The 71,127-nt window shown below is 45.6% G+C and overlaps 1 protein-coding gene across 1 annotated transcript; it reads right to left on the minus strand.

Moving 5' to 3' along the window:
• Nucleotides 1–456: 456 nt before the first annotated feature.
• COL17A1 (collagen type XVII alpha 1 chain) lies at nt 457–55,791 on the minus strand. Its single transcript, XM_032281532.1, has 52 exons — nt 55,511–55,791; nt 49,247–49,309; nt 47,484–47,528; nt 46,399–46,503; nt 45,278–45,406; nt 42,840–42,887; nt 41,885–41,920; nt 40,710–40,757; nt 39,155–39,298; nt 33,089–33,247; nt 32,235–32,306; nt 30,738–30,809; nt 29,872–29,940; nt 28,632–28,793; nt 28,150–28,230; nt 26,258–26,302; nt 25,128–25,325; nt 24,273–24,494; nt 23,876–23,905; nt 23,485–23,511; nt 22,605–22,631; nt 22,433–22,495; nt 21,538–21,642; nt 20,639–20,701; nt 19,964–19,999; nt 19,330–19,383; nt 19,102–19,137; nt 18,549–18,584; nt 17,836–17,898; nt 16,462–16,497; nt 16,144–16,215; nt 15,143–15,169; nt 14,172–14,207; nt 11,916–11,951; nt 11,596–11,676; nt 10,473–10,508; nt 9,874–9,900; nt 8,697–8,729; nt 8,534–8,608; nt 8,168–8,218; nt 7,550–7,672; nt 6,761–6,898; nt 6,167–6,238; nt 5,616–5,756; nt 5,054–5,143; nt 4,844–4,954; nt 4,208–4,354; nt 3,599–3,943; nt 2,919–3,056; nt 2,592–2,654; nt 2,360–2,440; nt 457–1,973 (listed from the first exon to the last, which is right to left on the minus strand). The coding sequence occupies exons 2-52, from the start codon at nt 49,296–49,298 to the stop codon at nt 1,921–1,923; spliced, it is 4,239 nt and encodes a 1,412-aa protein (XP_032137423.1). The 5' UTR covers nt 49,299–49,309; nt 55,511–55,791; the 3' UTR covers nt 457–1,920.
• Nucleotides 55,792–71,127: the final 15,336 nt, after the last annotated feature.

Below are 71,127 nucleotides of genomic sequence, written 5' to 3' on the forward strand. Positions count from 1 at the left end.
CGGCTCAATGCCACCTTCAGCTCCCGTGTTCAAGTGATTCTCTTGCCTCAGCCTCCCCAGTAGCTGGGATTACAGGTGCCCACCACCACTCCAGGTAATTATTTTGTATTTTTAGTAGATACGGGGTTTCGCCATGTTGCCCAGACTGGTCTCCAACTCCTGGGCTCAAGCAATCTGCCCGCCTCAGCCTCCCAAAGTCCTGGGATTACAGGCATGAGCTGCTACACCCAGCCTCGTTTTAAAAAAAAATTCTCATTGATAGCAGGCAACTATTAGGATATGATGAAAAAGGCAAAAAGACCATGTAGAGTGTGTAGTGCTTGACTGGTTGTTGCTGCTAGCAGTTGTTTGATACAGAGGAAATTACTGGTGTGGGGTTTTGTTTGTTTGTTTGTTTTTTATATATGAGATAGTAGAGACCTTAAGGAAAATAAACAGTCTTTTTAGAAGAGTAGAGGTGTAGAAGTCGATGTAATTTTAATTCCATTTTTAATTGTCCAGCAATTTGAGAGTCACAACTTGTAACAAATTCACAAAGTGGCCAAGTATAGTCTCTTCTGAATTGGAGTGTCTGATTTTACTATGCATTTATTTGAGACATTTGAGATGTATACATTTTTCTGTAATAGTTTTGATATTTCATGGATTACTTGCCCCACAATCATAATTCCATTGCCCCAGGATAAAGCATTACCTAATTGCAAATAATCCTGTTGCTCATTTGTTGCATGTTTACTTCAGATAACTTATGCTTAGGGAAAACTTTCATGTGCTTCGTAATATCTCTAGATTGAGTTCATAGTTGCAGGTATCTAAAGATTTGCCTTTAAAGACCTCAGGGATTGAATGAAATACCAGAAGCCGTGTCCCAAAATACAACGAGTTTTGTTTTCTTATGTTTGTAGTAAACAGTGTTAGAGTCAGACCCAATTAACCCAGAATATTTTTTTTAACCTTTCTGTGGTCAGAGGAATCATATTAAACCTGATAGTAAAAAAGAAAAAAAAAAAACTTTAATTGGAAATGTTACAGTTGAAATGAAGTTTCATCTGATAGACCACAAACAAATGTTTTAGACATTAAAAAGTGCTCAAAGGCCAGCTGCGCCCAGTCCCCCAAGTGCCGTTTTCTGAGTGCAGAACGGAGGGTGAGTCTTGAGCTGAGGCTGTGTCCCCAGCATCAGGTATTGTTTCCGCCCCCATTCTCCCTTCCTTGCCTGTTGCCCTTCACCCTTCTTTTTCTGTTTGCTGTGGCCTGGTTCAGTATAACATATCCATGAACTCTAGCATGGGCCTATGGACAGTCATAGCTGCAATCAGACTTTCTAAGCAAATGGGAGTGTGATATGCATATATGATAACCATTAGAAACACTGCCACCTCAGAGAGAGAAAGTGAATTTCTTAATTTTTTTAGTTACAAGAGTCACTTCTTAGCCAACTGTCTAGAGAATGCAGAGTGAACAGGGGAGCAAGGAGCTGACAGCACAGCCCTGCCACAGGAACCAGAACACACCTCTATCAAGTGTCACCTCCAGGAAGGCACCCCATCCCCACCCTCCCTTTTTTGGGCTCATATTTAGGCAAAGCTCAGAAACTCCCAACTTTCCCAGCTTTCCTAGGCTAGGGCTTGAACTAAGTAAAGAAGCCAAGGAGTTCAGATCTAGATAGCAGAGAAGTAAGTCTCATTCTAAAACATTGCAACTACTCTTAGAGTCCACCCATGAAGCTGTTTCAGATTGTGTATCCTTGACTGAATTCCATATGTATACAGTGTTCAGACTAAAACAAGCGTTGCTAGATTGGCCGTGCTGTCTCAGTAGGACATTGACAGACTCCAGCTTTTACCCTCTGGAGAGCTGTGACCTAAGTGCCACATGCATGATGAGAACTGGTCCAGGAGCTGTCCTGCCACGGCTAGCTCACGGCTTGACAGCAATACTTCTCCTTCTCCGCCCAACATAGACTTGGTCACCTGAAAGTTAGAAAATCAGTAGGAAGTTAAACATATCTTGTGTCCTGTGGGGATCTCGGCTTGGGCAATTATGGCAACCGTGACCACTGCGAAGAAGGCTTCAAAGGTTAAGTCTTTTGTAAGACTATCCATTTATTTAACTTGTTTGCCCCATTTCAGCACCAGCTTGGTTCTCCCTTTTCTCCCTGCTTTGGCACTCTCCTTTTCTTCCTCACCGTGAAGAGGATTGTTATGCAAATTCTGCTTTTGGCAGTGTCTGCCTTGAGTAATTGACATTAGCCTGAAAAATGTCTCAGGCTTGCTCCGGAACAAATCACCTGCTTTTCTACTGAGCGTCAGCCTTGCAGCTCTCCAGAACATGAAAACATGCAGCAGTCAACACTTACCTTTGTCTCCTTTTTCTCCCTTGTGCCCTCGAGGACCAGGTGGCCCAGGATGACCTGGTGGTCCAGCAGGGCCCCTGTCACCTAGAAGGACAAATGGGGCATAACTAAGTAATGCATGAGTCTGGGAGCTGAGGGCACAGGTAGCTGGTGTGCCACCAGCACAGGAGCTGCTTTTCAGTAAGAGGTGGGTGTTACACAGGATCCGGGGGACTGGCTCTCTGCCACCACTTACCTTTGGGTCCTGGAGTGCCCATCTCTCCTTTTTGCCCAGGGGGTCCTTGAATGGCTCCATAAGCTGTAAAAGCAGGGTATCACTGGCTTAGAATAGCGATTGTGTGGCAGCTTGGGACATGAGTCATTTGTTCAGAGTAACAGAGAGATAGTGATGGACTTTGGACATGTAAGGAAACCAGGTTCAGAATTTTATAGAATTTTTCTAATTTTGAGCATCTCAAGTGTTAATAACTGGAGGTTTCTCATGAGACTGGTGTTTCTGAAGCAGACCTGTGGGAGCCTATGCAATGAGGCAGGTGCTGGAAAAGCAGTTGGATGCCCTTACTTCGGAAGAAGTCCATGAGGTCTGCAGTCACATTGCTGTAGGCAGAGAAGACCTTGCTGATGCCAGGTGGCCCCTGGGGCCCAGGCTGGCCTGGTGGGCCCTGGACAGTGTAGGCCATCCCTTGCAGTAGGCCCTGACCTGTAAAACACCAGAGCATGGGCACAGGAATTCGGGATTGACCAGCGCCCTCTTCAGCAGGAACACAGTGCCCTCTGAGTATCTAACGCCCAAAGCAGTTGAACTAGATCAAGCCGCAGCAAGGGTGAAGCCCTCCAACTGACACAGGTGTCTCCCTGCTGCGGGCCTGTATCAAAGGCTTGTTGACTGAGTAGCAGTGCTGTTAAGCTGCACAGGGAAGGGACTCTTAGCCAACGTCCTTCTCAGCCCCAGCAGAAAGACCAGCATGGTCCTATGACTCATTTGGGACCCAGAACGAGTTAGGTGTTGGGAAAGCAAAGTACAAAGCCCTCAGCATGCTCTGTTCCCCACAGCTCAGGTCCCAGGGCTTGGGCTTCGTGAGCTCAGCGGGCTGAGAACTAGGCTGGGGCTGCCTGTCCCCTCCAGTCCCTCCCTGTCTGATTCTGTCCTCACAGCCTGGGTGCTCCACAAATAGGAAAGCCAGTCTGGAGATGCTCCCACGCTTCTTCCCCCAGCACCAAGGCCTAAATGTCCCCACTTACGCTGCATGCTCTCTGATACCCGCACAGCCAGCTCATTGTAATCCAGACCTCCAGCAAAGTCAGCCCCGAATGGTCCGCCATTGCCACCATACATGCTGCCTTCTGCCCCATAGCCTCCACCTAGGCCGATGTCAGTGCCATAGGGCCCCCCGTCTCCTGCAGCTGCACCCCCTGTGCCCGTGGAAGAGCTGTAGGAGCTGCCCCGCCTGATGGACGAGCTGTGTGAGGAGGAGCTGCTGCTTCGACTGTGGGAGGCATCCGTGGGCAGGTGGCGGCTGTCCCCAGGGGGTCCCTGTGGCCCAGGAGGGCCTGGGGGGCCAACAATGAAGCTGCGCACATCAGGACCTGCAGGGTAAGAAGCTGTTTGATAGGGAGCTCAGATCTTAGCGGAGAGAAAGAGTTAGGGAGTCTCTCCCAGGGTGTCAACTACCCTGAGAGACTGGAAGTAAACTTAAGGGTTCTTGTACCCGAGTGGGAGAATGATGTTGTGGAAGGAAACTGGGCTTACCCCACTGGTGGCTCTCATGTGTGTGGCCTCCCTGTCCCACTTACAGGGATAAGCAAGGCCTGCAGGGTGCCTGGTGGGGCATCACCGTCAGGGGCACCTACTTGTGAGGTAGCTGATCAGCTCACTCCGGAAACTGTCGCTGTTTTCAGCTGCGTAGGTTGCCAGAGCTCCTGAGACACCAGGGGGCCCTCGAGGACCTGGAGGACCAGGTGGGCCTGGAGGACCTGGGATGGATGACAAGCCGGCGGCTGGGCAGAGGAAAGAGGAAGAAAGGTCAGGCTCGTGCTGTGGAGGAAGCTGAATTCCCAACCTGTGCTGGAGCGCTGTGAGCCCCTCCTGGAAAGGAGGGGATAAGGCCGGGCCTCCGGGTGAGGGGAGGAGAGAACAGCAGGAGGCCCAGAGCCTGCTGTTTCCTGGCATCATCCAGGAATGGCTGCTCCTGGGGCCCTCACTCCCAATTCTGAGCCTCATTCAACTCAGCCCTCCAGTCACTGAGAGGTAGAGCCCCAGGTTGGCCCTCATCACACTGGGCTACACCTGGGAGGGCCATCTCTCCCCATCTCTGTCCCTGCTACGGCTGAAGGCCCCCTCACCAGAACATATGGCGCTCTCCAGGACCCCGTGCCCAGCCCTGTACGAGCTCCAGGAGTGCTTGAACTGCCCTTGCTAAAACCCAAGTAAGCCCCCAAAGCCAGGCTGCATCCCCTGCCCTCCCATCCCACTCCACAGTGCCCTACTTTGTAAGTAAGAGGACAGGTCCTCCACGCTGATGCTGGACCACACATTGCCTGGGATCCCTGGTGGCCCCGGGGGACCTGGGGGTCCAATGATCCCTCTGAATTCAGACCCTGAGATACCAAGGAAGGTCACAGAGTCAGTCCTGGCCTGGGCCAGGGGGCTCTGTTTCCTCCCCAACCACTTGGACAATGTCCCCTGCTGGGCCTTACCTCGTAGCAAGGAGAGGAGCTCCTCATAGGAGGTTCCCGGCAAGCCAGGTGGCCCTGGGGGACCAGGAAGCCCAATGCTGATCCCAGAACCTAGGGATGTGATGGATTCAGATCAGGCAGGGGAAGACAGATGGAAACACCTGTCAGAGAGGAGGTCGGACACACAGGAGGCTTGGACAAAAGTGGGACCCAAGAAAGAGAAGAGAGATGGCAGGAAGAGAGGCAGAGAGGAGGAGCACCAAGGGAGGAGGGGAGGGCTCCGCGGGGCTGGAGAAGCAGGTCAAGGTGCCTGTGTGCTTCATTCTTCTGTGAGTGTGTGTGTGTGAGAGAGAGAGAGAGAGTTGTATGTAGACTTCATACAAGACAGTGCCTGTAACCCCCTTTCCTTGCCATGCTTCTTGACCTGCCCCAGGCTCACAGGTTTGAACAGCTCTGAGCACTGCTCATTGGTGGGGTTGGTCCAGCCTGGCAGGTGGGGGTCAGTGGGGCTATCGTGAGGAAGTTCACCCTCCCGAGTCCTCATTCCAGGCCCTTCCCAACCACCCCTCCTGTAGACACTTACTCGACATGTAGCTGAGAATGTGACTACTCAGCTTTGCATAGTCCAAAGACAGAAGGGACCCATCTCCACTGGCTCCAGGTGGCCCCGGTGGACCCCGAGGGCCCATCAGGTACTGACGTAGGTACTGACGCACATCATCCCCTGGAGAGGAGAGGATGTACTAGCAGGACCCTCCCAGGCCAAGGGGGTCCCACCCATGGTCCAGCCACAGTCTGGGCTCCCCTGCACAAACCAGCTCCTGCCTGACATTTGTGAGTTCTGGGTCCGCAGGCCCACAGTGGTCAGGGGGACACCAGCAAGCTGCCAGGTTCTGGAAGGGGCACCTGCCAGCTTCCCTGGCATGGGGGTTTGGGAGGACATTTCATGTCCTCTTTCCAGCCAGTTTGCTGACCCTGCCAGCAGATCACAGCAGTAAGTGGCTCTTTGTCCCAAAGGATTTCCTCCCTCTTGCAGCCCTCCCAAGGCTCAGATGAGGACAAGATTTGCCTGACAAGTGAGGTCAGGAGAAAGCAAAGATGGTCCCACACTCGGTCCCCTCCCAGGTGACTCACGCTGCAGCACAGCCAGGATGTCTTCAGAAGAGATGGAGGACGAGGAGGACAAGTTGATGCTGTACCCCGAAGCTGTCGGGAAGAAAACCTCAGGTTATCTGCTTAGCAGGTACTGAAGCAACACCCTCATTTTTCCAGAATCTGAAAGTCCTGGTTACTGAGCTGTTTGTCTTTGCGGGAAATGGATGAATGGGGTATTATGAGGCTATTTTGAAAGCATAACAAGGTCAAATGTTTTTGGGTTTTTTTTCCCCCTTTGGTGAGAAATGCAGTTTACTTTCAAGAACATGCTTTAGCCTAATGCCTGCGAGATAACTGCCAACCTTCATGCACAGGTAGGAAGAACCCATAATTAGGAACACATTAGTTGACTGCAGGAAGCCTCACTCCGTGGCTCTCCAACATGGTTGCCCTGAATCTGAACAGACCCTTGTTGACACTGTATCCCAGTGGCCCGAATATTGTGAATTCAGAATTAAAACTCATATTCCAGAGAAGGGCAAAGCAAATAGCAAATGAGGAGATAAGACTCTGGGAGCAAAAGCGGACCCATAGGAGGAAGGTGCCAGGCGCAGGGCGCAGGGAAAGGCTTACTCTGCAAGTAGCTCACAACTTGGCTTGCCAGCCTTGAATAGTCGAAAGTCTCGCCTGTGATGGTGGTGACAGGTCCTGGGGGACCAGGTGGGCCTGGCGGGCCCTGAACTCCAGATAGGTAAGACCTAATACTGTCACCTGCCAACAAAGGAACAAAGCGAAGTCAAGCCTGTCCCCAAGAAGACATGTTCTCCCACAGAAGTGACCCAAAGTACATGATAACATGCCTGCCACACCCCAGACATGGACCCAAGGCTGGGCCAGGAGGGAGCCTAGACTCCCCTCACTGTCCTTCCCATAATTATAGATGGAGAAACTGAGGCAGAGGCCTGAGTTGGGTCAGGTGGCCAATGAGGGCTGTGGGGCAGCAAGACTCCAGCCGGCCACCATTTGACAAATGAGCCTGTGCAGTGAGGTGTGGAAGCATGTGCGTGCATGTGGGTGAGTGCCTGCCCCAGCCTCCTACCCAGGGTGTGGGACAAGGGTGAGGTTGTGTCAGGGGCAGCTATGAGAAGGCTGGTGTTGGGGAGCTCATAGGCCTGTAGGCCTGGCTCCACAGTGGGAGGACCTGGGCCTGGCAGCACAGACTGTTTCCCTCAATACGTGTGCGCGCGCGCGCGCGCACACACACACACACACACACACACACACACACACACACACACACACGTTGCCCTACGTCGTCCCATGTCTCTTAGCCTCATTTCTGTGATGATAGCACAGCTCCCTTTTACAGAGACTGTATCTCCACGTTCTTGTCCCCACAGCTTGAGGCGGCCAGCCACTCACTCTGCATGTACTCAGAGATGTACTGCTGAATCTCCCGGCCAGAGCTGCTGATGGAGCCTGGAAGCCCAGGGGGCCCAGGGGGACCTGGCGGGCCTGGCACGTACATGGTGCTTGATGATGCCCCTGCAGGAAACAGAAAGTGTCCTGCGTCGGTTCCTCCACCCTAGGGTCAGACAAACAGGGACCCAGGCATAGCTTTCATGATCTGAGGAGGGAGGGTCTTCTCAGGGGGAGAAATAGGATAGTGGCAAGAAGCGTCCCCAAGAAGAGAGGAAAGGAGAGCCTGTAGCAGCCACTGTCTGAAAGGGGCACAGTGAGGGAGCTGCCCCCGGCCAAACTGCCCTTTCCTTCTGCAACCTGCTGAAGGAACCCCAACATTGCATCCCCCTTCTCTGAACTCCCCAGCACCCAGGGTGTGTCTGTTCTCCATCATGCAGTGTCTGCATTGTTAGGTATCATGTAACCTCCGTAAGGGCAGCTCATAGGTCCTAGCACATGGAGAAGAATCAACAATGAATCACGGAGAAATGAATGAATGAATAGAGCAACATCCTCATTGGAATGATCAGCCTTCGCCAGAGGAAGGGGAAAAGAACTTTGGTCACTTTCAGTTCTTACCTCCAGAAGGACCACCAGGAATGCCAGGAGCCCCTGGGACACCTGGATCACCTGGAATCCAAAATGAGAAGTTTGCATCACCTCCCCCCAGGAACCCTTCCCTGGTTAAACCAAACCACAATTATTAGTGTGTGGCTCAACAATTGTCCCATGTCTCTTGGCCTCATTTTTGTAATAATACTATAGTTCCCTTGGACAGAAACTATATCTCCATGTCCTTATCCCTTCCTCCCTCTGGCCTTTCCGTCCTCCAGCCTCCTCTCTCTCAAGACTTCACACTGATAAAAGTACTTGCTGCCGTCTCTTCAGGCTCTGGGCACCAGGCTCACCCTCACTCCTCACCACCTCGGCTGCTCCCTCACTGACCTTTGTCACCTTTGGGTCCCTGGGGGCCAGGTGGGCCTGGTGGTCCCTGAAGGTTGAGTCCGAGAGAACCAGACCCTAGAATTCAACAACACACACAGTGCAGTCAGCCAGGGTTTGCAGAGGCTCTGGCTAGAACCAGAATGGCATGGGGCTCAGTCCTTACCTGAGGTTGAGACACCTGGGAGGCCTTGCTCGCCTGAGGACACACCAAGAGAGGGACACTCAGTCTCACTTTTCTCACCCACTATTGGCCCCTTAGAGACTCCCCAAGATCTATGATTGCTGGGGTTGCATTGCCCTTTGGGCAGTACCTAGAGCTGTCCCCTCCTCCCACAAATGCAATTGCACTACACCCCTGCGTGCATGTGCGCACACACGCACTTGTACTACACCCTGCACACACACACGTACTACACTCGTGCACACACACACTTGCTTTACACCTCTACCCACACTTTACACCCCTGCACACACACTTGCACTACATTCCTGCAACACACACACCCTTGCATTACACCCCTGCACACACACACTTGCATTACACCCCTGCACACACACGTGTACAACACTCATGCACACACACTTGCTTTAAACCCCTGCACACACACAAACTTGCATTACACCCCTGTGCACACACACGTACTACACGTGCACACACACGTACTACACTCGTGCACACACACATTTGCTTTACACCCCTGCACACACACACTTGCTTTACACCCCTGCACACACACTTGCTTTGCACCCCTGCACACACATACACACTTGCATTACACCCCTGCACACTCACACACTTGCTTTACACCTCTGCACATACACACACTTGCATTACACCCCTGGACACACACTTGCTTTACACCCCTGCACACACTTGCAGTACACCCCTGCACACACCCACACTTTCATTACACCCCTGCACACACACACTTGTTTTACACTGCTGCACACACTTGGCTTACACCCCGTGCACACACACTTGCATTACACCCCTGCACACACACACACTTGCTTTACGCCCTTGCACACACACTTGCTTTAAACCCCGTGCGCACACACACTTGCATTACACCCCTGCACACACACACACACTTGCTTTACACCCCTGCATGCACACTTGCTTTACACCCCCGCACACACACATACTTGCATTGCACCCCTGTACACATACAAACTTGCATTACACCCCTGCACATACTCAACCATTCCTAGAGACACTCTGCTCTACTCTTCCTTATTTGTACCTAGTGCTTTTCTAACAAGCTTAAAGCTCTTGGAAGGTGAGCTTTTGCCACCCCTCCCTCTACCCCAGGTGTCATTTAATGTGAGCTCTGCTATACCTTGGTGTCCTCTGGGGCCTGGGGGACCTGAGGGAAAAAGGCAGAGAGCTATGAGGCAGGGCCGTGGGAGGACATAAGAGTTGGGGTGGGTGCCGCCTGCAGACCAGCGCCTGCTTTCCCTTGGGAGTGAGCCCAGGTGTCAGGCAGGACCTAACAAAGGGGCCAGGGCCTGGTAGAGAGCAGGGCAGGGTCGGGCTGCTGAATTCAGTGGCCCAAACACCCCAGGATGACCTGAACCAACTTTTCCTAACCTTGACTCTATCCAGATATATCACTGGACAGTGGTATGATTATCAGGATCTGGTTACAAGAGGCCTGAGGTCTGTAAAAATAGCCAAACTTTACCCTGACCAGGGGCCCACAGAGCCTCAATCCCCCTTCCAAGAATCCCACCTTCTTAAAAACATGGAAGTGGGTGAGAAGAGGTGTCTTCCCTGGCAGCTGAGGCCTTGCAAGGCCCCGGTGAAGAGCCCTGGCCCTCTCCTCCTTTTCCCAAACACATCTTTCGCCTCATCTAGAACAGAGGGCCCCATGTCCACCCTGAGAGGAAGTCCTCCGACTGGGCCCACCGTCCTGCATTCTTGCAGGGCATGACTTACCTTGCTGTCCTGGGAGACCAGCTGGGCCAGCAGGGCCTAGAAATGGGGTTGTGGAAGAAAAGGCTAAATCGTACCTGTAGGGTCATGGGAAGAACTGAAGGAAGGGCAGTCGCCTGGCATAATTCCTCCCAAGGCATGGAACAGAGACCCAAAGAGGCCACCTCGTTTGAGGGCAATAAGCAATTTGAGACCAGCCCTGTGGTCCAGCTGCATGAGAACATCTCTGACAGGTACCAGGACCCTGGGGCAGGCGGGACTGCCCTCCCTGCTGCTGTCCTTCCTGGGGCAGGCGGGACTGCCCTCCCTGCTGCTGTCCTTTAATGGTTAGGGACTTCTGCATGCCCCCATGTCCTCCTCCTCACTGGAGCTTGTCAGGAGGGAAGGCTGGTACATTCTGGCATTTGTTGTGATAAGTTGTGTATTTCATTTGCACATAAAAATGTAAAATAATTAAAAATACGTATAACAAAACAACAGGCACTTTGGAAAGGTAGGAAACAAATTGTCCGCAACTCTTCAATTAGTGGGCATTTTTTATTTTCTTCTAGCATTTTTTCTTTTTTATATCTTATAAAAATACAGTTACAACCACAGAGCAGGCATTATTGAATGTCCTGCTCTTCAATAAACATTTTATCTTGTAACAACTTTGTTCGGAAGTGTTTTTGTCACCATCCTACTTGGGGATATTTTCTTCAAATAGATACCTGACATTTTTGTTGCCCTGGATGCAGGTTGTCAAGTTGTTTTCCACGAGGAAACAAAGGGCTCAGGGGCTGGGTGTTCTGACTGGCCACAGGCTCTGGAGGTAGAAGGATCTGGGCCAAATTCTTTGTCCTGCTTATTGGCCATGGGAACTTGGGCAAGTCAGTTACCTGCTCCAAGCCTCGGCTTCCCCTTCTGTAAATTCTGATTGCACATCAGCCTCCTATGCTGTGAAGTAGGATAACTGATCTACCTCATTTCTGAGAATGCAAGAGTTTACCTTTCTCAGGTCAAGCTCCTTATTCTCTTTGCCAGGTTCAGTTCCTGGCCTAGGTTTCAGGATCTGAACAAATATGGCTAGAATCACTACTTCCAAGACCTACTGCTGATTTGGGGCAAAGCAAGAAAACCGACTGACCTGGGGCACCTGGAGGTCCTGGGGGTCCCATGGCTCCAGGAGGTCCTGGGGGGCCTGGGACGGTGAGCGTCGATGACCCCTCTGAAAACAGAAGGCACATGAAACCTTTAGTCCTACCCTTCTCACTCAGAGGCGCTGGGACCCGAGCCAGGCTGTGGTAGGCAGGCTGGTGTTTCTTATTACTACTGCTGAATTTCCCTCCTTCCCCCTCTACTGATCCAGAAAACTCCCTGCCACATCCTGCCCAGAGCACCACAGAGCCAAGGTAGGTGCCCAGCATAAGAAAGACAGGAAGGAGGGTCCCTCTAGGACCTGCCTACCTGAAGTCACAATCTTGCCTGGAGCTCCTGGTTCACCTGGGAAGGGAGGAAAAGGCTGAGAGTGGTTGTTCTGAGGATCAATTAGTGGCTCAATAAGCTATTTTCAAGGCTTCTGATTGCATTTGGGACCCACTTCTGGGCCTCTCACCCACAGACTAAAGGCATTTTAATGAACTGAAGGGAGGCATGCAGGATGCATTAAGCCTAATTGCTCAGCTGGAGCCCCCAGAGGCCAGAGCATCCGTCTTCATTCAGAGAAGTGGCTTCACTTGAGGATGTGGAAAGCTTGCCTTTCAGTGAACCCAGAATGAGGCTAACTGGAAAGTCCTTCACACTCCCACATTCCATCACTTCTGCCTGGGAATTGCCTTAGGTGGGAAAGTTACTCAAAGGTCAAAGGACAGAGGCGATGAGCCCCCCTCCCCTACCCCAGGTAGAGCAGGATTCCCAGAGTGCTCTGTGGCACAGTTGTAGGGGCTGTGTAGGATTTAAAAGGGGGCTCTGCAGTGCGTTAAGTCTGAGAAGCTCTGAGTTATATAAAGGTTAACAAGATCTCTTTTCTGCTTTGTGTCTCAGAGCATTGAAAATGAAAGTGTGAGGCCGGGTGCGGTGGCTCAAGCCTGTAATCCCAGCACTGTGGGAGGCCGAGGCGGGTGGATCACGAGGTCAAGAGATCGAGACCATCCTGGTCAACATGGTGAAACCCCGTCTCTACTAAAAATACAAAAAATTAGCTGGGCATGGTGGTGCGTGCCTGTAATCCCAGCTACTCAGGAGGCTGAGGCAGAAGAATTGCCTGAACCCAGGAGGCGGAGGTTGCGGTGAGCCGAGATCGCGCCATTGCACTCCAGCCTGTGTAACATGAGTGAAACTCCGTCTCAAAAAAAAAAAAAAAAAGAAATAATAAGAAAATGAAAGTGTGTGTGCAGGCCTTTTGAGAAGAGGACATTCCCAAACCTATCGACCGGATACAGTGCTGAGAACTGGCAATCCATGGACTCGCTTGGGGAAACCATTCTTTAGGGGCCCTTTTTTCCCCCAAGTTCAGTGAGCAATTCAGTCATTCACACATGAAAGGAGAATATTACTGTCTCCCTAAGGGAAAGCAGAGGGATGGTCTCTGCTCACCGTCCTTCAGCCAGGGCTCATGAACAGAGAGGAGAAAGCACTTGAGTCTGTTTTGTTGGGATGCAACCCAACATTAGGTAAAATGGCCCCTCTTGTGCATGTTGTCCGGGCAGAGTCTGAACTCCCCCTTGGATAGGAAGTCACAGGCGCTCAAAAAGGGGGGGTTTCTGTTATCCTAGGAAATTCCAAAACCTATGAGACTCTTACAAAAGGTATCATCCATTCATGAACAGATCCGTGGACCTAGTGTGGTCTGCCTGGGATGTATAAACTCGGCTATCACTATTTTGGAATTACATTTAGTTAGCCCTAAAGAACTCCTTGGCCCAACCAGTCTTTGGAAATCATTTATGGAAAATGGTTATTTTAGGGTCCCACCAAGAGGGACAGTGACTGCCGTGACAGAGCACAGCTCCATAGAATGTAAGTTCAGGAGCGTGGTGGGATCATAGGAACAGAAAGAGAAAGACCATCCCCGAGACTGGATCCCTGAACTTGCTCAGGGTTGGGGCTGATAGGCAGAACTGGATGAGAGGGTCACTATGTGCACAGGCATCACCACATTGCCCTAGCCAGACCCCTGAGGATGGGCTCCCTCTGAGTACCCTGACTTGCCCTCTCAGTAGCATTTGAACACTCCTCTCTGCCTGTACTAAAGCCACCACTTGGGAAGGGCCTGGTGTAGCCATTCACACCAAGGCCGATGTGAATGATAAGGGCAAAGGTGGCTCCTGCCCCAGGGGAAGAGATTTGTTCAGAGGGGACCAAGCCTACATGCCAGGGGGATGAAGCACTAATGGGGGCATTTAGAGGCAAAACAGTGCATAGAAAGGCTTTGGGGGGGCAGTGCCTTTCCAGAACCTCCTGCAACAATGGCCTGGAGACATCCAAGTATGAAAGCAACGCTCATGTTTGTGGGGTGGGTGTTTGGGGAGAGGTGGGGCTTGAGGATTCAGGGCTTGGTTCACAAATCCCTGGGCTCCCAGCCTCACAGCCCTCTGCCAGAACCACTAGATGCCACTGTTGATCCAGGCTCTGGCCAAAGAAAGCCCTCCCTCCTGTCCATCCCTTCCTTTTATAAAAATGGCCATTGAAAAGAAAGAATATCTCATTTGGAAATTCACTTACCTTTTATTCCTGGTTGACCGGGGGTACCAGGAAGTCCTGATGTGATTAGAACAAGTAAGTTAGGATGATGAAGGCCCAGCAATTCCAGTCACCCTCGGGTAGTAACTAGTGCACTGTCACTCAGGACAGCCACACTGCTGATTGAAACCCTGAGACCTTTTGCTGTCTGCTTTAGTCTAGACAGTCACCCCTGAGGAGCCTCTTGTTCTGAGCCCTTGTCCCTCTTTGGGAAATGTAACAGCTTGGCTTCAAGTGGGCAGAGGCACATGGACTCAGCTTTGGGGGGTTCCATCCCTCAGGGTCATGAGTCACCTGGAGACTGCAGAGCGGCCTCTGTCTCCCCTCTCCCCTGCAGAGGAGGAGCTGGGCTTCCTGTGTCCAATGCAGCAACGCCCTCTTGCCTTCAGACACTGAACTCCTCTGTGAGAGCATCGGAAGCATGTCCCTGTGCATTCAACTGCTGGGGGGCCTGATGCCTGATTACATTTTCAATCTTTGCCTAATTTCTTTCAGGAAATTAGGGGATAGGTGTAGTGAGCTTGTCCATTATAGGGGCATAATGGTCCAACTACAGGACAGGCTTTAACACTGAGGCTGTTCCAGAGAAACTGGGCTTTCCTGAACAAGGCTGAGCACCCATGCCCTGCCAGGCCAGTGGGGGAATTTGGGCCTCTAGCAGGAGCTTTGCTATGGGCTTGGGGTTCCTCTCAGATTCCTATACCCAAGGGGAACAGGGCATAGGAAGACAAAATTGGCATACAATCTAATCTCATTTCTACTAGAATGGTGTTCTAGATTGTTCTGTGCCTATTTTTCCTTCCTAAGGTGCTTCTCAAGGCTCACAGTGAAAGGGAGTGTATGCCAGGGAGTTGGAAAGGAGAGAAAACTGGTTACTTCAGGAAAACCCTGGCCTAAGCAGCTACCCCAGGAGGAGGTGGGAGGCAGCAGGTGGGAGTGATCCAGTGACTCACCCTGAGGTCCCTGGGGTCCTGTGAGACCTGCAGAAAATCAGACACAAGAGGGAAAAGTTGAAGGGTTGAGGCTGTCCCTGGTAGCCACACCCATGCCTGCAGAAACCGGTGGACATTGCAGTGGAGGGGTCAGTGGGTACAGGAGGACATGCCTCATGCCGGGGCAGCCAGCCTCCGTGGCCCTCCCAGCTCTGAATGGAGAGCAGTGGTCTTTTGGCTTTGCAGATAAGTGACCCACTGCTTTCTCAGGCAATGGTTCTGAGCCTTTTGGGTTCACAAACCCTTTTGGAATCTGAGGAGAGCCATGAGCCCAGAATGCTCAACACTGATGGACCCCAATGCTGCCCCAGGGTCCCTTTCTATGTCTCCTGTCTGGGCACCCACCAAAGGAGGCTGAGAGGGCCCCTACTCTCAGAAGCCCCAATGAATGCCCACCCGCCCTGACCACACAGCTTTCTTTGCTGGTTTTCATTTGTTCTTCCTGCAGCCCTGAGAATTTGCTCTTTGCTCTTGGTGGAGTCTCTAACAATGGCTTCCACCTTAGCCTGGTGGGTGTTGGTGGGGGTCCAGGTACAGCCCCAGGAGAGAAGGACAACAGGGGAACGGCTCAGAGGAGCAAGATAGTGAGGTGACCTTCAAGTCTGCAATTTTAAGAGTGTCCTTCCCCATTTCTAGAACTCCTTGTATTCAGCTGTTAATCTCACTCTTCTGACTCGCCAGACTTACTCAGAGGTGCCAGGGCCTATAGCCACTGCACACAAAACAACCTAACACTATGGCAGTTCCCTGCTGAGCTGCTGGAGGAAAATGGGATAAAGCACATACAGGTGCATTTGTGCACACGTGCATGCACACACACACAACCATGCACATACATACCCCATCCCCCACAACCCACACCCCTGTGCATGCACACACACACACACACACACGCCTACATCCACACACACAAAGCACACACACACTAAGCAGGGCCATGGCTCCTCTTCTTGCTCTGATACCTGGCTTTCCTGGGTTTCCAGAAGGTCCTGGTGGGCCACGGATTCCAGGCATCCCTGTAAGACCTTGTTCACCTAGAGAATGACCAACATGGAAGGGTTTACTTTTAGGAAGACTAAACTGGTCATCACATCTGAGCTGATAGGGTTTTCCTAATTGACTTGCTGGCAAGTAGAAAGGAGAAGGGGAACAGAACTGGACACTGCACATTTGCGCATGCCATACTCTCCTCTGGCACTATGTTAAGGGGACTGGGGGCTGCATGCTGGGACATGGGCTGTGATGGGAGTGAGGCTAGAGGCAGCAGATCAGTGACCAACCTCTTGGGCCTTGGTGTCCATCTGGGCCAGCAGGACCTGGTAAGTAGAAGCAAGGTCTGTCAGTTGCTCCTGGAATGACTTCTATGATTCCTCCCTCTCCTGCCCCAGTGGCCTTGAAGCCCATTGTCTCCCAGGAGTACACACAGCCATTAGCCATGGTACAGCCCTGTCTGTCACACTCTCTGGATACAGTATTCTCCCTGCCTCTTCTCCTAAACCAGCAATTGTCTCTTTTCCTGTTGAGAATTGTTCAGTGCCTCTCCATTGCACCTCAAAGTCATGGATGGATTAAAGTAGATTTTCATGACATTGAGCCTCTATGCTCAATGCTTGTTGCATTTACTTGAAGGCCTAGAAGTCAAGGTCCTCCATAGTCTTGTCTCCTCTGCTCTAGGCATTATTGTAACCTCTATCCGAAACAGTGGCCTTCTGGGACCATGTCTTGCTCTTTCCCATTTTTTTGTCTTTCCCTGCTCGTGCCGTCATCCCTGCATGGAATTTTCCAAACTGGTCATGATTAACATCTTTCAAACTTGTTGGAACCACCTAAAATGCCCCCTCCTCCATCCTTCCTGTTGGAAGAAATTTCTCCTTTGACTGTATCCTCACAGTGCTCTGTACCTTGTATGACACTTGTCACCTCATGTAAGCCTTATCTCCCCTTGAGGCAGGTAAAGCATCTCATTTGCCTAGCACGGTGTCAGCACTAACAGCTGGGTAAGTGAACGAGAGTGAAAATGCTACATCTCTACAGGTGGGGCTTAAACCCTTCTCGGGTTTGATGCTCAACACTGGCTTTCTTTTTTTTTTTTTTTGAGAAATGGATTCTTGTTCTGTCACACAGACTATAGCATAGTGGTATAATATAGCTCATTGCAGCCTCCAACTTCTGGGTTCAAGTGATCCACCTGAGTCCCCGGGATTTCAGGTGTGAATCACTGCAACCAGCTACCTCTGAGATTCTTGGTCAGTTTCTGCAGCCAGGCTGACAGGCACCTCAGTAAAGGTCAGCAAAAGGGTTAAAATCTGGATTTGGCCATGAGACTAGCCCTGGGATTCCTGGAACACATGAGGTTCCTAAGGACTTCACCACCGTCTTCCCCAGGGAGTGGGGAGCTCACAGCCAGCTCTTAGGTGAATGGGCCATGCCCTACAAGGCCTCTCCCAAAGAGGAAAGAAACCCACAGAGGTACCTGCAGCTCTCTGAGCCCCAGAAAGGATGCCCAGACACAGAAATGACTGGTCAAAGGAGACTCAACCAGGGGTGAGCAGATTAGAGAGCAGGAGAGGCAGCTCTAGAAGATGGATTTCTTCAGGGTTGTGGTGACCCCCCCAATGGGGAACTCATTGCATCCATTCCTTTGGGACACTTACCCATTGCCCCTTTAGCTCCAGGCTCACCAACAGCACCAGGCAAACCTCTCATGCCAGGCTCGCCTGCAAAGGAGAAAGAACTAGTTGGTTGGACACTTGCAAGCTGTGTATGCTTCCACAATGGTAGTCTGCTCCCTCCTTTACCTTCCCCCCATCCAAGCCCTGCCCCTCCTTAGCAAGAAGAGGTCAAGGAGGCAGCTTTTGCTTTGCTTCCAAGGTCAGGGCCACTTGGCTCCCCTGGGCAGTGGCATGGGCTAACCCAGAAACCACACCTAATCAGAACCATGGGCATGCACATGAGTCTATTTCCTTGAAAACTGAAAACCACACCTTGAGTCACAGCTTTATTACTATCAATTTCCTTTTCAATCCTGCCAGTTGGCAGGAGGTCAGTGGTTGAGAGGATACCAGTGGTGCAAACTTCCTGCTGCTTCGGGAACAGCTTAATTTTCTCAACTGTGTTTCCCAAAAGATCAGAGACAACTCTCTATTTTCTTTTTTTGCTCCAAACATTTACTGTTTGGACTATACATTTGGATACCTCCTTGTCCTCCATTCCAGGCTTTATTTTCTCTTGTCTTAATGTTTTTTTTTTTTTTTTTTTTCTAGCTTACAAGTTCCCTGAAGGGTTTTAAACAGATTTTGTCTCATACTTCTGGATGGATTTGCAAAGGTCATGGATGGATTAAAGTAGATTTTCATGACAGACTGACCTGTGAGACCTCGAGGTCCTTTCTCACCCTGGTCACCTAAATAAACAAGGGCGAGGGGGAGAAAACCACTGTTGTGAGCAAAGAAAACAATCTCACCCAATAGCAGGGTCCCCAGCTGCAGGATAGTCCTCACTGTATCTCTGAACTCCTGCCAGCGGATGTTGGTGAGGACACAGCATTAATGCAGCCAAAGGAGCACATTTGATCTTTGGCAGAGTCAGGACCCACCCACAAACTGAGCCCCCAGCCCCTGCTGTTGCAACTTGGTGCTATGGACACAAGAGGACAGATGCCTTGGAATGCTGTATCCTTACCACCTTGAGAGCCACTCACCACCTCAGAACTTAAGGGGATGTTAGTGCTTGGTTTCCCCTCTTTGTGCCTCAGTTTCCCTATCTGAGAGGTTGAATTAGAATGAGATATTGGATCTCTCTCATTCCAGGGTCCGGAGCCAAGGTCCTGTGCACCCTCTGACCCTGTAGTAAGGGTCCCATCTGGGCTTCTAGGAGTGAGGCAGGCCCTAGTAATGACCAAGCAGCAGTGAGTGATGTACCTTTAGGTCCTGGCGGTCCCATCGGTCCTTTGTCACCTAAAAAGGAAATGGACACCTTGGTGTAAAATGCCCTGCAGGGGACAACCAGGAAGAGGCAATGTCTGTCTCTGAAGACAGGCTCCCCCAATCCTGACTTCACCTTCCCCTCTGACACTTGTCGGCCTGCATAGGCTGTGGGCTCTGTCCATCAGATCCTCACTGTCCCTCCCAGATCTCCCTTCAGCTTACCTTTGACACCAGGAAGTCCCACTTCACCTTGGAGCCCTTGGAGACCTACAGGACCTGCCCAGCAGAAGAAACCATACACGCAGATGAGTATCCCTAGCTTTGGAATGATTAGACATGTATGCACACACATGCACACATATAGGCACACACGTGCACACACCCTAAAGTGAAAGTCAAAGGATGCTTCCCATGGACTCCTTCCCAAGTCCTGGCTAAGTCATTTTGGCCCAGGTTCCTTGCCCCTGCTGATGAACAGGCATTGGAACACATTGTAGAGCCTTGGCAGAGGCATTGGCCACAGCTCAAGATTCTCAAGACAGCAGGACAAGCTCTGTGGCCCATAGGGGACAAGACAGAGGCAGGTGCTTGCTCAGATGAAGACAGAATGGGGACTTCCACTGCTGAAGCTGCTGGAGGGTCTCAGGCCCAAAGCCAGGTCAGAAGGGATCTGGACAGGACCCATCAGGGAGGCCAACCTCTGCCAGAGGGGACACATACGCAGATTTGAATTCTGTATCTCTAAGAGGCTAGATTTATAATTGCTTCGTTTGCTTTAAAAATATTTGGTTTTCCTTTTAACATTGCCACCTTTGCTCCAGAAACAGAACCCATTTACAAGAAGCAGCACACTGACCTGGGGGTCCCTGTGGGCCAGGAGAGCCGCTGGAACCTGAGAAGGAGGATGAGACGGCGATCAGCAGAGGGACAGGTACAGGCAGGGATATCTGGCCCCAGAGCAGGGCAGGTGGGGGTTGGGGACACTGTCTTCCAGGTGAGGGTTGTGTGAGTGTGCATTGCAGGCCAGGAGTGACCCCAGTGCATGTCCTCCTTAGGGAGGGGGCTGAAGCTGGGTGGGATCAAATGACCTTTGCTCTTTCCTGGTCAGAGTAGAACATTTGGGCTGAGGCTATAGAACATTTGGGCTTTGAGAAGGGACCCATTCTCCCTGGGTTGCCCAGACATGTTACTTTTGATGTGTGCACCTAGGCCGCAGTCAGTCAAGGAAATGGTCTAATTTCTGATTTCCTGAATGATCCATCTACCCGCTTAGGGATCACATAACAGGGCCATTGAAGAGAGATGGAAACATAGCCCCAAGCCCGTTATGGGGCTAAACTTACAGCCCTGATCTTGACTCCCCAGGGACTGCTTTGTTGGGGGATGCTCTTTAGACCCACCCACCACTCCTGCACAGGCCTGGGCCAGGGGGTTAGGGCTGTCTGGGGTCCCAGGGCCTGCTTCTCTGTGATCCATCCAGAATGTGGCTTCCCCTCTGGCAAACTGATTCCTTCATGCACACCGGACTTACCTTTGGGACCCACAGAACCTGGGACACCAGGTGGGCCGTGAGGACCTGGTTCACCAGCAGCCCCTGTGGAGAAATGGAGGGATGAGTACTTTGGGAGAGGCCCCACAGTGTGACAGCCCCCCTATCCTGGCACTGCCATTTGGAGGGGATGCTTCCCACCCTGCTAGTGGTCTTGGATCCATTTGGTGCCCCAGTGAGGCCACTTAGCAGCAAAACTCCTTCAGTTCCTACCACCAGAGACTTTATAGTATATGAAGTCTGGCACCTAGTAGGCACTGAATACATTTTATTCTCTGGTTAAGCAGTATTTTAAAGAGAAAGTAAAACTAAAAAGAAAGCTTCCTGTTCACAGTCTGTTAGCATTGGGAGGGTTTCTGGTATCTGCCTTGGTTTCCCCTGACAAAAGCAGTCTCATAGTTAAGGATGAAATTGCAACACCTTCCCCAGCCCCTCTAGCACTGGACCTATGTCTGGGGCCTTTCCCACCTCCCTCTTGGCCTCCTTCCAGCCAGGAGAGGCTCAAAGGCCTGTGCCCCACACTGCCTCACAGTGAACTCTGCTCGGTCCTGCCCCGGCCCCCTGAGCCCCACCTTGGCCTGACTCCTCACTCTCCTCACTACTCAACTCCGGGAAGGCCGCTGCTCCTGTGACCACTTTCTCTGTGGATTCCAGGCATGGCCGATGAGTCCTCAGCCCTAGGCCTGGCCCCACAACCCAGCCCAGGCCCAGCATTAGCCTGCTGTCTCGGCAGGGCCTAGCACAGACCTGACTTAGACTGGACACTCAGCAAATGCAGGAAGGAAGGAGACAGAGAGATGGAATGAAGGAGGGATGGGTGTTGACAGAGAGAAGGAAGCACAGGCGTAGCTGACTCTGCCAGTGAAGGAATTGCCTCTTACCTGTTTCCCCTTTCTCTCCAAACCCAGGAGGCCCTGGCTCACCGCGAGGTCCCATGGGGCCTTCTCGCCCTCTCTGGCCCATGGGGCCTTCCATGCCGGGATCTCCTAAAAACAGGGATGGCCAGCCTCCGAGTTATGATCCTGTGTCCCAGCTAAGGGCTCCACAGGCAGCCTCCCACGGCAAACGCTTGCCTGGAGCCCTTCCCTGGCCTCCTTGTTTCTCCCCGGACCCCACAGCCTTGGCTCAACCCGGAAGCCAGAGTGATCCTTTGAAAATGTGAGTAGATCATGTTCTACCTCTGCCCCAAACCTGCACATGGCCTCTCAACTCACCCACAGTCAAAGCCAAAGTCCTTACACTGGCCTGTGAGGCCCCACACAGCCTGCCTCCTCTCCACCCATCCCTTCAGACTTTCCAGCTCAGAGGTCTCCTCCTTCCTGATGCTCCTTAAAAATTGCCCTGGGGCCTTGGCCTTGGCTTCTCCCTCTGCCTGGAATGTTTTCCCTAGATCTCCCCTGCCTGGCTCCTTCTTATCCTTCAAATATTTGCTCAAATGGCGACCTCTCGGGGAGGCCTTCCTTGGCTTCCCTGTGTAAAATTATGCTCCTCAGATCTCACTCCCAAAGTCCCCGCAGGCTCTGTCTTTCCCATGTCATGCATCACCCCCTAACCTGCTATAGACTTCACTATTTATCACAGTTATTGTCTTTCTCCCCAGCCCAAATGTCAGCTCCATAACAGCAGGGTTTCTCTGTTTGCTTCACTGATGTCTCTCCAGAGCCTAAAACAAGGCCTTGCATACAGCAGGCACTTAATGAATGTTTACTAAATGAATGTTTACTAAATGAATGAAAGAATGAGGAATAAATGAGTAAAGAAAAAAAGTGTTCTTACCCACGCTGCCTTTTTGACCCTTTGGTCCTTCTGGACCTGGGTGGCCCAAGGGCCCAGGGATACCTGTGGACACAGAAGGGTATCTCAGTCCCTGTTTCCCTCCCAGAAGCCATCAGCTACGACTGAGCAGCTGCAACACCAGCAGCCCTGGAGATCATCAGAGAGTACATACCTGGAGTGCCAGGGAACCCTCGATCTCCTGCAGGAACAAAGGCAAAAGAGAGAGGTCAGCCAGAGGACTGTTCCCAATTCCCCAAAGAAGTCACTAGTGGGATTCGGGTAGGGTTGCCAAACTTAGCAAAGAAAAATGCAAATGTCCAGTTACCAAAAACCACATATTTTTAGTTATAAGTATGTCCCATGAAATATTTGGGACAAGTTATAGTGAAAAATTGTTTGTTGTTTATCTGCAAAGTTAACTGGGAGTCCTGTATTTTACCTGACAACTGCAGGTTCAGGCACTCTGGCAGCATCCGTCCCCATCCCCAACATGGTCAGGAGGGGTGTGCAGGCTACAGCCTTGGGGAAGGAGGGCTGGGACAATGACCCAGGTATATGCAAGGGTGTGGGTGGCAAGGATCTGAATGGAAAGAAGAGACTTGGAGGGCCCCAAAGTGGAGGAGTTGACTTCCTGCCCCAGGGTCGCCTAGGAAGTGAGAGGGGGCTGCAGAATGGGGGAGATCTGTCATCTTGAATTTGGTACTTAGTATTCTTCTAGCTGCAGAATCATTGAGGATGACTAAGATAAAAGACTCCAGCCCACATCCACACCTTCTGAGTCAGAGGCTCTGAGAATGGGGCCCAGACTCTTTTGGAGATTCCTGTGCACACAGAAGCTCACCAATCCCAGTTCAGCTGGACCAAGGAGAGCTGCTCTGTGTTCAGCCAAAGGTCCCTCGGACTGGGACCTTCCCAGTCCTCCCCACACGCCTGTCCCAACTGTTGTCAAATTACTTCTTGGAGTGCAGGGTGGGTTTTCCGAAACTTGCTGATTGTTTAAAGCAATTAATGCTTGCTAATATTTAAGGTAAAAATGTCCATGTTATAATTACCTTTAGGGCCTTGGCTTCCCATGTCACCTGAAACCAGAAATACATGAAAACTGTGAGACAGGGCAAGAACCCAAAGGCCATATTCTGCCTTGTATTTTAAAACCATTTGACAAGACTTAAACTGTATTTCAAGGTGAGGAAATGTGCGGTGTGAGTCCCTCCCAGTCTGTCTATGTCACTTGGGCTCATTGCTGGGCTTTTCTTAGATGCTGCCTTATCTAAGACTTTCTGACTCTAAAACCAGTTCTCAGTCCTCCCAACAGATACCATAAGATCATTCAGCTATTCATCTTCCATTTAGAAAAAAGAAAAAGGTTTCCAATCCACCCAGAAAACTCATTTCCAACTGCAGGAAATGAAGGCAGGGACAAGGCTCAATCCATGGCGATACCTTTAGGGCCAGGGCTTCCTCGGAGATTTCCTGCAAGAGAAAGGAAATCCTGGGTCAGCTTCACATCTCATGTCCCTCACACACACACACACACAATAAGGGGATCATGGTATGGGAGGAAGAAACTGAGGCAAAGACTAGAGATCATATTCTGAATTTGGCTAGTCCAATGATCTTGGGCAATTCTTTTTTCCAGAACTCAGTTTTCCCGGGAGTAAAGTGGGACCACAGTCTTGGTCCCACCTACTTCTCAGAGCTATTGAGAGGATCGGAGGAGGAGGAGAGAGGCTGAGAGTGGGCTGGATGATGGCGCCCATAACGCATGCACACATGTCACACAGATGCAAAGAAGAAAGGAACTCAGGGGAGCTGGCCCTGTGCCCGGCCATGCTCTCACCATTTTCCTGTTCTGTCATCAGTTTTTTCCTCACGAACAACCAGAGCGCCTCCTGGCTTTCACCGTCCAGGCCAATTTTGTCCAGATCTGCTCCTACTGCAGGTGCTATGCCCTGGAGGCCGTCCTTGCTGTCTCTCACCAGCCTATCCACGTAGGACAGCTTGCTGTTCCTGATCCTCTCCAGCTCGTCCACACGGGCCTTCAGCCTTCTCACCTCCTCCGCTGCAACAAATGGACACAGACTGAGGCACCAAGGGCCCCATCCTTCGCCTTCCACACACTCGCTCCTCGTAGGGAGCCTGACACAGGGCACAGGGGCCTGTGGTGGCTTCTTCACACTGGAATACTCATGCAGAGACGATCTGCCATGGCCACCAGCAGGATTAGCTGCTCACCATCACAGCAGAGCCTTAAAGAAACCTGGCCTGGAAGTCAGTCTTATCTGAACTGTGTGACCAAGCTTGTCCTCACTCTCCCTGGAAGGTGGTGTGAGAGCTGATAGAACTAGATAAGGCTGCTTGGAAACGGCAAAAGGCAAAAAGGTTAAGAAAGTCCTGACGTTGTTACTAAGGGCAGCCAGGTGCTTAGAGCGGGGCCTACAGGTACAGTGAGGGTGGGGTTGGGCATCAGGTGCTCCATCCAAATTCAGCTCCACCACTAAATGGCAGTGTGCCCTTGTCCAGGTACCTCCTGGGGCCTTGGTTTCCTCATCTGTGGTAACAAGGGTCTATACCAATGTGTTCAGGTCCCCTCACCCCTAACATCTGGGCCCACTCAGATTCCTGCTCTTCTGACAGGCAGTGTGGCCAGCCTGCCTCTTACCACACAGGCTGCCCTGCTGCCTTCGCCACATACCCAGAGCAATGAGGCCGAAGAGCAGCCCCAGGAGCAGCAGCCAGGTGAGCAGCAGGCCCAGGAGCCACTTCCACCAGCTGCAGCAGGATCTGCAGGGGCACCAGGCTGGCGCCGCTCCCCATGGGCCGCCACCAGCGCCACCAACACCGCCACCTCTTCCGTGGCCACCACCACCACCGCTGCCATAGCTGTGGATATCTGTGGAAGGACAGGGAAAATGAAGCAAATGCAGGTAGCTCCTGCCTTTTCCATCTAGATTATCTGACTTTTGGTGACTTTCTGGCCTGAGTGACTGTGCTGGGGGCTTTCAAGTTCCCGAGCTGTTCCACACAGGACAGGGTTGGCTCCTGGACTGAGCACAGGGCCTGGCTGGTGCTGACCAGAAGTCTGGCAATCCTGGACTCCAGCTGTGTGACCCTGAGAAGGTCAAGTCACCTTTGTTTCCTTTTTTATAACATGGGGTTAAAAGATTGCCTACTTCCTGGAAGGTTGTTGAATGAAATGAGACAAGGCATGTAAAATAGCAGAGGAGCCAACAGCATAGCACGAGGCTTAAACATCTGCATCTGATTGGGCCCAAACCTAAAGCATTGCCATCGCCATGCCTCAGTTCACACAGTGCTTTCTTTGCAATGCTCACAGTACCTAGAATTACACTCAGCACTTCATGGGTCCCCAGTGAATTAAAACAATTTTTTATAATGAAAAGTGTTTTTAGTTCTCTAAAATGGGGTGGTAAGGACCTGCTTCTATAACAAGGCAGTGGGAGGAAATGAGGAAAGGCTGAGGGGCTGGAGGCATGCAAGGCTTAGTCTCATCTCGAACTGCTGTGTAAAGATACAGTCACTCGTCCTGTTATGTTGGGGCGACAAACTAATTAGCAAGCGTTAATTGGTGGGGGGGGCCTGTTAGCTCCATCCCCTGAGCTAAGCTCCTTCTGCAGTCACCTCTGACCCACAGCCTGCCACTCCCCTGTCCCCCACCCTGCTCCCTTCTGAGCCTTTAGGGAAACTCTTTAGAGTCTGGTGACTTCTGTGCACTGCTTCCAGGCAAGGGACTATCATCTGGTGCATTAGCCATAAGCAGCCCCAATGGATCCTGTTACTGCACGGTTCGCTGTTCTCACCCACCTGCAGTGCTGGTCTTGCCCTTTGTGGACACAGTCTTCAGGTCTCCTGAAAGGACAAACACAGGTTTTGACTTGAGCTTTTAAACTGGAGGAGCTGACTGCTCTGCCTATGGAGTAGCCATTTTTTTTTTCATCCTTTACTTTCTTTCTTTTTTTTTTTTTTTGAAACGAAGTCTCGCTCTGTCACCCAGGCTGGAGTGCAATGGTGCAATCTCGGCTCACTGCAACCGGGTTCAAGCGATTCTCCTGCCTCAGCCTCTTCAGTAGCTGGGACTACTACACCCAGCTAATTTTTGTATTTTTAGTAGAGATGGGGTTTCACCATGTTGACCAGGCTGGTCTCGATCTCCTAACCTCATGATCCACCCACCTTGGCCTCCCAAAGTGCTGGGATTACAGGCATGAGCCACTGAGCCTGGTTTACTTTCTTAGTAAACTTGCTTTCATGTTAAAAATAAACAGTAAACTGGAGGAGCCCACAAGAATGCCCCTCATGTTGATTCTGGGTAAGGATTTAAGTAAAGAAGACCCCCAGACACTCTGCAGAACAATGACATGCAGTAACATCTAGCAGCTCAGTCCTCACTAATCTGATATTTGCAATAATTGCATCCATGAAGACACGGCCTGGCAAACAATTAATGGTGGAAGAAAGCACCATGTTTTAATTCTCTTATGACCCTAAACCTTTACACCTCAAAACATTTTTGGAAGACCAGGTTACAGGTGCCATTTGGATTCAAACAATAAGTGTGGTTGTGAGAAATGACTCTGATTTCTTGGTTAAGGGACTCTGAACACCAAGTTCCTGACCTGGGGTGGAAGGAATTGGGAATGAGAAGGCCAAGCTTGGAGGATGATTGCTCCTGAGTCTGTGATGCTATTTGAAAGTTGAGTGGTTAGGCCAGGCATGGTGGCTCACGCCTGTAATTCCAGCACTTTGGGAGGCTGAGGCAGGTGGATCACGAGGTCAGGAGTTTGAGACCAGCCTGACCAACATAGTGAAACCCCATCTCTACTAAAAATATTAAAAAATTAGCCAGATGTGGTGGTATGCACCTGTAGTCCCAGCTACTTGGGAGACTGAGGCAGGAGAACCATTTGAATCCGGGAGGCAGAGGCTGCAGTGAGCCGAGACTGTGCCACTGCACTCCAGCCTGGGCAACAGAACAAGACTCTGTCTCAAAAAATAATAATAATAAACAAAGAAAAAGGAAGAAAGTTAAATGTGTGTAGGCATATGTGGAATTTACTGGCCAATTTGTTCTTACCTTTCATCAGATCCTGAAAAGGATCTTTTGATTCCACAGCCCTAGACCTACCTTAAAATGTCAGGAACTGCTAACTTTAAAGACTTAGAGTCAGGTTCCAATCTCTTACCTTGTTAAAGTGATAACTTATTTAATTTGCATTTATTTAAAAATGTTCTATGACTTAACATTTTCCTTCCTTTACTGACATCCCTGAAATCAGGGATTTGGAGACAGTCCTACAGGGCGTTGTGAAGAAATGTGGTTATCGGACAAAGAATGCAGATGTTTGAGAAGAAAAAAAAAATAAAGCTAACAAGTGCTTTGAAAAGCATTTTTCTATTAGTTCTGAAGATGATAGAGATAAATAAAATGAGTAAACACCACTATGGACATGGCAGAGGCAGGCTTTTGCTTCAAAAGCCTGTGCACACGTGAATCACCTAGGAATCTTGTTAAAATGCAGCTTCTGACTCAGCAGATCTGAGCTAAAGCTGAGATCCTGCTTTTCCAACAGGCTCCCAGGTATGACCGATGCTACTGGCCCATGTACCACACTTTGATTAGCAAGGTCTTCAAAGACAAGTAAATGAAATGTGGCCTGGCTGAAGTCAAGGTAGACAACAATCATATTTGTTCTTACCATTAGCTTCAGCTTTTAGGCCTGAGTCAGCATTGTAGGCAGCTTGCTTTTCTTTTTTTAGGGTGTCTTCTGAAAAAGAAGCTGTGCACAGAACCCATTATAACCTGGCATATTTTCTTCTCAACCTCTGAATTTTGTCCCATGTTTTACCCTGCCCCTGCCCACTACCCTGCTTAGTAAGGTTAAGGTTAGCCTGATTAAAAAGAGCCCATCTTTTCCAGGGTTCATCTTCCCTGATCTGTGTTTGTGCTTAGACTTGCTGTCGACCAAATGCCTCTCTGAGAGCTCTTTGCCTGAATTTTCTCAGCTCATCTGCATTCAAGGAAGACCTGGAACATGCCATTCAGACAGGTGCTTTTCATTAGAATGGGATGGCCGTGGTTTCCTGACTCACAGGGTCCCAAATCACCTTGCTAGGACATTTGGTCTCCTACACTATTTGCCTTTCTTCTGAAACCCAAGTCGCACAGGCTCTGACGCACTTGTAGTGATGCTGGCTGGTGAGGCCGTAAAGACCTTCCCACTGTCCTTGGTCATGATCAGCAGCTCCATCTCCTTCTTGGCAGGTGTGTTGTCTTTCTCTAGGATCAGGAACTTGCAGTCCTTGGGCAAAAGGTCATCATTCTGCATGCTTGTGGTGCAGGCTAGGGAGGAAGACAATGGGAGAGAAGGAAGGACATGTGCCGAGAGAGGGGAGAAAAGGCAAGAAGAGGAAGGAGAAGAAAAAAGAAGTGGGGTGGGGTGGTTAAATTAGCAGGTGTGTATGAGAGTCTCCTGTTCTTGCTGACAGTGGTTGCTATGAAGCATCTTGAGGACCAAGGACACCCTCTATGCCTGGCTGGGCCTGGCCACCAAGAGTTTGGGTCAATATAAGAAGGTCTGGATGGCTGGCTTATGGGGCTGCCTCCCCTTCTGGAGATTGTAGGATCTTTATTGAATGTGTAAAAGTCTCCATAGTCAGGTAAGTCCTTTCTTAACTAACTTGGGTTCATTTTTATTCTCCAGGTCTTAAGTGTTGCCTTCTTGGGGAGACTTTTCCTGAACACCCCATCTAAAGCACTTCACCCTCATATACACACTCCTGTCTACCACATCACTTACTGCTGTCCTTAAAAATCTGTGTCCTTTTCTGTAATTGTCTTGCATACTTTGTGTGTTTGTCATCTGCCTCCACCACTAATGTCAGCTTAGTGAAGGCAGGAATCTGTCCTGTCGTGTTTACTGCTGTACTGTGAGCACCTAGAACAGTGTCCATCTGACACAAAGAAGGTGCTCAGTAAAGGCTTTCCAATAAATGAATTGTCGAATGGAAGACAACACACTCCAGGATTAGAACAACGGAAGCCGAATTATGTGGACAAAGTTGATATAGATTCTATAGAAAGTAGAATCAGCTACTATAGAAAGTAGCCAGCAGCTTCGGAGGGCTCTATGGACTGCACATAACAGGTGAAGGCCAACGGCTTCCAAAAAAGTTCAGTGGCTAATGTGCAAGTGCCTGGCCCAAGACAGATATGGAGGGTGGAGCTTCCTGTCTCCTTCAGATAGGACGTTCACCTTTATTCACTCATGGAAATATCCAAGAGGCCCTTGGGGCAAGTTGCATTTGTAGGCCTAAGACCAATCATGGGTGCTATTTCCTTTTCCAGCATACCACGTGTACTGCACAGTAATCCTCTCTGTGCACCAGCCTGACCCCTGGCAGCTGGGAGCAGCACTCACCAGCAGAGGTGGAAACGCCAGTGTTCACGGCCGCAGGGCTCTGGGGCATATTTTTCTTCACCCCATATGCTGCAAGAAAGGAAACTGGGTCAGCATGGGAAGGTGGTTCCAGATGACTCAGGAGAAGCCTGGTCAGCTCTGGCAGAGAGATGCCCCCAACCCCCTCCAGTGAAAAGCAGATGATGAATCAACTCTCTCCAGCCATGGGGAGAGCAATGAGGGTTTAGAAGGAACATTCTTGGGTATAATCCTCTTAATCCTTCTAGCCGCCTCCAGGAAGTCCTCCTAGACCTCATGCATCTCCTTCCCTCCTGAACTCCTGCAGCCCTTAACACCTGCTCTGCACAGCTTATCACTTATTCCCATTGTCTTACAGAACCTCTCATTGTCTCATGCGTGTTAGACTTTCTCCTCCAATTAAGTAGCAGGTAAGTTGGGGGCAAAGGATGACCTAGGTTTCGTGTCCCCACCCACCCCCAGATTTGCACAGTAGCAGCAACCTGTAAGGGGTGCACCATAAAATCAACCAGATGATTGATTTGCAGTGACAGTGGGCTGTCAAGGATAGCAGTGAGCTGGCAAGACCACCAACCTGACCAGTTTGGCTGTGAGAGACACAGGAACAGACAAGTGATACCTCACAAGGTGATGCTGTTGACAGGACAGCCTTCCCTGGGTGGCTGACTCATGTCTGCGCCAGCTAATGATCAAGATTGACCTCTCCAGGTAAGGGCAGGGGATGCTGTTTCTTTGGCGGGAAAGGTCAACCGATTTTCAGGGACATTTTGGATCTTTTAATTCAATGAGTTGTAGCTGCAAAGAGGTGTCACGTCCCAGCCCCTAAGCTCCAACCCTAGCCTACTGACCTGTGGAAGTAGTGGTGGTGCCATGGGACAGGGTAGTCGAGCTGGGGGCCAGATTGTTCTGCATGCCAAATACTGTGAAAGCAACAGAGGGCAGGTGAGTACAGGGTGCACAGGGGATGCACCCTGGCTTAAGAGGGCCCCCCAGAGTCCCTAAACCACTTTTATGATCAATGTTTTTACTGATGACAGAGATTCCCAAACTTCCTCAGTTTCCATACTCTTTGTAATACAGTAATTTGGTTAATGCCCCCACCTACCTACTCCAGGCCAAAAATTATGAATAATTCCACTTATCACATAGTTAGGTACATGCAACTTAAAAGCAGTAGTTCACACAGGGTCTGACAGATGTTGCTGACAGATCTCTCAAAATTTAAAAATATCGTAGGGGTTCCCTGTTTCCTCTGACACCCTGGGGTGCCTTGGTGCACAGTGTGGGAACTGTAAATGTGGGATATGGACACAGACACCGTGGGTGCTGAGAGGCACTAACTTGGCAAACTCCTAGTATTCCCGTTAGCTCTTCCTTCTCCTGACACAAACACATAAAACTCCCCCACCTCAACTATGATTTCCAAGGCTCCTTGTTTATCTGATTGCTTGTTTGTTTTCAACAATGTGCAGAAGCTTATTCCTCCTGGCCAACAGCTTCTGTTGTTCCAGCCCATCTAGTATTTGGGGCACAAGATCAAGGATTTGATATCAGCCTTGGGACCTGGTTTTATCAGGACTTTGCAAAGCAAAATAGCAAAGGCAGAAAAAATAAAACATGTAGTCAATGTCTTCCGGATTTGGTGGGCTTCTAATCAATCAGAGGAAGGTGCTGAAAATCTGAATGCAAAACTTGTACTTGCAACTATATCAGTCAATCAAACAAACAAGGCCCACATCATGATATTTGTCACAATATCGCAGGGAGAAGGCAGACTCCTTTAAAAAGAAAAGATGTAGGATGGTAACATTTACATATAGGCTCTTACGATGTTTGTGAAAACATAGCAAATAAACATTTCTTTTAAATTGTTGCATGTTTGCATTGGAAGCTAAGCAGTAACATTATTTACCCCAATGTAGTTACTCCAACAAACTACGTGCTATATTTATAGAAAGATCTGAAAGTAGTTACTCAATGAACTACTACTTTTCTTAAAAAGATCTGAAGTAAAATCCTTCTAAATTAACAATGCCTTTACCCTGAAAATGTCCTACCCTATGATTCAGTTAGACCCTTCCTTTCCAATCCTCCAACTCTTCCAGAAAATAAAGGCGCCACCTTGGAATACGCATGTCTGTGTGGGCTCATGTCCCCTCGCCTGAGACCTTTCCCTTGGGGTCTGAGTTCTTCCTGTGGTTGAGAGCAGGCTCTGTGCAGCCCTGTGGCCTCTGCTTCTAGGCTGCAGTATGCATGGAGGAAAGTCCTTCATGCTCTTGGGCAAAGTATTCTAACATTTTTATGCAAATAGCCTAGAAAAGGCATCTCAAGATGGTGACACTGACCTGAGGAGGATGTACTGAGTCCGGGGTGCAAAGTGGGTGAGCAGGATGCCATGTTATTTGGAACTCCAAAGACTGCAGGGGCAAGGAGGAAGGCTGATGAGAGGGACATCTGGTCCAGAAAGGGATAGAGATTCGGGTATCATGGAAGCACCAGAAGAAATGTCAGGATTGGGTTTTTATATTTTGGTAAATTTTTGTTTTTAGGAAAAACTGACTCTTGCCTTGCAGCAGAGAATCAAACACTAGCCTGCACTGCACCTTGAGTCACAGCCAATAGGTGATCTCAGGTCAGTCAGACCTGGCGTGGACAGTGGATCCAGCCAAAGGCTCTCTTGTGAGTGACCCCATTTTACAGAGATGATCCTGGAATTTCAGAGAAGTCAAATGACTTATTCAAGATCCCACAATCAATTCATATGAAATGCAATTAGGTCTCCTACATCCATTTTCAGTGTTCTTTCCATTTTTCCTGATACATTGTGCTATATACTCTAAAGGGGACACACTGGAAGAAACACCTTCTAGGTTTTTTTGTTTGTTTATATATTTTTTTTTTTTAGTAGAAACAGAGTTTCACTATCTTGGCCAGGCTGGTCTTCAACTCCTGACCTCATGATCTACGCGCCTCAACCTCCCAAAGTGCTGGAATCACAGGCATGAGCCACTGCACCCGGCCTACACTTTCTAGATTGAATTGAACTGAAGTTCCAGGAGCAATCTCTTGGGATGTTTGGCCACAGAAAGCCTCTCCAGGAGACCCTGAGAATGGCAAACATTCCAGGGGTCATTCAGCTCCAGGATAAAGACATGCCGAGTTCAGGGGTGAGGGAGGGTATGGGCTGCCCACCATGTACCTGATCCTGCAGAGTAGGCATTGGTGTTGAGGAGGGACGAGCTCTGTGTTGTCATGTTGTTGTGATAGGTCCCCATGGAGGACCCTGCGGGCAAGGTGGAGGACCACACATGGGAGGGAAGGTTGGCATCCAGGATCGTTGCATCGTAGGTGCCTGACACTGAAAACAGACAGGTGCACACACCCCAGGTGAGAGACAAGTCAACACTCCCTGCTGGGGAACCTGGTCATCTCATTTTGCTGGGATTTTCCTGGTTTGGGCATTGAAGGTCCCACATTTCAGGAACTTTCTCAGTCCAGGAACCTGAGGTAGTTTCCATCTGAAATCTCAGAGCTGGTGAAAACACTGTCTCTTGGATTAGAAATTTTTGCTGGCTCCTAGTGAAATTTGAGGTCGCCAGATTTTGCTGTGGGGTCCACCCATTTCTCCTTCTAAACCTGGCTCCCCAACTCCTGGTGGGCTCTCCCACCAACCGTCTTCCTCTCCACCTGTTGCCAACTCCTCCATCTTCAAAGACACAGAGGGAACGGTTCTCTCAGGAGCAATAAATAAGACCCCAAAGTGAACCTCTTTCAGTAGAATTCCAGGCACCATGGCCATTGCAGGGTGCATGCCTAGGCAGGGGAACCCTTGGTCTTGGGCCACACTGCATGCATGGCAGCCTTCTCTGGTTCTACCCTCCTTAAACATTCCTATGTACCAGCCAGACACAAGGAACACTGTGCCCCCAAGAGGAGATTTTCATGCTTTTTCATATTTGGGGCCAGTTCTGCTATTTGCCTGTGAGAGGGAGCCAGCCATGCAGGTCAGAATGTGCCCTGAGGTTTTGGTTTTAGGGTAAAAAACAAGAAAGATCACCATCTCTAGGCTTTTCTCCAGTAGTGAATGGGAGGGAAGTTTCCTATCATAGTAGATCTGGCTCTTTCCCTCATCTCCTGCCACAGCTTTGCTAATGTATATTTCGACCTCCCATAGAACCTACCTTGCACTTGGGGGCCGCATAATATGGAACAACTGAATGATACTCATCCCACTCAACTGGGACATGTTGGTTTTCTGACTTCCTTCAGAGACCCACTGTCCACAAGGGCAGCGACTATGTCTCTCTTGTCCATTGCTTTTCCTCAATGCCTGGTGCTTGGCATAGAGGAGACATTTAATAAATAGTCATTGAATAAATGAATGAAAACTCTACAAATTTCCCCAATATTCTTCATTTGGGGAACCTGGCCAACATACTCTCCTGGGAAAGAATCTCTAGGATTTAGGGCTGGGCTACAGCAAGTATGTGGAATGGGTGACCAGTGAGGGGTAGGATAGGTACAGCCCACATTTTTCACTGCTTGAAGAGCAGATGCTCAGCACTTTGCAAGGTCTTCGGCAAAGCCTGAAAGGCCTGCCAAAGCGTGGTTGAATCCCCAAGTCAGCATAGATCTGCCACCTTGTTCCCTTCCCTCCTGAAATAAATAATGTATACAGTGGTCCATTTCCAAAACAAAGTGCCTTAAATTAGCTTAGGTCAGCAAACTACAGAAGAAACAGCATATACTAGGCCCTTGCTTGGATCGCTAATGCCTACTTCCCAGCCTCTCCCTTCTCTGCCAGCGTCCCCTGCTCTTAGTTTCCCCCACTCAAACCAAAGAAGTTTAGTCTAAGATAAAAGTTTACTAGACTGCAAAATAGCTCATTTTGTCTGTTCTTATCAGTTTGCCCAGCTACTTAGGTCATAAGTCAAATACTTGAAGAACCCTAAGCCAACTAGGATTGCAATGCATTATGGGCTGCAACAAAATGCAGTAAGACAACCCTAAAAAATCACCTAAAGCCCCTACCCAACACAAGAGGGAACTAAAAAGACCCCTTCTAACATTCTCCCAAAGAGTCCATTAGACAAAATGCTGCAGGTTTTTAAGGGATAACCCTTGAACCAGGGACAAGGAAAAGCAAAAAATGATAAAGTATTACTGTTTTATCTGGCCTAAAGAGCCCATTTGTCAGCCTTTGGTCTTTTGGCCTAAGTTTGGCTCAAATGAGGATTGAGTGTGCCAAGCTTTAATTCTCTATGTGAATAATAAAACCCCATCCTCACAAGAGGAGATGGGTTATGCTCTTTGTTAAATTAGTAAATTAACCCCCGTGTTCCCAATGAAAGAAGAAAAAAAGGAGCATAGTAAAAAGCCTTTGCTCAATAAAAAGCCCTGGGATCCCCTAACATGCTTGCCCCCACCTTACATCTCACAAAGTAGAGGAGAGGAAGATCAGGGGGCAACAAGAAGGCTGAAGGAGGAGGAATCTGGGGGTTATAGAGAAGCTAAAACCAATGCTCCCTAAAATCCTTATCCAAACTTGAGGAAAGAGAACAATGTAAGAAGGACATTGAGAATTTCCCTATTCCTTCTAAACAGCAAATGCCTAATATGTACCCTTTTAAAGAAGTCCCCCTGGGACAGGGAGGAGTTGGATTTGTGAGTGTGCCTCTAACAAGTACTGAGGTTAGGAATTTTAAACAGAAAATAAGGCCGCTTTTGGAAAATCCCCTCAGTTTAGCAAAGCAGCTAGATCAATTTTTAGGACCCAATTTTTGTACTTGGGCTAAGATGATGTCAATCACAAATATTCTGTTTATTGGGGAAGAGAGGGGAATAATTAAAAGGGCAGCCATGAGCATTTGGAAGAGGCAGCATCCTCAGGCAAGGAGTCCTGCTAGCTGAGCAGAAATTCCCAAATGCAAATCCCAGATGGAATAACAATAACCCCAAAGATTGGCCCAAATGCAGGACCTAAGGGAATGAATAATTAAAGAGATTAAAGAGTCCACTCCAAGGACACAGAATGTCTCTAAAGCAGTCAAGATCCAACAAGAAAAAGAGACTCCCTCTGTGTTTCTGCAGAGGCTCAGGGATTTAAAAAAAAAAAAAAAAAATTCAGGATTAGATCTAGAGGACCCAGTAGGGCAAGGCCTTTTAAAGGTTAATTTTGTGATTAAAAGCTGGCCTGATATTACTAAGAAATTGCAAAAAAAAAAAAAAAAAAAAAATTGATGGATGGAATAAAAAACCAATTAAGGAATTACTGAGGGAAGCTCAGAAGGTTTTTGTAAAAAGTGAGAAAAGAAATTGGAAAAAGAGAGAGAGAAAGCCAAAGCTGTCCATCTTGCAGACAGACAGAGGGGAGCCATTGAACAGCTCACACTGGTGCCCAGAGAGAGAGAGTTAAGCTGCTGACCCTGAAGGCAAGGGAGAGCCAGCTGTGCAGTTACAGGTGTAGGGGCAGCAGGAGTCACAGAGCCAAAGCGAACAGCCGAGATAAAGGTAGACAGTGTGAGAGAGCTAATGTAAGTAAGCTGTTACTTAACATGGAGAATGCACTGGTGCCCAGAGAAAGTGTGAGGGAAAGAGGAAACAGGATATGACAGAGAGAGAGAGAGAGAGAGATAAAAAAAGAGAAAAGCGAGAAAGACTGGAAAAGACAGATTAAAGAGAGACACAGAAGGTGAAACTGGGCGAGAGAGATAATGTAAAAGGAAGAGAGCACAGGAGGAAGAGAGAGAGACAGAGAAAGAGAGAGAGCTATAGAAGACTGGAGAAAGGGGGGCAAAGGTGCAGGTGGGTGGTGGCTGCCACGGCCCTGCTGATAGAAAGGAGTCAGAAGCTGATCTTCGGCAGGGTCCTGTTAGTGAACACCCCATATTAGGTCAGGAATATATTATTAAATCAAAGAGCTGGAAAATGGTTAACTAATTCCCAAAATTTAATATATGAAGCCATATTATTAGAAAAAGATAATTTAGTCTTGACAACATATATTTGCTTGAATACAGCCAGTTTCTTAAGAAAAGGAGAGGAGAATAAAGAAGCATCAAACCATAACTGTTTAGATATCATAGAATATCAAACTAAAGTTAAACCAGATCTTAATATCAAACTAAAGTTAAACCACCCCACCACATGATAGGATGAGACTGTAAGTTGGTCATCTCAAGTAATAAATGGTAAAAAAAACAAAACAAAAACAAACAAACAAACAAAACACAATGGCTATGCTATCATTAATGGAAACAAACAATCCTTATGTGAAAAAGGTAGATTACCCAATAATTGTCAGCCAAAACCTGTAAATTACATGCTCTTAACCAGGCCCTAAAGCTCCTGGAAGGCCAAAAAGGCGCTGTATATACTAATTCCAAATATGCCTATGAAGTAGTATATACCTTTAAAAAGATCTGGACAGAACAAGGCCTAATAAACAGCAGGGGGAAAGAACTGGTACATGGGGAACTGATCAAACAAGTTCTAAAACGCCTCTTGCTTCCAGCAGAGACAGCCATAGTTCATATAAATGACCCCCAGAAAGAAAACACGTAGAAGCTGTAGGGAACAGGCTTGCGGATAAAGGCGCTAGGCAAACCTCCCTGGAGGAAGAAGGTAGATTGTTTAATCCCAAATATCCCTAAGGTGATATTAAAACCCCAATTTTCTTTTCTTTTTTTTTTTTGAGACGGAGTTTCGCTCTTGTTACCCAGGCTGCAGTGCAATGGCGCGATCTCAGCTCACGGCAACCTCCGCTTCCTGGGTTCAGGCAATTCTCTTGCCTCAGCCTCCTGAGTAGCTGGGATTACAGGCATGCGTCACCATGCCCAGCAATTGTTTTGTATTTTTAGTAGAGACGGGGTTTCACCATGTTGACCAGGATGGTCTCGATCTCTTGACCTCATGATCCACCTGCCTCGGCCTCCCAAAGTGCTGGGATTACAGGCTTGAGCCACCGTGCCCGGTCCCCCAATTTTCTAAAGACAAGGAGGAGGAGCTGGGCAAGATGGGGGCCACTCAAACTGAGGATGAGAGGTGGGTGCTCCCTGATGGGACAGAAATGATAAGCAAACCCATAATGAGAAAACTAACATCCATACTGCATAAGGGAAGTTGTTGGGGTCTCCAGGCCATGTGTGATACAATACTCAAAAAGTATGGGTGTATAGGGATTTATACCCTTGCTAAACAAGTGTGTGGGTGTTGTGTAACCTGCCAGAGAATAAACAAAAAGGTAGTTAGAAAAGAGACTGCTGGAGGAAGACCTCCTGGGTTAAGGCCATTTCAGAGCATTCAAGTAGATTTTACAGAAATGCCCAAAATAGGGAGACTAAAGTGTCGACTTATAATGGTAAACCACCTCTCCAGCTGGGTGGAGGCCGTCCCCTTCCAACTGCCACCATTCGGAATGTGGTAAAAATAATCTTTTTTTCTTTTTTTGAGACAACGTCTCACTCTTGTCCCCCAGGCTGGAATGCAGTAGGACGATCTTGGCTCACTACAATCTCTGCTTCCCAAATTCAAATGATTCTCCTGCCTCAGCCTCCTGAGTAGCTGGATTTACAGGCGCCTGCCACCATGCCCAGCTAATTTTTGCATTTTTAGTAGAGACGGGGTTTCACCATGTTGGCCAGGCTGGTCTCAAACTCCTGACCTCAAGAAATTTGCCTACCCTGGCCTCCCAAAATGCTGGGATTACAGGCATGAGCCACTGTGCCTGGCCAAAAATAATCTTAAAACAAATTATACTTAGATTTGGCCTGGTAAAAAATATTAATTTAGATAATGGGAGCCACTTTACCCCCAGGGTGCTAAGGGGAATTATGGAAGGTTTATACATTAAATGGAATTACCACGCCCCTTGGTATCCCCCTTCCTCTGGAAAAGCAGAATAAATCAAACTCTCAAAAAACATATTACTAAACTAATCTTAAAAACTAAAATGCCTTGAATGTCTCCCAATAGCACTCCTTAGGATTAGAACAGCTCCAAGGAAAGGCTTGGGATTGTCCTCTTACAGATTATTATATAGACTACCATATTTAGGCAGGACTACTGACCTTCCTACTGTGGAAACCAAAGATCAATTTTTAAGAAATTATATACTGTCCCTGTCCTCTACCCTGTCATCCCTTGGATTGAAAGGACTCCTAACTCAAACCCCGCCTCTTGAGTTATCAATCCACCACTTCCAGCCTGGTTTGGATGTGTAAGTTTGTTTCTCACACTCCTCTGCAGCTTGGGCTGTCAGACTCACCTGACTGGGAGCTCGCTGTCACAATTTTGGTCTCCACAGTGCCTTTCTTAGGGATGGGGAGTGTGTTGGAGGAATTCCGGGTGGGGCTCACACTTGCCGATCGACTCCCCTTGAGCAAACGCTTAACATCATCCAATTCTGTCCCTGTAAAAGAATCCACAGATGTTTCTGTTAAGCCCAGGCTTCTTTCCTGAGTCCCTGTGCAGTTGGGGGAACATTTGTGGCATTCTGACTACTAGGGAGAATGGCCTCTGCTTCACACATTGCTTCACACTTTTTGCTTGGCTTTATAATATTTGCATTTTACCAGTGAATAGCACTTATCAACTTGGTACTTTGTCATATTAACAGCCTCATAAATCTTCTGCCTCTCACAAGGAGGTCAAGGTGCTTGGGAGATATTTCCTAATTAGACCTCATGAAACATCACAGGAATGATCCTGTGGCTGGAAGACACTATCATCTAGGATCAGGTGGTTAGAGAACCAGGTCCCTTCAAACAGGTGCTTTAACAGTAGTCTCATCCCCTGCGCAGGATGCATCAGATGTTGGGTCCCTGACCTTGTATGCCTGGGGCGTCAAAAGGAATTTGTAGCCCATAACTCCTAAACATTATGCTGTGTTCATGTGTGATTTAATTTCAAGTCTGTCTGGCTGATTTAATCTGTAGCAAAGTAGAAAATGGAGCAAGTTCCCTGTGCCTCCCATGCAGGAAGCAGGGAAGCAGGAGAGGTAGGAGGCATCGTGCATGGGTAGTGCATGAGAAGAGACACAGGTTTGCAGACAATGTATGCTGAAGGAACTCTCAGCCCCCACTCTCTTCGCCCCGCTGTCTCTAAGCCTGGAAGGACTCAGGTGAGAAGGTGTCAGGCCTGTAGTCAGATTCTACAACCCTAGGTACTGAGCTCTCTGGACAACCCCCATCTCTGTCCTGAGCCACTGACCCTGCTCTTTCTTCTCCTACTCCTTGTACTTGGCTGCTGTCCTAAAAGATAAGCTCATTTCGAAAGTCAAATACCTCTAGCAAGAGCAACAGGTATCTAACATATTCAATAGACAGAGACTGGGGGGTCTCTGGCATTTGAGATAAACTTCAAACTCTTATACTCTACTACTGACCCTTCTCTAACCTTCAGCTATCCCATTATGTCCTTGCTCTGAACTGTTCCTTTGATGTCTCATCCAGGCTCATCCCTCTAAGCCTAACTGACCCACTCCTCAGTTTCCTTTCAGGTAACACCTAACCCGGGAAGGCCTCTTTGATCTGATCTCCCTGGGCTACGGTGGAGCTGCTCCTCCCTGCTCCCTCACCACACTGAGTTGTGATGGTTGGTTGACTTACTGTCTCCCTATTAGTCTGTGAACTATTATGCAGCAAGAACCAGGGTTTACTCAGCAGCTTAACCTCAGCACCTGGCCCAGGGTCCAATTCACAGAAACCCCTTAAAGATGTTTTATGATTGCATGCACACACACGCATGCGTGGACACACATGCACAGCATTAGACCTGAATTTCTGGACCCTTTTTTTCCCAGCAAGATCTTGATCACTTACATCGGGTAGATGGGGATGCACTCTGCAGTCGAACTCGAATTTCACTCTCTGTACAAGGGAAGAGATGGAGAAGAGTGTGAACGAAGGAGTTTAGATCACAGTTTCTGACACTGAACTTCTAAAAGCACATGACCCTTTAAGCTGTTCTGAGATTTCTGAGCTTTGGAAACAGGTAATCTAGGTTTACCCAAGACAAGTGCTGCTTAAAAAGGAAGACCACCCCATCTCCAACAATACCCCCTCCTGCCAACTGCACACCTCCCAGGCAGCTGGAGATGTTCTAATAAAATCCCAGGCTGAGCAATAAGGTTCCAGTACAATCAACAATGGTCAACCCTTTCCCCATCATCTACCTCACAGTTGCCAGAACCAAGGTTCTCTCCTGCCTCCATGGTCTCAGGCACTGGCAAGAGGTTCTAAAAGCCATAGTGTTTACTTGCCATTTTGGCCTCTTTAGAGATGGGAAGGGCAGGAAGTTGGTAGCCTAACATTATTAGTTAGCTGCAGGTGGACAGTTGGCATCTTTCAACTATCAACCTAAGGTTGTGGGTGGTTGGCATACTCCTAACTTCCAAGTTATTGATGATAATAAGGCCCATAGGAAGTCTAGGTGGGTCATTGTGAAGAATTCTGCCTTCGCCAGCCCTAACATGCTGCCCCCACACTGCCTAAATCTTAGCAAGGGCTGCTTCCCCAAGGACCACATTTCTCTCCTATATCATTGTCTAGATGATGAGATTACAAAACTGTCATGTAGCTGTTTATCTCCTGGATGAATTTTGAAAAAAATGGTTAGGGAGATTTTGCTCATCTTTTGATGTGTAAAGGCAATTAAAGCATATTCTGTTAAAGTCAACCAGGAGACCAGAAGTGAAAGCAGATGTGGAATCTGCATCTTCAGATGATCCACAGCAAAACAAATGATGCCCCACATTGTTATTACATGTTTTGATTCCTGCCTCTTCATGCTTGTTAGATTACTGTCAAAAGCTACCCTGCCCCTCCTAATAGAGCCAGTGGAAGATTCCCAGGATACTCAAAGCTCCTTGAAGGCAGAAAGCATGCCTTGTTTATTCTTCTGTACCCCTTACACTCTGGCTCAAGGCTGGACACACATTAGCTGCTCAGAATATACTTGTTGAATGAATTGGACTGAACCCAGTGACAGCACTCACCTCGTGTTTGACTCCGTCCTCTGGTTGAAGAAGAGGCTGAGAAACAAAGAAATGCAATTTTAGGCATGTATAACAGGTGGCATGCTAAATACTTTGACATGGAGGCAGATATATTTGGGAAGGGATTACTTTCATAGTGTGTCTAAATCCAGATAGGGGCTTTTCTGTATAGCAGTTGCTTAATAAATGATGACCCCTTAGCAACAGCAGAGAATGTTTTGCAATGCCATAGTACATTTATGATGTTAAATTAGCTAAACGAATGTTAAGTGAGCTAACATTTAGAGTGTTAAATTAGCTAAGGTAATCTGTTGGGGAGCATGATCCATTTGGACTGGCTGACTACACTGATTTAATGTATCAAAAAGCTCCCAGCTCTTCCCTTTGATTATTTGAGTGTCATGTTTTCCCCACTGTAAGCAAATACATAAAATTATAATCACTGTATAATCAATGATCATAGTATCAATTTATATGCATAGTGAGATTCCAAGAACACGGATCAAAAACTTAAGGCCAAGTGAAGACACAGCCTTGGGGTTCATGAAGCATATACAGTGCTCTTGAAAGCAAGCATAGTGAAGGTGCTGGGATGCCTGGCATTTGAGTGTTCTACTCGCTGGTCTGCCTTGTTGGTCTCACGTGCATCTCATGGAAAGAAGAATCCCTACAATTATTGTTTGGCCTTAGGGGCTTATCCATCCAAGCCTGAGCCAGCTTACCATTTCTATAGTGCCATGAGCAAAGGCTTATGACAGCAAGTTAATGTGGCTGACAGTCCCCTTAATATGCTTCAGGATAAAGAGCAAGGGAAAAATAGGTCAGCAGAGGTCAAACTCCTTTAGAAGAATCCATTTAGCTCATGATGTCTCCTACTCCTGCCATTTCATCTCCCCCAGGCATTTTCCTAGTGCCTCGTTTGGCCATTTCTTTAGAAAATAAGGAGAGGACATACCAAATTCCTTCCGAGGGTACTCCGGAGAAGAGTTGCCACTGGAGCTCCCTAGAGAGGAGATAAAACACTCAGAACAAATGGCTTCTTAGGCCCATAAAGCTTCCAAAAGGGGAAGTAGTGCCTGTTACTTCTTTCTGGACCTCCACAGCCCTCGGTGCTTCAGGAGGGGATGAGGTATGCTCTTCAGCACGCATTTCAAAGGAGCCAGGCTCATGATGTAAAGACGACACATCATGGCTCTGGTCCCAACTCTTCACTCTGGTCAAGGACCTACTTCAGATGAGACAAGGATGAACAAAGGAGAGTAGGAGGTTTTCATTTCTTTCATTTTTGTTCACTTCTTCCACTGGCCTTGCCCTGTGCCTGTGCTAGAGCAAGTGACCTGCCCTGAGCAAGTAACCTGCCCTCAGCACCAGCGACCTCTCTGACCCTGTGAGCCTTGTCCCGAACGTGGACCCAGTTAAAATGAACGTACAAATCCCTGCTCAGGCCTGACATCAGAAAGCACTGTGATGATTCAATCTACCTCACCTGGATTTGGAGCTTCCCCGTGGCCTGGCAGCTCTGGTCCTGTAGCTGCAGGAAGGAGTCTGCTGCGGGTGTGGGATGCCGGCTGGCTGTAATCATTCACTGGAGTGTCTGGGCCTTACTCCTGCTTCTCCAGCACCACCACCCATCTCTCCTTACCATTAAACTCCTTGGTTGCCTGGCTTGTCGGTTTCCCACTAAAACTGCTTCTGCAGATAACCAGGTATGTCAGGAACCTTAGTAACGGAACCCAGGTGTCTATGACTCCTTCTTGACCCTGAGCACTCTCTTGTGTTGACTTCAGCGTTGCTGCATGTTCCTGGTCTCCCCATGTCCCTAAAAGACTCTTTCTTCTCTCTCTGTTATCTGGCTCTTCTTTCTCCTTCTTCCCTCCACTTTACCTTTATTTGCTTCCTTCAATTTTTATACTCTCTTCCTTGGCAAAGTCCCTTACTCTTCTGATTTCCTCTAACATCGCTTTGTGAATGGCTTCCACCTGGCTATAAGGGCCCTGACTTCTTCCCTAAACTCAAGTCCAGCATCACCCACTGCCTGCTTGCTACCCTCACTAGAGAGCTGAGCAAGTGGCTGTACTTCAGGATGAAATTACTGGATTCATCAAGTGGAGTCCTCCACCTGGATTCCCTGTTTCAGTTGTTGGCACCACCAAGAACCCACCTGTGTGTAAAGCCTTTTCCTTACATTGAATCAATTGCCAAACCTGTCAATTCCACCTCGGAGATACCTTTCACCTGTAGCTCCTCAGCACCATTGTTACAAACCTGGTCCCAGTCAAAATGTCCCTTCTCTGGATGACTGTATGAGGATGAGGATTTCCTTTTAATTTGTCACTGTGTTCAGTCTCTTTCTCACCAATTTTTCCAACACATGGCTTCAAGAGTTCTAGTCCTGGACCTCAAATATGATTGTTTTGCTGAAAAATCTCTGTGGCTTCCCATTGCATATGGAGTAAGTCTAAACATCTTATCCTAGCACTGAATCTGAGTCCCTCAAAACTTTTGCACATAAGTACCACTGAATTTCCCACTTAAGCCCTGGTCTCTCCTGGCAGTCTTTGCTTATGCTGCTGCTCCCACACCCTGGACAGCCCCATCTCTCCATCTCTGGATATCAAACTCTTACTCATCATGAGGGCCCAGCTCAGATGTTACCTCCTCCATAGAGTGTTCCCTGATTTCCTCAGCTGAAAATGATAATCCCATCTACTTTGCACAGTTGTATTTTATCTGTCATCTTAACATGTCTATTGGACTACAGATCCTGAAGACAAGATCCATGTCTGATTCATTTAAGCATTCATCAAGGCATTCTACACAGTGTTAAACACATAATAGGTATTGGATAAAATACTAGTTGGAAAAGTAACTAAATGGGTGAATGAATGAATAAATGAGGCAGCGAATGAATGAATGAAGACTTCAAGTAATGGAAGTCCATAAAAGAAATGAGTTTAAGTGTACTTTTTTTTTGATATGGAGTCTTGCTCTGTCACCCAGGCTGGAGTGTGGTGGCATGATCTTGGCTCACTGCAACCTCCACCTTCTGGGTTCAAATGATTCTCCTGCCTCAGCCTCCCAAGTAACTGGGACTACAGGCGTATACCGTCATGCCCGGCTAATTTTTTGTATTTTTAGTAGAGGCGGGGTTTCACTGTGTTAGCCAGGATGGCTTTGATCTCCCGTTCTGTCCTCATGATCCACCCGCCTCAGCCTCCCAAAGTGCTGGGATTAGAGGCGTGAGCCACAACACCAGATGCCAGAAAAAAAAATGAAGGAGTAGAAAGAAAGGTGAGGGGCAGACACGGGTGGCCAGTATGTATATCTTCAAAGAATGAGTGAAGTTGCTTGTGGAAGAGAATAGTCCTCTTGTACAGTTAGTAGAACTGATACCTTCGTATGCATGGCGGGTAACGTGAGTTTTCCTTTCAAAGGTTGAGCCTGGGGAGTTCGGCAGAGTGGAGGCAGGTGAGTGAGCCCTCCTGTAACTAGAGGTGGAGCCATGGCCTCGTGTGCTTCCACCTGCAAGAGGGGAAAAGCATAAGTTCTCATAGTTCTTCGGCAGAGAGGTGAACTAAATGGCTACTGTGACCCAGCTATATTAACCAAGTACTCTCAGGGAGGGCTTTCGGGAGGGCACAATTGAAAGGGGCTGCCTCAGCATTCCCCCAGCTGTTCAGAAATGGAAGGTGGAATTATTGGCCTGGAATGTCCTTCCTATGCATAGTTATCATGCATGGAAATGGAAAGGATTTGGCAGGATTTTTCCTGTAGACACTGCTTGGATGGACTAGAATATAAGCCGGCACGGAAGTGTGCCTCAACAGGTATGGGCAAGTGTTTCTTTTGGTCAGCCTGGCTGTTCTTATGTCTTGGGGCTTCCTTTTTAGTTTCACTTCTAAGTATTTTGAATGGCTTCAGGAGCTATCTGGGTGCTTCTTGTTTTTGTTTGGTTTTGCCTTGGTTTGCTTTCTTTTGTTTTAGTTTGAAACAGTGTCTCACTGGGAACAACGGGCCTGTGTTGGATGCTTGCCCAGTGGAACCTTTCAGGGTGTGGATAACATGTCACTAGCTTCCCTTAGCACAGTAACCCAATCATTAAGTTTCTTTTGTTGTTGTTGTTAATTCATATTGTAAACCTTCAGGCGTGCACATCCTTCTCTAAAGAGATGGCTTAAAGAGAGTGATTTAGTGGGAAAATAGCAACTTACCAATGAAGTGTTCTTAATTAATAGTAATTTATATTGTGGACTTAATGAAAACGGACCTGATTTTAAGTAGGCTTCAAATGCTGATGATTTAGAATTTGCACTCCCATTCTCCACCCCTGCTGCCCAATGGCTGTGTGTTATTTAGATAGTTCTTTGGGGCATTTGGAACGGATGACAGGTGATTGTAATTGTCTCTCTTGTATACTGATTCAAAATCATGACTGCCCCGTGTCCTCTGCAGGACTTTCTTGGTGTCTCTTTGTCCTCATTCTTCCCTGACCACTGGCATCAGTAGGCACTCACTTGAGTTTATGTAGCCGCTACTGCCATGAGTCAGGCTTTGTTTCTCCAGACGGCTCCCTCCGCCAAGAGAGCCTGTTTTAGCATAGCCATTGCTGATTCCGCCTTCTGCCAGGAACAAAAGCAGGTGACAGTTTCAGGGTGAAGTCAGGCCAGAGGGTCCCCTTGTCCCCCACCCTGTGGAAGCCTTTCCTGATTTTTCACCAGGACCTTCTTGGTTTGGGGTCCCTTTCCCACCTACATTATAAGATGCAAGCTGCCATGCTCCAATTTTGTTGTTGTTGTTTTTTGATACAAATATATAGAGTAACTATTCCACTTGATTTAAAAGAAAAGTCCCCTGGATGGAATATAGCAAGTTGCGTATCAGGAAATTTTAAATATTAGAAGAGGCTGAGCAATAAAAGCTCCTTGAGTCCAGGACCTGGTTGGGCTTGCTTTTTCCAAGTGCCTGGTCAGCGCCCAGCCATGGCAGCCACTAGAAGTGCTGGAGGGGTGCGTGGCAGCTCTGTGTTGCTGGCCTTCCACCTGGCAGCCCATCACTGCTCCGACTTCACCTGCTGATGGGGGGCGCTCTCCCCATCCCCAGGGAACTAGGCTCGCTGAAGGTGGGGGAAGGGGTAGCTTTTGGGCACCGATCAATATTACAGGAACGATAGGAGCTCCTGTAAAAAAGTGGCCTCAATCAGAAGCTTGACCGGTGGCCCCCAATTTCTGCTCAGGTTAGATAAGATTTCCAATATTTTAGCATCTGGAAGAGGCAAATCTACATAGACAGTGGATTTGTGGTTTCCAGGGGCTGGGGAGTGAGGAGGAAAAATGAGGAGTAACTGCTAATGGTCACTTATTTTTGAGGAGCCATGGAAATCTAAAATTAGATTGTCATCATGGCTGCATAACTTGGTAAATACACTAACAATCACTGAAGTATACACTTTGAACTGGTGAATTCTGTTGTCTACAAATTAATGTCAATATAGCTGTTAAAAAAACTTCAAAAGATTTGGAGCTCTCATGAAACAGGTTACAGGTGTGGGGTCCTTCAAATGTGACCTCCTGAGAAGAAAGCTATTGCGGTAGTTACTTACTTGGTGGTAAGGATGTAAGTCTTGTGGTTACTGTTTCAGTGACAACTAGAAAAAGACAAAGAAAAGATCTTATGTAATGCACTAACACCTCTGGATCTTGGCAAGGTCTAAGCTCTGTCATTGGATCAGCATATTAAATTAGGTTCAACATTGATTTTTCTATGCCTGTGCTTTAAAGTTTGCGATCTGATTCACTGTGCAAAAAGATATGAGCAACAACAATGGGTTTAATGTGTTTGGAAAATAAGTTTATATCTCTTTGGAGCCAAAACAAGTTACCCACTGATTTGAAACATGAGTTGTTCTGGTGGTGATGTCTCTCCTTGGACAATTAGATCCAGTCCAGGCCTGATCTGAGGATGAAGGAAGACCACGCCCTCTTGTCTCAAGTTACTCTGTTTCTCTGCATTGCTCCTTCCCCATGGTCTCTCAGTCCAGCTGAGGCCAACACCCTGACTGACTTTCACTGCGTACTTCTTCATGAATTTGGAGGTGTTCAAGAACATGATTCGTTCTAACGTCTTTAGGGCAACCTCTGAATGTGGGGAATTGTGGGAAGGAAGGGGGCTCCTGGTAAGTCACATTTGGGGTTTTGCAAAATCAGTGATCCAGGCACATCACAGATAGACTTGAAGAACCAATCCCTTGGCCTCTGAAATTTAGTTCCTGTTAATCTGAGTGATGGTGAATCTAACACATCCTCTGATTGTGGCCCTCACCACTACCTCTGTCTCTGGTGGATATACAGGAGCACCTACCTATCTGGGGTCTCTGTCCTTTAAAAGCAGGCTTCCAGTGTGCGTGCTTGCATGCATGTGTGTATGTGCATGTGTGTGTGTGTGTGTGTGTGTGGCAGGCATTGGCACATACATGTGGGGAAGGTGGTGTAAGGAGAAAAGAGTAAAGGAAGATGGTGCAGGATCATTTTGTGTGCCTTTCAGCTATGCTGCTGATGCCTGCTTCATCCCATATGACTCTCATTCACACTGTTCTTCATACTGCACTTTGCTAATTAGTTTGGTTGTCCTAGCAAGAATATGTGGTTATGGACATGCCAGAAACAGCACATAAAAGGAAATGGTTTTCCAGAGTACAGTTGCAGCTTGATTTGAATAACAGTCCTTGAGTTTTCACTAAACTTCTCATTGTATAGACTTTGGGATTCTTTGACACATAAAAATAAATTATTTCCTAACCAAAAGTTTCATGTCTGTGGAGCCAGAAATTTTTTTTATTGGAGATATATGAAAGTCACAGAATAAGTGGAAAAGTTTCCTAACTTAGAGTTGCTAGGTGGGCAGTTTAAATGTCTCTTAATTTTTTGTTGGGCAGTTTCACAAAATGAGTGTATCTGTTTTCAGTTTTCAGTGTAGATGTCAACTATAATATTAGTTTTATTTCAACTTTGTCTCTGCAATAACTAGGTTGTTATTTAGATTTCTCTTGCCCTGTACCCCTAAAATTGGAAATGGTTAAATAAAGTATGGTAAATTTATTTAGTAGAATGCTATGAATTATTAAAAAATGAAGGTTATGAAAACTACATAGAAATGACAACCTTCATCACTGAAGAAAAAGCAGGACGCAGGACATCTTTTGACATAAAAATCAACAAGATCTATCTTATCAGAAGGATTAAAGTCCATTTAGAAACACATTTAAACATGATATAGTGGTTGTGGTAGAATTATTAATGAATTATTCTGTTTCCAAACTTTTATTACTTTTATAATAAAGCATGTAAAAAATTCCAATGCTCTTACTTCTTTCAGTGACTTCAGTACCATCTCGTTTGTTTTTCTTGATTGCATCCATACCATAGCCACCTGTAAGAAAAGTCAGAAACCATGATAGCCATACTTACTATTGTTTTCTTTTCTTTTCTTTTCTTTCTTGCTTTCTTTTTTTTTTTTTTTTTTTTTTGAGATGGAGTTTCGCTCTTGTTGCCCAGGCTGGAGTGCACTGACACGATCTCAGCTCACCACAACCTCCACTTCCTGGGTTCAAGTGATTCTCCTGCCTCAGCCTCCTGAGTAGCTGGGATTACAGGCATGCACCGCCACGCCAGGCTAAGTTTGTATTTTTAGTAAAGATGGGGTTTTGCCATGTTGGCCAGGCTGGTCTCGAACTCCCAACCTTAGATGATCCTCCTGCCTCAGCCTCCCCAAGTGTTGGGATTACAGGCATGAGCCAATGTGCCCAGCCGCCATTGTTTTTAGTAAGTATAAGTCCCTACTCTTCAAGCTGATACCCAAAAACATGATTTCAAGAATTTAAAGCATAATTCTTTCATGTGCATATTTTTTTACAAGGTTCATTCCCATTTCTTATCACAGGTATAATAGAGAGTAATTTAATAGTTTCACTTTGGATTCTATTTCTTTGTGCTGGGATCTTATTTTTGAGCATCTAGTTGATCAGCCTGCCCCCTGCTGAGCATCAAGATGGGGTGTCCTGACTTTTGTTTGACTGTAAAACCTCCATTCTTTGCCATGGTAATGAATAGCTGAAGGGGATCTATCAAGGCACTTAGTGCTATCATCTAATTCATTTTAATGTCTCCCATAATGTTCAGTGTTCTATATGAGACATTCATGCTTCATTATTTAAGAGTCTGGATGTAAGAATGGCACTTGATAGATTTAAATCAGGATAAAATAATTATATTTTTCATACTTGTGTGGAACTTTACTCTCTTCAAAGTATGAAACATTCACTACAATTGGCTCTCACATGCTTATCTGCAGACATAAGAATGAAAAACAGTTGAAGAAAGCCTGCAGCATCTATAGAGACATGTAGGAAAATACATATTTGTGTGTATTATCTGTGTTCTCCCTTTGCTCTTACTCTGCTTCTGAAAAAGAAAATCAGTGCAATCTTGTCCACTGTGTCTCTAAGCAAGGATGGTATGAGGCAGGGCTCATGCTAAAGTGTGATGGGGATGAAGGCTCAAGTCTTAAACACACAGGAATGCATAGCAAGGGTCCTGTCCCAACTGGGCTCTTCTTGCTGTGCTACCTGGTCCCAGATTCTGAAAGAACCTGAAATCTGACTTTCCCTGTGGCTCTCTCTCCTCTCAAAATCAAAAATTTGATTTTGAATTACAGTCAAAAGATAAACTAGGAGGAAGAGAAAGTTAGAGGAGGACTCTAACTTTCTCTTCCTCCTAGTTTATCTTTTGATTGTAATTCAAAGTGGGTTCTAGAATGCTGAGGCACACTACTACTTCCAGGTACCCCTTGCTTGAAGAGCTCTCCTTCCAGTCTCTGCCTAGTGCCTTCAGGCTTGACTTACCCAGTAGGCAAAGTGGGCACAGTGCCTAGGCCCACAACAATTTTGGAGCCCACAAAATGTTTTAATTTCTTTTAAAATCAGAAGGGAAAATGAATAGAATCTAATCTGGATTAAGTCCTTCTTTATACCAATGCAGTTGTAAAACATTATTTTAAAGTTTTTTGCCGGGCGCGGTGGCTCAAACCTGTAATCCCAGCACTTTGGGAGGCCGAGGCGGGTGGATCACGAGGTCAAGAGATCGAGACCATCCTGGTCAACATGGTGAAACCCCGTCTCTACTAAAAATACAAAAAATTAGCTGGGCATGGTGGCGCGTGCCTGTAATCCCAGCTACTCAGGAGGTTGAGGCAGGAGAATTGCCTGAACCCAGGAGGCGGAGGTTGCAGTGAGCCGAGATCGCGCCATTGCACTCCAGCCTGGGTAACATGAGTGAAACTCCGTCTCAGAGAAAAAAAAAAAAAAAGTTTTTTTGATGGAGGAAGGGGCCCAAAAAGGTGAGAGTGTCTAGGGACCATGAAAGTCATAATGTAGCTCTGAGTGACTTCCCTGATGAAAACCAAGACCAAATGAGACCAACTGATCAATTACTTGGTGGAATAACCAAGATCTGTACAGTTAGCTTCAGGGCCTGGTAAATGCGCCAACTTCTTGCTCATTGGTGTTTCTCAAACACAGCTTAAGGCAAGGAATGAGGCATCATGAAAAAATCCTAGCTGGATCTGAGAAGCCACAGAATGTCTTTATAGGTATGTTTTCTGGAGCCCAGAGGAGGGGCTCCATACACAGCTTAACAAAGGAGTCTAGCCTCATTACAAGGACAAATCTGGCCAGTGACTCTCTCTGCATTCCAGCTATAACCTGTATGACTTATGTCATACAAACCTACGTGCAACTGGACACCTTCTTTGCAATCCTTTGTTTAAGCATTAATTACCTTTAATAGCTCTGAAACCCTTCCCTGACTTTCTTTTAAAAAAATAGAAATTTGGCTGTGTACTGGAAGGCATTTGGGGAGATAAAACCTTTAAATGCCCCTGGTAGTCAGTAGGGAGGTGACTTTCATAGCTTTCTACATGGTACCTGAATAGATATGAAATATCATCCTGAAATGAACTGTTTATAACAATTCCATGGAATCTTTTACTTCCCCCAAGTTATTGCCTATTTTGATCTTTCAGTGAAAGTTGCTGCTGGCAGCTATACATTTGGGATTGGCTGGATGGGTTCCACTTGCAGCCACTTAGGCAGACAGATCATGACTCTGTTTGGTAAGAGTATGGTCACCAGGCACGGGGGCTCACGCCTGTAATCCCAGCACTTTGGGAGGCTGAGGAGGGTGGATCATCAGGAGTTCGAGACCAGCCTGGCCAATATGGTGAAACCCCGTCTCTACTAAAAATAGAAAAATTAGCCGGGCATGGTGGCATGCTCCTGTAGTCCTAGCTACTCAGGAGGCTGAGGCTGAAGAATCACTTGAACCCAGGTGGCAGAGGTTGTGGTGAGCCGAGATTGCACCACTGCACTCCAGCCTGGGCTACAGAGGGAGACTGTCTCACACACACACAAAAGAGTACAGTCTCCAGGCAGCAAACCTGGAAAGTTTTGCTTGTTTTTTCTTTATCCAGAAGAATAGCAGGCGTTTCTGGGCCCTCCATCTTTTCCCTGAATCCCAAAGAAAAAGCCTTGATTCTGCAGTAAAAAGCCAAGGGTTTCCTAACTTCCAGAGGTTGTGAAGTGCTGATCTCCTTAGAAATCAGATGCCCTCCTTCAGAGCCTGGGAGCTCCTCATTGGAAGGTACCCTGTGTATAGAACCTGCTCTAGGCAGGTACAGATAGATGCCTCTCTCTCAGTCTGAAGCCATCCCAATGTCGGTGTGTCCCACTGCCAATCTGAGGTGTCAGGGAGGTGTTGGGAGACTGATTCTTTTAAACCAAATATAAGAGGAAACTTTCTATAAGTGAGTTATATTAAGTGGAGAACGATGGCTTGGGGCACAACCCTGGATTAGGATCTTCCTATAGGACCTACAGTATAATCCCAGGACTTCCTTTTTTACACATTTTAGGTGCTGATAGTTTTAAAAAGTGTAGCATTAGTAAAAAGAACGTTTCCTGCCCAGGTATGTGCCTGAGCCTGCCTACCCCAGCAGGATTCACCAGTGCGTTTATCTTCCAAAAGTCCTACTTAATGGAAGCACTGTCAAATAATGTGATATTTAACTTCTCAGATATTTGGGCTACTTTACTAGAACTAAGAACGAGCAGATCATTCAAGCTCTCAATTCCAAAATTATACTAATTTCCACCCACAGTTCGGAGGGTTGCTTTGTGGTTGTTTTACAGCTAATGTTTTTTTGAAGATGTAAAAATGATCCCATGTCACTTTCCTAGGCAAGAAGGCACAATGTTAAATCATTTTTCTACTTTTATGTGTTTTTTCCTTTCCATTTTATTTAAATGATGTCACATTGATCTAAAACTATTCAGACACTGCTGCTGTCCAACACACACGCACACGTGCGCATACACACAAAAACCACTGTTTGTGACAGTAAACCATCATGTTAATAGCTTATCATCACATTTGGATTTAAACCATCACATTATCTTATTCTAATCACACATGAAACACTTTATTCTTGATATAACAAAGAGAATGAAGAAGCTAAGTGTTTTTCTCTCTATTTTTTGTTTTAGGAACAAATGTTTCTATACTCTGCTAATGAATTGCAAGTATTTTTATAGCTTCTATTACTCCAATCTCTATACACTTTAAATTTTAAAACAAAGCAACAACAAAATTGCCAAAGTATTAGAAAACCATCCACTGGCTATTGACCTGTTAACACAGAAGGGCCCAGCAATTTGATGCCAGGAAAGCCAATGCCCTGGAATTGACTGTCTTGGAGGCTTTGTCTCTACAGCTCCCTGGAGATGGGTTTGCTGCTTGCTAAATTTGGCATCCTGGATTTTCAGGCACCAGCTTTGTGATTATGTTGGTTTGTTTACAGTTGTGTCCCGCCACCATTAATAATGGCAAATGAAACAATGTGAACAGACTTCTTTTTGTTTTTCATAATCTGAGAAGGTGGATAGTTCTTAGGTCTGGTCAGTTTCACCAATGTAAGGAGCTTTTTTCCTATTCTTTTTTTGTTTTTTATTTTTGGGGACAAAGTCTTGCTCTGTAGCCCAGGATGGAGTACAGTGCCACAATCTTGGCTCATTGCAACCTCCACCTCCTGGATTTGAGGGATTCTCCTGCCTCAGCCTCCCAAGTAGCTGGGATTACAGGCACACACCACCATGCCCCCATGATTTTTGTAGTTTTAGTAGAAATGGGGTTTCACCATGTTGGCCAGGCTGGTGGCCTCAGGTGATCCACCAGCCTTGGCCTCCCAAAGTTCCTATTCTTTTATAAAAGAGAATCTGGCTCTGTTGCCCAGGCTGGAGTGCAGTGGTACCATCACCGCTCACTGCAGCCTTGACCTCCTGGGCTTAGGTGATCCTCCTGCCTCAGCCTCCTGAGAAGCTGGGACTATGGGTGTGCATTACCACGCCTGGCTAATTTTATATGTTTTGCAGAGTCAGGGTTTTGCCATGTTACCCAGGCTGGTAAGTTTCTATGCAAGTTTGAAGCAGGACTGTTTACTTTAATTGTTCCTGTGTAAACTCTGATCAGATTCATGTGGGTGTTTTGCAGGGCCTAAGAGTAAAGCAGGACCCCTCTGATTCTCTGGAGTACGTCTGTGTGGGGATAGACATCTGTCTTAGGTTAGCTCTGACAGATCTGTGCCTTAACTCTAAGAGGGCACATATGGAGGTAAGAAGAAACCATTCTACTTTTCAAAAAAATACCTTTTAAAAATCTCGCTACATTTTACAGATATAACAAGTCCACTATTGGACTACTGATTAACTGCTTCTCAAAAGAAGGCATGTGCCAGAGGTTTTGCCTCCGCCTCAAAAAGTAAAGTGATAATTTGTCAGTTACCAGTTAATCTTGACCATTTAGGTATCTAAACTGGTAATTCTCATCTCAAAGTGAATTTTCTTTTTGGCAGGGGGAAACCCAAGTTGACCCATAAGAGTATATATACGGGAAACAATTTTTTTCTTTTCTCTTCCCTAAGTTTGATCCTGGAAAATTCCTGGATTAATTAGATCATATTTCAAAGATCAGACTTTACTTTAGATTAGAGGTTAATGTAAGCATGGTAAAGAGCAATGTTTACCATGTCTAGCTTAATCAGAGCGGCCCAGTCAGCACAGGGGCTGCTTCTAGAAGGGCCCCTTACCTATACTTTAACTTCACCTCTGAGTTGTTCTCTTGTGTCCAGTGGAGAAAGAGAGACAGGGAAGAGGAGAGCAAGATAGTGAGAGAGGAAATTGAGATTGGGAGAGAAGGAATTTTAAGCCCATATCATATTCTAAATAAAACAACACAAGTCATTTTACAATACTGAAAACAATACAGAATGATCTTGCCACTACAGCCCAGTATATTTTAACTAGCCTTCTCCTTTTCCCCACTTGTTTCCTTTGAAAGACCTACCCTAAGCAGAATGCATACACCAAAGTCATCTTTTATAACCATTTAATCACGTCAACAAGACTGCTAGAAACTACAGACCTTCATCTTCTATTTTCCAATAAACATTTAATTTCTAAATGACACATCTTAAATCAAACACTCAGAGAAAGGGAAAAAGGTCAGTCTTCCTGTTACTTACCTGGCTTGAGGTTTTGAAGAAATTAAAAACAACTTTGAATAAATCCCCCTTTCTTTCTTCCCGTGATGTTTTCTTCTAGAAATTTGCAGGGCTCACTTTTTTTTATCCAGACCCTGCCAAGGTGTGTTAAAGCTGAGTGATCTTTCAAAAATGTTCTCTTCTCTTTCTCTCCACCTTGTTTCTTTCAACTCTTTGCTTCCAAACAAGTCCTGACAAAGGTGTGTCATGGTTTACAGCGTTACTCCACCCTTCCAATTATCTGACACTTGCTGGATTTAAAAAAAAAAAAAAAAAAAAATCTGCCTCCGGGAATCAAACTTTACAGGACGCAGAAAACTTCTCCTTCCAGCTTAGGAAGGTTAACCATTTATAGGCCCATGGGGAAAAAGAAACAAAGGACCAACATAAAGGAAATTCCCTTTTATTGCCTACCTTCTACAGCTGGAGAACTGCCACAGCTTTGTGGCAGTACCCTTCCTCAGTGCCATGGGGACTGGAATCCCAGTGCATGATTCACAGGTGGTCTAGGCATATGGATGGCCTATGGTCAAAGTACCTGAACCCTAGAGAAACTGAAGTTGGCAGGATTTATATTCAAGATCTGTTTCCCCTATAGATGTCTTTGTCTTCTTTCCCCTCTTCTAACTCAAACCAGGTCAAGCCCATCTGGAGAAAAGAGTTGGTGAACTAATTCATAATATGCTAATGACTGAAAGTACTGAGCAGTTGGTGGACCAGGGGTTCATTTTACAAAAAAGGTAACCAGATATAGTGATGCTGACCTAAAAGAGTGACATGTTAATGATGGAATTTTAGGCATTTGGCCACCTAATAATGGAGAGAAGTGCTGTTGGGGAGGGATAAGGACTTTTTTGCCCTTCAAATCAGGTGACCACATAGTGTCCATACACCTAAAGACATATGTGGCCTCCCAGATGTCCTGCAACTCCAAGTATATCTTGGGACCTTTAGATTTCCCTAGAGGGTCAACTTGCATCAGTCAGGATAATTCTTATGAATACCTGGATGGTATCTGGCTTTTTAGGGGCCCCAAAAACTAGCTTGAGACCCTTGTGTTGGTAAAATGGGAAGTCTGAACCTGGAACTCACTCAGGCAGTCCTTTGAGGCCATAGCACATTCCTGGGACCCAGCATCACATTGAGATTCCAAGTTCTGAGGTGTTATCCTACGATTCTGGAGAGGAGCTGTGGGACTCCTACAGCATAGCACTGACGTGCTACTGCTCCTTGCTATTATGGGCACTGCATCCCATGGAAGGATAGCAGACCACTGAGAACACCTGTGGGGCTCTTGCTCCCAAGCTGCCCATATTCTGCACTAGAGTCATGCCTTTCAGAACCTTTTCAATGATGCAGAATTTGACATTTGCTTTCTAGAATGTTCTTGCCTTCCCCGAATAAATACTCAACATGTCTTCTGTCAATCTCATAGGAGAAGAACGTTGAAGAATCCAGAACACACAGAGCTTTCAGCATAAAATTGACATGGCCCTGCATCATTCATTCCTTCATTCATAAATTAAACAAAAAAGATATATTGGCTGCTGTTGGAGCCAGGCATTAAACTATGTGCTAAGCGTTTGATGGTGAAATATGGACATATTCCCTGTGCTTATGGAGTTCACAGTCTAATGGAGGAAGACAGGGCTTACAAAATGTATTAGTCAGTGAGGGTTCCCATAACAAAATACCACAGACTGGGTGGCTTAAACAACAGAATTTTATTTTCTCATAGTTCTGTCGGCTGGAAGTTCATGATCAATATGTCAGGAGATTTGATTTCTCTTGAGATCCCCTCTCCTTGGCTTGCAGACGGCCGCCTTCTTGCAGTGTCCTCACATGGCCTTTCTCTGTGCATGCACATCCCTGGTGTCTCTCTCTGTGTGTCCTAATCTCCTCTTCTTATAAGGACACTTGTCAGGTTGAATTAGGGTCCACCCTGATGGCCTCATTTTTACTTAAATTTAACTACTTCTTGAAAGAGCCCATCTTCAAATAAATTTACTGAGGTACTGGCGATGGTGGCTTCACATACGAATTTTGGAGGGATACAATTCAGTCCATAACAATTATGTACAATATATAATTAAGAATGTGATAACTATTATAAAGAAAGTGTACTGATTTGAGGCCAGAAGTTCAAGACCAGACTGGGCAGCATAGCAAGACTCTGTCTCTACTAAAAAAAAAAAAAAAAAAAAAAAAAAAACCTGCATATGATGGTGTGTACCTGCAATCACAGCTACTCAGGTGGCTGAGATGGGAGGATTGCATGAGCCTAGCAGTTCAAGGTTACAGTGAGCTATAATGGCACAAATGCACTCTAGCCTGGGTAACAGAACAAGATCAGAAAGAAAGAGTACTACTGGCTACTGTGAGAGCGTAAGAGACGTAATCTTGGAGAGGGGTGTTATGGAAAGTCCTGCTATGTAAGTGATAGATGAAGGCTGACAAGAGATCACGCCAGTGAAGGGTAGGGTGGAGACTGTTCTAACATCTAGATGGGGCAAGAGTCTCTGAGAAGGCTCTCAGGTGGAAGCCGCATGATGATTTGTGGGAACGGTGATGAGGCCAATTTGCTCAAAAGCATCAAGTGAAGGGAGGGAGGCAGCAGGCGAGAGGCTGGCGAGGAAGGACTAGATCACACAGGGCCTCACAGGCCATGGAGGGACATGTTTTGGGTTATGTGGCAAATGTTCTTAAGTTGACATTAAGGAGCAACTCCCTTTGGGCACCGTGTGGGTGTTTGGATTATAGATCCCAGGAAAGAAGAGCAACTACAACTAATGCTTTCTAGGTCTATTGTGAGCCAGATATTTCACATCCATTCTGCAACACAATCCTCACAGCAACTCAGACCTGTATACCATTATTATCTTCATTTTATAGCCAAAAAAAGTGAAGTTTGAGAGGCTGAGTAACAGGCCAAAGGTCTTACATCTCATAAGTGACAGACTAATAGACTCCACTTGACCTTTAAACCTTCATTTCCCACTGCTTTGTATATTATTAAAATTTAAGCCTGCTCATAGCTTTGAACTGAAAGAAAATAGGCAATTTCAGAACAGATCAGGCTGAGGGGAAATTACAACTTAAAGAAAAACCAAAACCATCTGAACAATGGGGATGTTTTCAGTTAACAGCAGTATGGCATTGGAATAACTTATTGACAGTTTTAGAAATAAATCTGTTTATACAACTCAGCAACCACAGACCAATCAATTATTCAACTATAACAACTATGTAAAACCAAACACACAGGCCAGGCATTGTGGCTTATGCCTGTAATCCCAGCACTCTGGGAGGCCAAGGTAGGAGGATCTCTTGAGGCCAGGAGTCTAAGAGTAGCCTGGGCAACATAGTGAGATCCCATGTCTACAAAATAAAAATAAATTAAAAAATAAAATAACATGCTAAGCAACCATCAGAATCAGCATAGATGGTATTTTCCTCCCCTTGGGTTCCAATAAAATTATTGATATTCTCCAGGTATAATAGAACAGTCAGACCTATAACAGATAAGCCTCAAAGTTAATTAGTCAAGTATCCTCTAAGCTAACTCGATGGCTAATAAGACTGCATGTCTGTGTGTGCATGTGCAGTTTCTTACATATTCAGATGTGCATGTGTGAATAGCGTTCACAGAGTGCTATACTAGGCACTTTGCGGGAAAAGAAAAAAGAATTCAAGTACTCACATTCTAGCTACTCAATGTTCATAGTTCATTGTACTTGGCAAATCCACGAGTAAGACTTGGTACATGGAGTGAAATAAACCTTAGATTCCTTTAACATTTATATATTAAGTTCCTACCATATGCCTAGTAGTAACGGAGTTGTCTTTGAAATGTTTTTAAATTAACCAGAAAACGACAAAATTCTTGCCAAAATGAAGAAGCAAAGAGTCAGCTTTAGGAAATTGAAGTGATTAAGAAACCGGAAAGGTGTTTCTTGCTTTCTGACTGCGTTTGGAGCTGTGTTAATGAGTCACACGAATTCATTTTTGATGGACTAGAAAGAAAAGTCCCTTAAAAGGCAACCTGGAAAAATAGTCATACTTCCAAAATTATCTACTGATTTTTAAATAGGCTAGGGAGAAAGAGTGTCTTTTCACATGTGGCCCAGATTGGCACCAGGTGACCAGATGCATCATGCTCTCAGCAGTGTGAATACAGGCAGACTCTGCTTTATATGGCTGATATGTTTCTGAAAGGGGATTTGTTTTTGGTGACCAGGGTGAGTGCTTTTGTCAAGCGACTATTCACTACCTCACAACTCTTTGTAGATGCAGATTTTCTTTATGTGTTTGGTTTAAAGGGGTGTACCCAACAGGTGGATTTCTACCTATTCTATGGCTCTCCTTTCATAAAAACAATATCACATGATAGTGCCATGATGTGCTTGCGATACTTTCACCCAGGTATCCTACAGCTTTGGGACACATTTTTCCCTCCATTCTCAAGAGACAACAAGAAATGAAGTTCTCTGAGAAGGAGGTGAGAGAAAATAATTTTGTATTTACTGAGATAATTCTAATATCTACAATTGTTGATTCAGCTCTTTTGATGGACGGTAAAGCGACTGATTTTTTTAAAAAAACTAATTCTCACATATCAAATAAAAATAATACAACAATTATTTGTTACAGTTTTCTACTACTGTTCTAAGACTGGAAGACCATCTTCCTGCTTGGCTTCTTTGCTTAGCATATGCTCCTGGATAAGACTTCTCTATACACAATTATGACAACATCATATGTCATGGTGTGTGGAATTGTTTAGCTTTCGGAAGGACAAAGCTGAGAAGTAGTACCAACTCCTCCCCTTCCCATGTGGGCTTCTTGAATTATCACCAATTGTGTTGCATGCTGCCTTGATTACAATAAGAAAGCACCCAGGTTTCCTTTTTTCCATTCCAAACTTCAGATGTATTCATTCATTTTTCCATTCAAAACTCATACACATGTGTTGAGTCGACTACTACCTATGGTGTGTCTATCATGAGCAAGGCATGAGGTGTATAAGTACAATTGAGGGCGAGATATAAAACCTACCTTCCAGTACTTTACAATGTAAAAAGGAAAAATATATGAATGCAGCCACCACATATACCAATAATTACAACATACGGAAGAATATAAACCACAAGAGAACAGTTAAGAATTGAGAATTCACTCTTAGCCATGAGCATCAGCCAAAGCTTCACAAAAGAGGTGTCCTTTGAGCTGGGCCTTAAAGGACGGATGGTGGTAAGAAGCCAAAGGTGAGGAAGAAATTTTAAGCAGAGTCCAGCATGAGAGGTACAGATGCAGGCAAGAATAAGGCTTTGGTGGAGAGTGGTGGAGCATAGTGTGAGAAAGGAGAGAAGATAAGGTGAGGTGGGAAGGGTAGGATGCACCTACCCTTCAAAGGAAGTCTGAAGTGCCAGTCTGTGGCACATCTATGTCATTCTGAGGGTGAGGAGGAGTTGCCGAAGGTTCAGCTGGGCTGAACAAAGATAAATTTGGTGGTAGTGTAGACAGTGGAGTAGAACAGAAGGAGACAAGATAGACTGATGGGGACGCTCTGGCAGTAGTTTAGCGAAGAACCTGAGCTTTAGCAAGGCAAGGATGAAAAAGAGAAAGGAACTGAGCAGGGCAAGATCAGCAAGCCTGGACAGAGACAATAACATTTAGTGGTTGCTGTTAAGATGAGGGAGACTGCAGGGCCTAGAATGATGCTGAGATTTTTCCAAGCCAACCACTGACCACAGCACTTCCCTCCCGTTCTCTGCCAAGTTACCTTTTTCAAAAGTCCTCATGTTAGAGCTTACTTTCTAGTGGAGGGTATGAAAACAATAACAACAACAGAAAGATATTCCCTTTGGTTTGCACTCTTCCCTGCTCCCATTTTGTCCTGTGTTCACCACCTAACATATTATCAATAGGAGGTTTATTAAAAAAAAAAGATGTTCCATTCTCTGGACTTGAAGAACTTTGATATTAAGACTATAGGATTATATAAGATTACCTATAGATGATGCATTTAATTAAAGCTACGGTAGGTTATTTCTAACACATGGCCTACTAAATTATCTGTAACTTATTTCTAAGAGTTTAACGATTATAAATTAGCTTTATCAAAAGACAAAAATGAGCCAAAGAAAAACCTGTAAAGTGTTAGCCTTAGCAGTTGTACCCCTTTTGCTAGAGTTTGAATATATTCCCCAAAGTTTATGTGTTAGAAACTTAATCCTCAATGCAACAGTATTAAGAGGTGGGACCTTGAAGAGCTGATTAGATCATGACTCTCCCCTCATTAATGCATTAATGGCATTATCTCAAAAATGGATTTGTTATCTCTGGAGTGGGTTCCTTATAAAAGGATGAGCTTGACCCCCTTCTCTCTCTCTCTCTCACCCATATGATGCCTTCTGCTATGTTGTGACACAACAGGAAGGCCCTCACCAGCTGCCAGCCCCTGAATCTTGGTCTTCCCAGCCTCCAGAACTGTGAGAAAAAATTTTTTTTCATAAATTACTCCCTGGTTTCTGTTATAGCAGCACAAATCAGACTAGGACACCTTTTATAATCAGAGAAAAATATCCCTTTGATTCCAAAAGATTCCCCTTATTAGCAGAAGAAATGAAAATCCTCCCATCAGGATGGGAAGCAACTTCTAGTGTTATGCTTGGCAGTGTTTAGCTGCCCACCCTGGTAGAGTTAAGCCTCCCTAAGAACTGGGGCAAGCCAAGTCATCTGTACTTTATTTGCTCAGAAATGACATGGGAGGGATGTCAGAAGCATCAACAAGAGGAAAAGTTTAATACTGCTCACAGAAAAAGATAGGCTCTCAAAATCTGATTATTTTTAATAAATAGACCAGTTCTTTGAAATTTGTGTTAGGCTTGATCCCTATTGGGGGGGGCAACAAAAAAATTCAGCAAAACAGCTAGAAGCAACCTGATAGATGGATTTGCCAGAGAGCTGAAAAGTCTGCATTAGGCGATGAGCATTCTCTTATGCTGCAGGCCATGATTCAGGAGATGGGCTTGGTTTTAACAAAACATGTCTACACAAGGGCTGTCTTCATTAATATAAAGACCGCGCCCTATTACCTGGCTTGTTGTTGCCACTATTTTCCTCACGGATATATCCATAGTACATGAACTCGTGCCAAGAATCAGGTCTCATTGCCTGACATACTCATTGACTTAACTTTCCACTGATTATAACAGTCATCTGAAAGTTTCTGAACTGTTATTATGCCCATGGTTTCCAATATGTGTTTTGAGGATCCTCGTATCAGCAATTTGCCAGAATCAGATGCAAACAAAAAAACTCACATTTGGTAAAATTCACTGTTTAGTGGTCTAGGGGCTTTGACAAATACATATAGTCATGCAACCACAACCATATTTAAGATATACAACAGTTCCATTGCACTGTAAAATTATTTTATGCTCCATTTTGGTCCACTCTCATCTCCAGCCCCTGGCAGCTACTGACCTGTTTTCTATCTGTATAGTTTTACCTTTTCTAGAATGTCATATAAATGGAATCATACAAAATATAACTTTTTGAGTCTGGCTTTTTTGACCTAGCATTGAGATTCATTTATGTTGTTGTAAGCATCATAATTTATCTCTTTTTATTACTGAGTAATATTCCATTTTGTGCAACTATAATTTTTTACACATTTATATGTTTATGGACATTGAATTATTTCTCATTTTTGTCAATTATGAATAAAGTTGTTATAAACATTCATATACATATTTTATATGAATGTAAGTTTTCGTTTCTCTTGGGTAAATGCCTAGGAGTAAATTGCTTGCCTAGGTAAATGTACATTTAATTTTATAAGATACTGGCAGTTTTCCAAAATTTTATACCATTTACATTCCTACCAGCAGTATAAGAGTTCTAGGTGTTCTGCATCCTTATCAGCTTTTGACTTTATCAGTTTGGTTGATTTTAGCAATTCTTACAAGGGTAGAGTGATATTTTATTGTGGTTTTCATTGGCATTTCTCTAGTGACTAATGATATGGATTATCTTTTACATGCTTATTTGCCATTCATATATCTTTGGTAGCATCTGTTCAAATCTTTGCCCATTTTAAAACAGGGTTGTTTTCTTATTATTGAATCTTGATCGTTCTTTATATATCCTGGATACAAGTCCTTTATCAGATAAGTGTTTTTCCAAATATTTGATGCCATTCTACAGTTAGATGACCATTTTCTTAACAAGGTCTTTTAGAGAGGAAGTCCAATTTGTCATTATTTTTCCTCCTATGAGTCATATTTTTGATGTCATGTTTAAGGAATCTTTGCCTAACCCACATTCACAAGGATTTTCTTACATATTTTTTCTATAAATTTTAATATTTTCAGCTCTATGTTTATGCCTGTGGACCTTTTTTAGTTAATTTGTGTATAAAGTACAAAGTGTGGATCAAGGTTCATTTCTAAAAATTAAAACTTTTTTTTTTTTTTTTTTTTAGAAAATGGGATCTTCCTATGTTGCCCAGGCTAGACTCAAACTCCTGGGCTCAAGTGACCCTCTGGCCTCAGTCTCTCAAGTAGCTGGGATTATAGGCATATGCCACTGTACCTGGCTCAAGGTTCATTTTGAAATATAAGACTGTCTGTTTGTTCTAAAACAAATATTTATTTAAAAGATTTATTTATTTAAAAGATTTATTTGAAAGATTATTTATTTAAAACATTATTCTTTCTCCATTGAATTTTCCTTCCAAATCTGTCAAAAATCAACTACTCACATAAGTATGGATTTATTCATACCTCTATTATGTTCCATTGATCTATGTGTCTATCCTTTACAAACACCATACTGCCTTAATTGCTATAACAATATAGTAAGTCTTGAAATCAGAAGGTACAAATCCTATGAATGTTTTCCATTGCATAATGGTGTACACTCTGGACTCTGAATTGAGAGAGTGTAAATCTTTCAACTTTGGGGTTTTGGCTATTTTAGTTCCTTTGTTTTTTCATATGAATTTGGTTTCCACAGAAAATATATATATTTTTAATTTTTATTTATTTATTTTTATGTTTTATGTTTTTTAATTCGTTTTAATTTTACTTTAGGTACATACTATATCTGGCATTTCTCCCCATGTTATCCCTCCCCAGCTTCCCCTCCCTTCCCCACTGTTTCTCCCCTACCCCCTCAACTGCCCCCAGTATGTGATGCTCCTCTCCCTGAGTCCATGTGTTCTCATTGTTTAACACCCACTTATGAGTGAGAACATGCAGTGTTTGGCTTTCTGTTCTTGTGTCAGTTTGCTGAGAGTGATGGTTTCCAGATTCATCCAAGTCCCTACAAAGGACATGAACTCATTGTTTTTTATGGCTGCGTAGTGTTCCATGGTGTATATGTACCACATTTTCTTTGTCCAGTCTATCACTGATGGGCATTTGGGTTGGTTCCAGGTCTTTGCTATTGTACATAGGGTTGCAATGAACATACGTGTGCATGTGTCTTTATAGCAGAACAATTTATAGTTCTTTGGGTATATACCCAGTAATGGGATTGCTAGGTCAAATGGAATTTCTATTTCTAGATCCTTGAGAAGAAAATCTTATTTGTAAATATATTGGGATTGCATTGAATTATAGATCTATTTGGGAAACAAATGATATCTTAACCACAGTAAGTCTTTTAATCCACAAACATGACATATTTTTTCATTTTCATATATCTTTTTGACTTCTTTTATTAGTGTTATAGTTTTCAGCAAACAGATTTTGCACATATTTTGTTAGGTTTATACCAAATTACTTAATATTTTATGGTGCTAAAGTGCTTTTAAAAACTCTTATTTTCTAATTTTTCATCAGTGATATATAGAAGCACAATTAGTTTTTATATATTGACTTTGTATACTGTAATGTTGCTAAAGAATTTTGGACATTCTTTGGAGTTTCTTAGGTAGACAGTCACGTCATCTGTGAATAGCTTTATTTCTTTTTTTTTTTTTTTAAATTGTTAACAGTGATTTATTTTTCTTCTTTATAACTGAAATACCTTGTTATTCAAACTGTGATTGGTGAATCAGCAGCATTGACATCACCTGGGAGTTTGTTACAATTACAGAGACTCAAGTCTTATAGAATCAGAATTTACATTTTAACATGATCCACAACTGATTTCTATTCACATTAAAGTTTGAGAATCATTGGTCAATTTGTTCTTAAAAGACCTGACTCTTTAGTTAACCCCATAAGAAAGATCTCTGTTAAAGCAAGATTATTACTCACAATTTATAACAGATTCAGAATTTTTTTTGAAATAGTAATGAAGTCCACAAATTGAATACGACTTAAGTGAAAAATATTGTTGTTAAAAATATACAAAGATCAAGAAGACATAGCCTTCGCCTGTAAAGAACGCACTAACTAGAACAATAGATTTTTTTAATTAGAGACATATAATCTCAAAACAAGGCACATAGAAATAATTTCTATAAGACCTATAGGCTATAAAGGCAGTACTGAGATAGGTCAAGGAAGACTACATGAAGAAGTTAGCATTTGAACTTGTTTTTCAAGGATAGAGAGAATTAAAACAAAGGTAACGATGATGAGCAAAATCTTAATAGGCAGGAAAACCTAAGCCATTTATCTAAAATACAGGGTACCTGCATGGAGGCATAAACAAAAAGCTAGGAAGGCAGGATAAGACCAGATACCTTGTAGACCCCTTCTCCAATTTAATCCTCCCTTCTTTTTTTTTTTTTTTCCCATTTATTTATTTTATTGCATTGCATTTTAGGTTTTGGTATTTCTTATTCTCTAATAAAGAAATACCCTTTATTTATTTTTTCACACTGGCTAGAATCTCTGATACAATGTTAAATAGAGGACATCTTTGATTTATTCCCATCTGAGAAGAAAAGGACTTAGCGTTTCTCCGTTAAGTATCGTGTTAGCTATAGGATTTTTGTAGATTCTCACTATTGGATTGAGAAAAGTCTCTTCATTACCAGTTTCTTGAAAGTTTGGTTTTTTTAAAACCATGAATGCATGTTGATTGTGAAATGCTTTTTTGTGTCTTTAAAATAATTGTTATTTGTCTTCTTTAGTCTGTAGATATGGTGGTTACATTGATTTTTAAATTTTTTTTCTCTTTTTTGTTTTTAACTGTTTACTACTATATCTCACAAAGCTTACAGATTGGCAAATTCTTTTTTTTTTTTTTTTACACCCTCCACGCTCCTCGGTAAATTCTTTTTTTTAAATAATTTTTTTTTGGTGGGGTGCTGGACACAGTGGCTCACACCTATAATCCTAGCACTTTGCTAGACCGAGTCAGGAAGCTCACTTAAGGCCAGGTGTTCAAGATCACCCTGGGCAATGTAAGCAAGACCATGACTCTACAGATACATTTAAAAATTAGCCAGGCATGGTGGTGACACCTGTAGTCCTGGCTACTCAGGAGGCTAAGGTGGGAAGATCACTTCAGCCCAGTTCAGGCTGCAGTGAGTGATGACCATGCCACTGCATTCTAGTCTGGGTGACAGAGTAAGACTCTGTCTCAAAATTAAAAAAAAAAAAAAAAAAAAAAAAAATTCACCATCTTTACATAAAATGTACACTTTATTTTTTAAGTGTACATTTCAGTGATAAACACATTTATATCCATTTTTACCTTTATACCCCCTTCCTCAACAGAATTTGGTTCTTTTTTATAATTTCTATCTCTTTGTTGATATTTTCTATTTGGTGAGGCATTGTCTTTCTTCCTTTTTTTTTTTTTTTTTTTTTTTTTTTTGTTGCGGAGTTTCTCTGTTTTTACCCAGGCTGGAGTGCAATGGCACGATCTCGGCTCACCACAGCCTCTGCCTCCGGGGTTCAAGCAATTCTCCCTCAGCCTCCTGAGCAGCTGGGACTACAGGTGCGCACCACCATGCCCAGCTAATTTTTGTATTTTTAGTAGAGACAGGGTTTCACCTCGTTGACCAGGACACTCTTGATCTCTTGACCTCGTGATCCACCCGCCTTGGCCTCCCAAAGTGCTGGGATAATAGGCGTGAGCCACCACGCCCGGCCCATACTTTCTTTTAGTTATTTATATATGGTTTCTTTTACCTCTTTGAACACATTAAAATAGCTGATTTAAAGTTTATGTCTGATAAATCTAATGTCTAGGCTTTCTCAGGGACAGTTTCTACTAATCGCTTTTTTTAAACTTTATATGGGCTACAATTTCTTGTTTCTTTGCATATTTCATAATTATTTTGTTTTTGAAAACTCAACATTGCAAATAATATAGTACGAAAACTCTGAAAACCAGATTCTCCTCTCTCTCCAGATTTTGTTGTTTGCTACTTTTTCTTATATTTTGGCCATAATTTTCCTGGAGTAATTCTGTAAAGTCTGTATGCTTTGTTACATGTGAACACTAAAGTTTTTGCCCAGTTAGCTCAGTGGTAAGCTAATAATTAGACAGAGACTTTTTTTTAAATGCCCTGAACCAATAAGTCTCTGAATCTTTGACAAGGGATTCTGTGTGCATGCAGGGACACACATTCAACATTCAGCCAGCCAGTTGACAGCTCTTTGTTAGCCTTTACTTTCTTCTTTCACAGAGCCTCAAAGTCATCCATAGGGTCTTCTTAGGTCTTTCCTGAGCATGTATACAGCCCTAGATATGTACACATGTCTATACATGTACATGGTCTTCTAGATTCCCAGAAATATGTTAGAACTTTTAAAAGCCCCTATGGATATCTTATTCCCAGCTTTTCCTTTTAAGCTTTTTGGTTAGCCTCTTATCTGCCTCAACAGTTATCCTTGGGTGGCTACAAAGTTAGACAATTAAATTGAATTGTTTTTGACAAATGCTCCATGGAAAAGGCTTTTTACACTGAATGAGCTCTGAGACAGGTCAAATAAAGACAATCTTGTAAGTGGAGTCTTCCAAAGAACCACCAGACAGGCCAAATCGTGACAATGCTCTGTAAGCGCAGCTTTGAAGGAACTCCGAACCCATTCTGTCCATGCCAGTGGCTGCCAGGCTCCTGCTTCTCACCGTGATTTACTTAATTGGCCTATGAGGATTTTTTAGGCTAGGAGGGAGAAACACAGATGAAAACAGATGAAAGTATGAAAGTTTTCTCTGATGCTCACACAATAGAATTGGGGTGGATTAGGGTGGGAGAATTTCCATTAGCTCCAAGGTTTGATAAGTGAATGGTCAAAGGGATTTCATCACAAAAACTGAAAAGTGTTTCTGAAGTAGAAAGTTAGTTTCATTAGATCTCACAAGATAGAAAACTCCATGGTAATAATCTGCTTATTCTCTCGGGAAATTTTTGTACACATTTATTTAAATCTATACACTCACCCTAAAACACCCTTGGGTTTATTCTTGGGCCTATAAAATAGGAAGAAATGTAAGAGATTGTTGGCAAAAGAGGGAATGTGTTCTCTTTCTGGGTCCATGAGTGGGCACAGTTTTAAGGGCAAGAATTTCCCAGCACCATGCCCCCCTCCCATCTCTCTCCATCTAGGAGATTCAACAGTTTATGTTTGAATTTTGCCGGCACGGGAAGAAACTAAAGGTCAATCACTCCAGGGGAAGTTCTAAGGAACTCCTTTCATTGGCCAAAAGAATGAAGGTAAGAATTTCTCCCATGATAACTTCCCCGCTGCTTCACCCATGCCGGATTTCCAGCTTTCTGGAATCCCCTCCCACATGATGGGAGCTCCCTTCCCCTCTGGGATTTCTGCTCTGATATCCCCTTCCACACTCTTCTTGCAAGTCTTTCTCTTCTTCTCCTTTCCTACTCTTTTCTCTGCCTAAATAAAATCACCTTTCTGCAACTCTTCTTGGGTCCGATATTTACTTTTATGAGCACACGGTGCACCTACAGTGACCCCACCGCTTATTCTGTAAGAGGTTGGAGGCCAAGAACTCACAGCCTTTTCCCATGGGAGCTGTGCCTCGCCAGCACCCAAGAAAAAACCCGGTTACAGAATTGGCACCCAGCGTGGGAAAAAGGAGTGAAGTATAAGAAAGAAAAGTCACTTTGGAGGGGTAAGTGAAAATACTGGACCATTCTCACTTGCTTTCTGTCCTGTCTCTTTAAGAACACATAAAGCAGTCGTAGGAGGCAGGGCTGCAGGGAACTGGAGCAGTGCTGAGCTGTACAGCCAGAGCTAAAAGCGCACCTTTGCACCTTTTCTTCCAAGTGGGGTCTGTCTCTCTCTCTCTCTCTCTCTCTCTCTCTCTCTCTCTCTCTCTCTCTCTTTCTCTCCCTCTGCTTCTCTGGGCAAAAAACCTGTGGGAGGTGGAACAAGCAAATGCTCTCTTTGTACCAGGGTAGAATCAGGTGTGCACAGGCGTGCACAGGTGTTGGGCTCCCGAACAGGCGGGGTGGAGTGGGCGCACTCCCCCACCCCCAGGCTTTTGGCTCCTAGCTGGCTGGAACGGCAGTTAGGACCGCCGACAACCCAGTCCTGCAGTAAGCGGCCCAGCCTGCTTCTTTGAATTGTGTGCTCCAATGGCCCCTCCCTAGAAGCTTACCCTTCTAGGGCAGTTTTATAAATTGGCCTGCAAATTGGACCTTTGCTCGAAATATTGGTACCCATCTCCTGAGCCTCACTAGCCCCGTCGGAGCTCGTTGGTATATTTACCACCCAACTCAACAGCTTATTTCATTCCATGCCTCCCTGGTGGTCACTCGAGGTCATGAGAGGCTGTGGGCATGAGTCCATGATGCTGGTAGGTCGTGATTGGAATCCAGTACATGGAGTCCTCTAATAAGATGGATCACTCATCTTGGGCACATGAAATTTTGGGGTACTGACTGAAAAACATTTCATTTCAGTATCCATTTTACCTGGGGAAGGTCTCAGGTCGAAGCAGCTGTAATTTCTTTAACCAGGGATGCGGGCATCCCTTGTATTCAATTTCAGATGGGTGCTTCTATTCCCAAGATCAAGTCCCCATTAAAATGTATACTGGAAAATTGAGACCAGTTTGACCCATGACTTTTAAAGAAGTAGCTCATCTTTCTCTGCCAGAGTGGCCGAAATACCCTCTGCTGAGTGGAAAAACCTGGCCTCCAAAGGGAAGTATAAATTATAACACCATTCTACAATTAAACCTGCATTGTAAAAGTGAGAATAAATTGTTTGAGGTCCCCTATGTGCAACTATTCTTTTCCCTAAGGAATAAGCCTCAGCTCTGTCAGGCCTGTGCCCCATACCCTGTTCAGCCCTCCTCAGGGCTACCTGCACATGTGGGACTCCCTGTGGCAGCTATCTCCACCAATACCAACCAAGGCTCCTCAGCTCCTGTGCCCCAACAGGAGCCAGGGAGGGCCAAAACAGCCAGGGCATCTTGGGCTACCCAGATGCCCAAACTCTGCCTCCTACAGGCAGTGGGAGGAGAATTTGACCCAACTAAGGTGCATACCCCCTTCTCACTTTCTGACTTAAAACAAATTAAGGTGGACTTAGGATTCAGATAACCCAGACAAGTACATAAACATTCTACAGGGCCTGGGTCAGTCCTTCGAATTAAACTGGAATGATGTCATGCTTTTGCTTAATCAAACCCTAACCAGCAATGAAAAAGAG

This window comes from Sapajus apella, unplaced genomic scaffold (genome assembly GCF_009761245.1).
Source record: "Sapajus apella isolate SASKATOON/1434 unplaced genomic scaffold, GSC_monkey_1.0 scaffold13, whole genome shotgun sequence".
NCBI lineage: Eukaryota > Metazoa > Chordata > Mammalia > Primates > Cebidae > Sapajus > Sapajus apella.

What these genes read in the sequence shown, in the direction of transcription:
- COL17A1 (XM_032281532.1), bottom strand. Translation starts at nt 49,298, where the DNA reads ATGGATGCAATCAAGAAAAACAAACGAGATGGTACTGAAGTCACTGAA. An exon ending in AGGGTTCCCTGGCACTCCAG is followed by an intron (nt 22,496 to 22,604) that starts GTATGTACTCTC and finishes CTGTGTCCACAG; the next exon opens with GTATCCCTGGGCCCTTGGGC. An exon ending in CCCAGGTGTCTCAACCTCAG is followed by an intron (nt 8,609 to 8,696) that starts GTAAGGACTGAG and finishes GTTGAATTCTAG; the next exon opens with GGTCTGGTTCTCTCGGACTC.